A 72,089-nucleotide genomic window follows, 5' to 3' on the forward strand; every position below is an offset into this window, starting at 1 on the left:
ATGTCAGAGACATTGAACAAATATTTTTTATTGGTCTTCACAGTAGAAGACACTAAAAACATCCCAATAGTGGATAATCAAGGGGTTATAAGGAGGGAGGAACTTAATACAATCACTATCACTAAAGAAGTAGTACTCGGTAAATTAATGGGATTAAAAGCATCCTAGGGTCCTTAAAGAAGTGGTTGCAGAGATAGTGGATGCATTGTTGTAATCTACCAAAATTCCCTCGATTCTGGGGAGGTTCCAGCGGATTAGAAAACCGCAAAAGTAATGCCTGTGTTTAAAAAAGGAGACAGACAGAAAGCAGGAAACTATAGACCAGTTAGCCTAACATCTATAGTTGGGAAAATGCTGGAGTCCATTATTAAGGAAGCAGTAACAAGACATTTGGAAAAGCATAATTCAATCAAGCAGAGCCAGCATGGTTTTATGAAAGGGAAATCATTTTTGACAAATTTGCTGGAGTTCTTTGAGGATGTATCGAGCAGAGTGGATAAGGGGGAACCAGTGGATGTGGTGTATTTGGATTTCCAGAAGGCATTCAATAAGGTGCCCCATAAAAGGTCACTGCACAAGATTTCAGTTTTAAATGGGCGGCCCCTTATTCTGAGACTATGCCCCCTAGTTTTAGTTTCCCCCATGATTGGAAATTTACTCTGCATCCATCTTGTCCAGCCCTCTCATTATCTTTTATATGTTTCGATAAGATCACCTCACATTCTACTGAACTCCAATGAGTATAGACCCAACCTATCTTCATAAGTCAACCCCCTTCATCACCGGAATCAACCTAGTGAACCTTCTCTGAACAGCCACCAATGCAAGTATATCCTTTCTTAAATACGGAGACCAAAACCGCACACAGTTCACGGGGTCGGGGGTAATATATTAGCATGGATTGAGGATTGGCTAACGAACAGAAAACAGAGTCGGGATAAATGGTTGGAAAACAGTGACTAGTGGGGTGCCGCAGGGATTGGTGCTGGGGCCTCAACTATTTACAATCTATATTAATGACTTGGAGGAATGGACTGAGTGTAATGTAACCAAGTTTGCTGATGACACAAAGATGGGGGGAAAAGCAAATTGTGAGGAGGACACACAAAATCTGCAAAGGAATATAGACAGGCTAAGTGAGTGGGCAAAAATTTGGCAGATGGAGTATAATGTAGGAAAATGTGAGGTTTTCTACTTTGGCAGAAAAAAAATAGAAAAGCAGATTATAATTTAAATGAAGAAAAATTGCAAAGTGCTTCAGTATAGAGGGACCTTGAGGTCCTTGTGCATGAAACACAAAGTTAGTATGCAGGTACAGCAAGTAATCAGGAAGGCAAATGGAATGTTGGCCTTTATTGCAAGGGGGAATAGAGAATAAAAGCAGAGAAGTCCTGCTACAACTGTACAGGGCATTGGTGAGGCCACACCTGGAGCACTGCGTGCAGTTTTGATCTCTGTATTTAAGAAAGGATATACTTAAATTGGAGGCTGTTCAGAGAAGGTTCACTAGGTTGATTCCGGTGATGAGGGGGTTGACTTATGAAGATAGGTTGGGCCTAAACGCACTGGAGTTCAGAAAATGAGAGGTGATCTTATCGAAACATATAAAACATAATGAGAGTGCTGGACAAGATGAATGCAGAGAATATTTCCACTCATGGGGGAAACTAAAACTAGGGGGCATAGTCTCAGAATAAGGGTCCGCCCATTTAAAACTGAGATGAGGAGGAATTTCTTCTCTGAGGGTTGTAAATCTGTGAAATTCACTGCCCTAGACAGCTGTGGAGGCTGGGTCATTGAATATATTTAAGGTGGAGATAGACAGATTTGAGTGATAAGGGAATAAAGGGTTATGGGGAGAGGGCAGGAAAGTGGAACTGAGTCCATGATCTTATTAAATGGTGGAGCAGGCTCGAGGGATCAAATGGCCTACTCCTGCTCCTATTTCTTGTGTTGACAGGGGGCATGGCTTGTTGCCTGTCTGACAAAAAAAAGTGCAGTACAAAGAGTTAAATCTTTTATAGGTTAAACGTTTCTGATGTGTACCCTTCATCAGAACTGAGAACTAAAACATAACCATGTTTTAGTAAGATTGAGAAAAGGGGGGTGCGGGGGGCTGGGGGTGCAGAATCATAGAAAATCAGTCAGTCCCTACTCCATGCTCCTCTGAATCTGAACTCTAGGTTGAATGATGTGCAAATTGCTTAATAAAACCCATTAACTCTGACTGGCATTTCTCATTTTGCCCCTTCCCTTTATTCCACTATCTTTTAGCTTTCAATTCTGAGGAAACCTCAACCTGTCTTTTCAATTTACAGATGCTGTCAGCTGTTGTGTATTTGTAAACTCAGTTTATCCTCTCCCTAGCATTTTCTTTCCATGACTAACGCTTTGTTGTGTTTAAGCAAGATGTACACGCCAGTAGATAAATTTGATTACACAAAGCATTGCTTTTGTTTATTACTTAATGGCCTCTACATTCAAATTCAATCCAACTAAGTGCTGTATTTTATATTTTCCCATATAAAAATAAAATATATATGTACTCAAAGTCCACTTAAGGATTCCAAGCAAAATTAGTTTAGGCAATGTACTAACAGAATAGCCCTTCAATTCCAGAAAGCAGGAAATTATGTACTTTATTTGAAATAGAAGGGCAATGGTTCTCCTCTGATTTGAAGTGAGTAGTTAAGGATATTGTAGAGGGGAAATCACCTAATGAGACCTAACTAGGTGCTGTTGCTGAAGCAAACAAACCTTGAAGTCTCTCTTCTCCACCCCCACCCATTTTGCTGACACTTGCCATCCTGATGGTCAGCGGATTGAGCGAATTAAGGGAGACTACTGGCTACAGCCTGCCTGGTTTGCAAGGAAGTGGCAGGCATCCAGAAAGGGTATTTAAATAAGTACACCCTAATTAACAGAAGGGTGTGAGGAGTGGTGGGGAGGTGGGGGTGGGGGGGAGGGGAGGTTTAGGTTAGTATATCCTTCAAGGATAGATGACACTGTCTGATTAAAACCATTAAGTTCAGGGGTATCATCTCAAAGATATCAAAATTTCATGCTATAAAGTTTGTGTCATTTTTAATAGGATGAGATGGACTCTTCAACACTGAGCATGGAGACACACTTTACAAACTCATCTCAATAAAATTCAGTATGTTTAAAGAAAACAGATTGAAGCACTACAATTGTGGGGGAAAATGTATCTACATTGTATTTTTTAATCATTCTGCAGCAATATTAAATAGTGCATGCTTTGCAGTTACTAATGCTGCATAAATCACAGTATTATAAAATTACCATCTTAATCCATTTGGTGAAGATCCAGACTAAGTTTTAGAAAAAAATACAAAATCTTAAACAGAATCATTTGCAATATACCCTCCCATCTAAGGCAAGTATCACTTTGGTACGGACTATTTTCATATGTTTGCCTCCAAATGATGCAGCACTGGGATCTTAGCAACTGCAACAAACACAATTTCTTTGTATAAAACTAACCCAAACTGCTCCGTGCCTGGTTATGGTGAAGATGCAGGGATAGATATATTAAATCCAGTTAAATTCCCTTCTCTGTACAAAAAGTGACTCTTCGCTCCATTTCCTCTTTTGAACATAGCAGTTTTGTGGAAATACGTATCCGAACAATTAGCCTTATAATTGTTCTTTTGCAGCCAACAGTGAAAGTCAGCCCAGGTATCAGATGAAGATGCTCTGCTGTCCATACGCACTTACCCTAAAATTGGGCAAATCTTTTATTGTGATGGATGTGTTGAGTTTGATCAGCATTCCATATGGGAGAACAGAAGAGTCTGTCCTCATGTGCTGGTTAATTTAGGGTTTCTCCCAATATCAGACTTCGATCAATTCAATTGTGTCCCTTTCTTAAGGAATAATGGTGACATTTAAAGGCTACTGTATATTATACTGTTTATTCTATGCTTTAATGTTTAGGAAGCAATTCAATCTTCCTCGCCTGGATCTCGCAGTCCCGTACTCGTCTTTGATTTCCCAATCATTTCCAGCAAGGCCTGTGCTTCAGGATCACCATCTAGTACACTCTTGGTTTTAGGCTAGAAGTAAAAAGAAACACGACTGTAGAACTTGAATTACAACATATAAGAAATAAGAATTAGGAACAGGAGTAGGCCATCTAGCCCCTCGAGCCTGCTCCGTCATTCAACGAGATCATGGCTGATCTGGCCGTGGACTCAGCTCCACTTACCCGCCCGCTCCCCGTAACCCTTAATTCCCTTATTGGTTAAAAATCTATCTATCTGTGACTTGAATACATTCAATGAGCTAGCCTCAACTGCTTCCTTGGGCAGAGAATTCCACAGATTCACAACCCTCTGGGAGAAGAAATTCCTTCTCAACTCGGTTTTAAATTGGCTCCCCCGTATTTTGAGGCTGTGCCCCCTAGTTCTAGTCTCCCCTACCAGTGGAAATAACCTCTCTGCTTCTAGCTTGTCTTTCCCTTTCATTATTTTAAATGTTTCTATAAGATCACCCCTCATCCTTCTGAACTCCAACGAGTAAAGACCCAGTCTACTCAATCTATCATCATAAGGTAACCCCCTCATCTCCGGAATCAGCCTAGTGAATCATCTCTATACCCCCTCCAAAGCTAGTATATCCTTCCTTAAGTAAGGTGACCAAAACTGCACGCAGTACTCCAGGTGCGGCCTCACCAATACCCTATACAGTTGCAGCAGGACCTCCCTGCTTTTGTACTCCATCCCTCTCGCAATGAAGGCCAACATTCCATTCGCCTTCCTGATTACCTGCTGCACCTGCAAACTAACTTTTTGGGATTCATGCACAAGGACCCCCAGGTCCCTCTGCACCGCAGCATGTTGTAATTTCTCCCCATTCAAATAATATTCCCTTTTACTGTTTTTTTTCCCCCCAAGGTGGATGACCTCACACTTTCCGACATTGTATTCCATCTGCCAAACCTTAGCCCATTCGCTTAACCTATCTAAATCTCTTTGCAGCCTCTCTGTGTCCTCTACACAACCTGCTTTCCCACTAATCTTTGTGTCATCTGCAAATTTTGTTACACTACACTCTGTCCCCTTTTCCAGGTCATCTATGTATATTGTAAAAAGTTGTGGTCCCATCACTGATCCCTGTGGCACACCACTAACCACCGAATTCCAACCCGAAAAGGACCCATTTATCCTGACTCTCTGCTTTCTGTTAGCCAGCCAATTCTCGATCCATGCTAATACATTTCCTCTGACTCCGCGTACCTTTATCTTCTGCAGTAACCTTTTGTGTGGCACCTTATCGAATGCCTTTTGGAAATCTAAATACACCACATCCATCGGTACACCTCTATCCACCATGGTCGTTATATCCTCAAAGAATTCCAGTAAATTAGTTAAACATGATTTCCCCTTCATGAATCCATGCTGCGTCTGCTTGATTGCACTATTCCTATCTAGATGTCCCGCTATTTCTTCCTTAATGATAGTTTCAAGCATTTTCCCCACTACAGATGTTAAACTAACCGGCCTATAGTTACCTGCCTTTTGTCTGCCCCCTTTTTAAAACCGAGGCGTTACATTAGCTGCTTTCCAATCTACTGGTACCTCCCCAGAGTCCAGAGAATTTTGGTAGATTATAACAAATGCATCTGCTATAACTTCCGCCATCTCTTAATACCCTGGGATGCATTTCATCAGGACCAGGGGACTTGTCTACCTTGAGTTCCATTAGCCTGTCCAGCACTACCCCACTAGTGATAGTGATTGTCTCAAGGTCCTCCCTCCCCACATTCCTGTGACTAGTAATTTTTAGCATGGTTTTTGTGTCTTCCACTGTGAAGACCGAAGCAAAATAATTGTTTATGGTCTCAGCCATTTCGACATTTCCCATTATCAAATCCCCCTTCACATCTTCTAAGGGACCAACATTTACTTTAGTCACTCTTTTCCGTTTTATATATGTTAAATCTTTTACTATCTGTTTTTATGTTTTGCGCAAGTTTACTTTCATAATCTATCTTTCCTTTCTTTATTGCTTTCTTAGTCATTCTTTGCTGTCGTTTAAAATGTTCCCAATCTTCTAGTTTCCCACTAACCTTGGCCACCTTATACGCATTGATTTTTAATTTGATACTCTCCTTTATTTCTTTGGTTATCCCTTCTCTTACCGCCCTTCATTTTCACTGGAATATATTTTTGTTGAGCACTATGAAAGAGCTCCTTAAAAGTCCTCCACTATTCCTCAATTGTGCCACCGTTTAGTCTGTGTTTCCAGTCTACTTTTGCCAACTCTGCCCTCATCCCACTGTAGTCCTCTTTGTTTAAGCATAGTACGCTCGTTTGAGACACTATTTCCTCACCCTCAATCTGTATTACAAATTCAACCATACTGTGATCACTCATTCCGAGAGGATCTTTTACGAGGAGATCGTTTATTATTTCTGTCTCATTGCACAGGACCAGATCTAAGATCGCTTGCTCCCTTGTAGGTTCTGTAACATACTGTTCTAAGAAACAATCCCGTATGCATTCTATGAATTCCTCCTCAAGGCTACCCTGTGTGATTTGATTTGACCAATCGATATGTAGGTTAAAATCCCCCATGATTACTGCCGTTCCTTTTTCACATGCCTCCATTATTCCCTTGATTATTGCCCGCCCCACCGTGAAGTTATTATTTGGGGGCCTATAAACTACGCCCACCAGTATAGTATAGTAGACAAAAGCCACTTTACATTTGGTCAACATAAAAGATAAGTTGATAAAGCTAATTTACGGAACCATGATAGGGTTCCCTGTGTCCTCCACATTCTAAGGATCATCCTCCAAACACACCTTCCCCTCCTTCCCAGTATTCTAAAGGGACCGCTCCCTCCGCGACACCTTGGTCCACTCTTCAATCACCCCCAACACCACCTTCCTCTGCAAGCAAAGCAGATACAACATCTGTTCTTTTAGTTCCTCCCTTCCCACTGGCCATGGCCCCAAACACTCCTTCCAGGTGAAACAACGATTTACTTGTTGTACTTTCAATTTATACACTATATTCGCTGCTCACGATGCGGTCTTCTCTACATTGGGGAGACCAAACACAGATTGGGTGATCGCTTTGTGGAACATAGAAACATAGAAAATAGTAGGCCATTCAGCCCTTCTAGCCTGCACCACCATTCAACATGATCATGGCTGATCATGCAACTTCAGTACCTCATTCCTGCTTTCTCTCCATACCCCTTGATCCCTTTAGCCGTAAGGGCCACATCTAACTCCCTTTTGAATATATCTAACAAACTGGCCTCAACAACTTTCTGTGGTAGAGAATTCCACAACTTTGAGTGAAGAAGTTTCTCCTCATCTCAGTCCTAAATGGCTTACTCCTTATCCTTAGACTGTGACCCCTGGTTCTGGGCTTCCCCAAAATCGGGAACATTCTTCCGCACCTCCGTTCAATCCGCAAACATGACCCTGAGCTTCCGGTCGCCTGTCATTTTATTTCCCCACCCCACTCCTACTCTGCCTCTCCGTCCTCAGCCTCCTGCACTATCCCAATGAAGCTCAATGTAAGCTCAAAGGAACAACACCGCATCTTTTTATAAGGCACTTGCCGTCTTCCGGATTCAACATTAAGTTCAACAATCTCACATCATAACCACTGCTTCATTTTTGTGGACAGCATGTGCTGCTAATAGATCTGCTATTATCACTTTCTCTCTCTCTCTCTCTCTCTCCCTCCAGCACCTCCCTCCCTCCAGCACCTCTCTCTCTCATTCCATTTTGCCAAGCCTTCAGTCTCCCCAACCTATCTCTTTAACTGTGCAAAAAGCAATGTATTCAGTGCTGCCAGAGCCAGATAGATTTACAGGTGTGCCTCATAAAACAGAAATATTAGATATATTCCTGGGTTAACTAAGAGATGACAGCATTCATTTGTGAATCAAAGCCCTCACAATTTTTTTTTAAAAAGACTTTTTTTTTTTAAAACACAACAATCCGATCAACAAAGCTTTAAAATGCCACAAAAATCTGGGCTAACTGGTTTGGTCAGATTCTACATTCTCTTTTGTGCAAGTAGGTGTCAGTTTGCCTGATTTCGAAATTGGTCGGCTATAAGCAAGATAAGACAGCTCCCATACATCAGGAATGGATGGCACAAGATAAATCAAATGAGCTGAAATGTTCAGACAAAGTTGGCCATTCTTCCAGACTACCAAATCTATCTTCCAGTTGTTAGTACACCCCATTTAATTTTTTTTCATCCTCGTCTTCCGCCCCCTCACACCCCATTAATATCTGTGACTTTGCAAGTGGATCCCTAGGGCACTACCTCTGCTGGGGCAGCATAATGCAGCTCTAAAATAAAAAGGAGTGCTGCGCGCCCTTGATACCGTTTCCTGTGGACTGGTTGGGCTGAATGGAGAGAGAAAAAGTTAAGGTCGATTGCCTGTACTGGTGAAAATAGCAGCTTACATGATGGAGCTTCGAGGATCTAGGGCATCCATATAGGTTCAGCAAGATTTCATTATTTGATGATTCACACTTCATTAATCAAGATACAATCATCATAGGCAGTCCCTCGAAATCGAGGAAGACTTGGCTCTAAAAGTGAATTCTCAGGTGATTGAACAGTCCAATACGGGAACTACAGTCTCTGTCACAGGTGGGACAGACAGTGATTGAAGGAAAAGGTGGGTGGGGAATCTGGTTTGCCACACGTTCCTTCCACTGCCTGCGCTTATTTTCTGCATGCTCTTGGCGACGAGACTCGAGATGCTCAACGCCCTCCTGGATGCTCTTCCTCCAGTTCGGGCGGTTTTTGGCCAGAGACTCCCAGGTGTCGATGGGAATGTTGCACTTTATCAACAATGCACTGGTCATCAGTGGATTATTTGAAGCTTTTCATCTGCATGTGAGCCAGTTGAAATATATGCCAGCTTTCCCTTTTTAGTGGCCAGCACATGGTATGAAGTGCTTCGAAATCAATTATCACTCCAATACTAATGATGTGACACACTTGAAACTAGCCACCACCTCATCCCACTGAGCAATATAGGAGAAATAAGTAGTCATGTTTCCCAATTAACAATTTATATCCAAATATCCTTGTGAAACACCACTACCCACCTTCTGCCACTCTGAATAGCTACCCTTTACCCCTACTCTTTGCTTTCTGTCTTGAAGCCAGCTAGTTATCCATTCTGCTACTTGTCCCTGGACTCTATTCCTTGACCTTATTCATTAATAACCTTATTCTCACTTATCCCTTGGACTACCACTGGAGAGCTTTGAATTCCAGTACTTTTAAAATTCAGGTATAAATCATTGAGCCAGCTTAAAGCTCTTCTTTCAGTGTCAGAGATGAACTCTGTTCTTAAAGCAAGATTACACAAGATACTGCTTAACGATGGTGCAATCAATATTTAACTGCTTCTGGGAATCTCATTCCTCTTTGCTTAAATGTCAGTTAATGGACCACTCAATCTCAGGGGAAGGGGATTGAGAAAAACGGATCGAGGGTGAGAAAATGGGAGAGTGGGTGTCTGATGGGGGCATCAAAAGCAACTTCCTACTAAGAACTATGTAAATTATCCCAAACTTATGTACAATTCAAGATAAACAAAGTCTATCCTAGACCATTGCAAAAAAAGATAATCTCTTCTGGTATTTTGACATAGGTGTGGGGAGGTACAGGTCGCTCCATATCACTGCTCCAGAATTTGGAAAAAGGTGACCTACTTCGCTGTCTCTTAGAATACATGTTCTTAAAAAAAGGTCTCAATAATAATACAACTGGGCATCAATCATTAATATATGGATTTTTTTTTAAAGGGCTATAACCTACCAGTAGATCTTCAGGGGAGCCCGGGGGGGTGGGGGGGGGGCGGGGGGGTTCCTCCATTGTCCATACCTCATTTCTCTATCTCTTAGAATACATGTTCTTAGGCCTATAGTGTGTGGTGTTGGTGACCCTTCTTTTGTCTTTTGTATGTGTGCCCAACTAAGTGGCATGGTCGCTCGCAAGTTCAAGCACCTCCAATTTGTAGTTGCCCGATGTATCTGGTTACTTATTTACAATCCTCCTGGAAAATGGACAGACTCCTATGCCAACACACCAGTAAAAATCTCATCATAAAATCAGAATTTGAGACTCAAGTCACTTAACTTGCGACCGTGTAGATAATCTATGTAGTTTGACCCAAAGAAGAACACACCACAGGTTGACCTTGTTTGGTTGACCTTGCTTGCCATTACAATTGGAAGTCTCAGCTTCTACCCAACGCACTACAGTATTTCATTATTTTGTATGGATGCAAAAATAGTTATGTAAATATTGTTTGAAGTACAGGGGTTAAAACATTTGATGTGTAGCTCAGTTTCAGATCAGATTGCATCGAAAGTCAATTTAAAACCACATTAAAAGCTCCTTTACAAAACAGTGAATCACTGAATTAATAACCATAATCCAAACTAAGTCTTCTGATCAAGGTACTTCCTGCCCTGCCGTTGATCAGCTGAAAGTGGGGCGATGTAAACACAGAAATTCTGGTCTGGAAGGAGACAAGTTTGCAATTCCATTTTATCTCCCCTCGAGGAGAGCTTGGCATTTTGTCCGAACACACCCTGGTGTGTTAACGGGACAGTAAAGGGACTGAATTCTGCCCGCTCGAACACCTCCTGACTGCCTTCAGCTGATCTTTAGGCTATCCAGAGAAGCTAGTCGCTTTTTAAAATTGCAACTGCAGAAAATATCAACAATAATATAACTGGGCATTAGTCATGTGAATTTTTTTAAATAAAAGGGCTTCAAACTTACCAATAGATCTTCAGGGGGGGTTCCCACTGTCCATACCTCCAAAATGTTAATTTTAAAATATTCCTGGGCAGACAGCTGAGGACTATTGTAAGTTGTACACCGTGGCTTTGCTTTGCTGTGCCCTCCACCATAATCACTGTCAATCCACAATCCAAAGTAGTTGTGCTGCCCTCCCATGCCCTGTATAAGAATTACAGACCAATGTCAATTTTTTATCATTATCTGCACTTTAAAAGATAATATTAATGTCACATGCTGTAACCAGAATATTTAAAATGCATTGTATCTAATTCGTTGGTATTGTCCACAGAGTCTGTTTATCAACCTGCAGCTTACTAGAAGATAATACCACTTGTGCGTTTCAAATTGTGTACAGTCTGTCTTTTTATAATGTGCTGTCCGCCAAAGGCTTGAAGACTGCATTTATATAGCAACTTTATCAGATCGTTCGGAAACATTTCAAATGACTCCAAATACAATGAATTGTATGGCAGGCAAATGTAACCAGTTCATCGGTTTTTTTGATATTTAGTGAGGAAAGAATGTTGCACCCAACACAGTTTAAAGATCTCCAAACAAAGCAGCTCTCCCTCAGTATTGCACTGGAGCGTCAGTTTAGATCCACCTTTCGGATGAGACGATAAACCGAGGCCCCGTCTGCTCTCTCAGATGGACGTAAAAGATCCCATGGCACTATTTCGAAGAGCAGAGGAGTTATCCCCGGTGTCCTGGCCAATATTTAACCCTCAATCAACATCATTAAACAGATTATCTGGTCATTATCACATTGCTGTTTGTGGGAGCTTGCTGTGTGCAAATTGGTTGCCGCGTTTTCTACATTACAGCAGTGACTACTCTTCAAAGGTACTTCATTGGCTGTAAAGTGCTTTGAGACGTCCGGTGGTCATGAAAGGTGCTATATAAATGCAAGTCTTTCTTTGATTGTAAATTCAAACTCCTTGTATGAAAACAAGAAAAACTTGCATTTATATAACACCTTTCACAATCTCAAGATGTCCCAAACCACTTTACTGCCAATTAAGTACTTCTGAAGTGTAGTCACTGTTGTAATGTAGGAAATGTGGCAGCAAATTTGCATACAGCAAGGTTCCACAAACAGCAATAAAACAAATGACCAGACCATGTTTCAGGTGCTGGTTGAGGGATAAATGTTGGTCAAGACACCAGGAGATCTCTCCTGCTCTTCTTCAAATCGTGCCATGGGATATTTTACATCCACCCAGGGCCGATAGGGCCTCGGTTTAACAACTCATCCAAAAGATGGCATCTCCGACTGCAGCATTTGCTCAGTACTGCATTGAAGTACGTGTCAGCCTAGATTTTGAGCTCAAGTCTTTGGAGTGGGACTACAATCGTTTGACTCCGAGGCGAGAGTGCTACCATGGAGCCCTGGCTGATACAAGTTGAGAATGTTTGGATATAGAGTAGAAGTCGGCTTAGTGTAATAAATTAGTAATAAAAACAGAAAATGCCGAAGACATTCAACAGGCCTGTCAGCATATTGGAAAGAACAGACGAGTCAACATCACGGATGTGGACAATTTGACAGTATACATCTGAAAATGTACTCCTCTATTTTCTCCACAGACATGTGACCTGTCGAGTGCCTTGAGCAGTCTCCGTTCTCATTATTGATTTCCAGCATCTGCAGTTTTTTGCTTTTTGCAAGAAATTAGTCTTTACCAAACTTCATTTCTTTTTGCAACCGTTCTGATCCCTAGTTACAAATGGTTCGTACTAATGATGATTGGTTTGAAGAGGGCTTGAAACTGGAGGCTATGATGCCTTTAATTTATCCACCATTTGTGTTGCTACTGTATGAAAGGTAACGGTGGAATTTTTGTTTTGACAAATTGAAACTGATGTACCATTGCAATATCGGTGCATCGCGTGCTATCGGACACTGTTTAGATGGGCCGGCTGTTAGAAGGAACACTACATGGTCAGAAGGGATGCCTTTATTTTGTTAATTACACGGCTTAAACCCACAATCTTCTGAATCAGCATCAGCTGTTCCCTCCAACTTTAATTGGGAGTTTTAAAAATTAGTTTCTGTGAAATGGTTTAAACATCTAAACTGCTTCTTGGTTGACTTGCTTCATTTCCAACAGAATCTTTGCAGCTACTTGTTTCGGCTCTTTCATTGGTCAGGCGATGCTTTTGGCGGGCAAGTGGACACGAGGGCCCTTGCAAATATTTCAGCTCATCCAGTGGGAGCATACTATAACAGTCTCTACACTGCTTATTACTGCTCAATCAACGACAACAATACTGTTTGCTGCCATGAACCCGTTTAAGGCAACGGGGACTTTTTGGGCTGTATTTTCGGGTCATTTTGCAACCTGGTCTTTGCCGAGTTTTGACCCTCCACGGCGAAAAATGGGACGGTGAGGTCTTTTGCGTCCGGGCGCGATCCTCAGGTCGGTTTTTGGAGAGCTGCGCCGGGTGTGCAACGGCTCTCCGTGCAAAACCGGCAGTAGTTTGGACTCACACCCGACCCATACGCCCCGAAGTGCACCCCGTGATGACCGCCAGGGAAAACAAAGCGGTGCAGCCCTGCCAGTGGCGGTGAGTTGGATAAACAGCGATTTGTGTTGTAAGGGTGTTGGCAATGTTTTTGAAATCTTTGTGAATGTATTTTGGGGTGGGCGGGTTCCCCCTCCCAAGGCCTCTCTCGGAGCGCTCCTGGTCCCGCACTTTTGTTGGCGAGGATCCCGTTTTTGCGCCGTGAAAGTCATACAATGCTTCCCTTTACACTGCACCCCGGCGCGGGGCCCAAATGACAAAAGTTGCTCCATACAGCGCAAACATTAATCGGGCGGTAAATTTCCCATCCTGCCTCCGTCTTCACCCCAAAAATGGCAAAACCGAAACTCCAACCCCAAATCCTAATTGGTTGCCAAAATAGATCATAACTTGCCTGAAAGAAATAGCATATAAAGGGTTGAGTGGAGGACCTAGACATTAATATTTCAAGGGTGCAATTCTGGTCACAACGCTTGCAGCAATGTATATGCATTGAGAAAAAACATGAAGACTAATTCCAGGTGCAAGGAGATAAGCTATGTGGGAAGGTTAGAGAAGCTTAACCCAACTGTCTATCGCAGAGAAAATTAAGGGGTGACCTTACAGGCATATATTAATGCACAAAGTTATTCTAAAATGCTCTACAGAACAATAAGAGTTTACAGACGAGTGATGTACTGGGCTCCAGTTACAGAAAGCTCTCTGCTCACACATCACTTATTACTTAGTTCTACATTGAAATGAGACTGCCAATACTCACAAGTCCATTTGGCATTGTTTGTTGGCCATGGTTTAGGTACATGTAGTGGTCATTGTAACCTGTACAGGTGTAGACCCCAAGTTGTGGACTAAGAGTAAACAAAAAACATTTTCTATCCCCTGTAAAATATGTGAAGGAGTACAAAAAATATTATTTACTATTTCTCAGAAAATAAAGAACTTACATTTATATAACTCATCACATCCTCGGGACACCCTAAAGTGTTTTATAACTGATGGATTACGTTTGAAGTGTAGTCACTGTTGTCATGTAGGGAAACACAGCAACAATTTGTGCCCAGCAAGTTTCCAATAAATGAATGATTGGATAATCTGTTTTTGATGAAGTTCATCATCATCATCATCATAGGCGGTCCCTCGAATGAGGATGACTTGCTCCCACACCAAAAGGGATGAGTTCATAGGTGTTTCAATGGAGGACCCAATGTTCCAGTCCTGAACACCAGGGGTGGAAGATGCCTGTGCTTGAATTTTTTTAACACATCAGCCACCACACAGGCTTGACAGAGCTAGGCCTTTATGCAGTGGCACGGGTAAACCAGGACGAATGGAAACCTGCTCTGCTGCACGGACCTAGTGCACACACATATCACAGTGTGGGCTGGCCCGTGCTGCCCCTGGGCCCTCGGCTCTTCTGGGCCTCGCACCTTCATTTGCCGCAACTCCGCCACAATCTTTCGCCGCTCCTCCGCCACAAACATGTGTTCACAACAGTGTGAGAGATAGGGGCAATGTAACAGGAAGTTAAAAGATCTTTCTTCTCTCTCCCCGTTCCCCATTACTAGTCCAGTAACATATTAATATACTGACAGCTGTTTCACATGATCATGTATGAAGTTGGCCATGAGGCGTATGGCAGGACACCAGAAGAACTGCATGCTCCTCTTCAAATATGGTCGTGGCATCCTTTATATCCATCTGAGCAGGTAGCGAGACAGCAAATCTACAGCATGCAGCACTACACTGAAGTGTCAACTAGATTACGTGTCCAAATAAGTGATGGGACTTGAACCCACAACCTCCGATAGACAAGTGCTACCAACTGAGCAAAGCTGGCATTCAAAGATTATATTATTGATTCAGATAATAATGTTGATTTTAGGCAGGAAACATGCGGGGCAAAATTGGGTTATGCCCCGTTTGGGGGCAGTAACCGAGTCGGGACGGGACGTCCTGCGCCCAGCGCGGAAGTCCTGCCCCGGCCACGAAATTCTGGTTACCGCCCCTCACAGGAAGAGGAGCGCAATGTCGCACGCGCCACTTTCTGTTGGGGGCTACGCGGGCGGGATCGGCAGTTTCTCCGCGTAGCACTGATTCGTTTCAACACTGCCATTCCGTTAAAGGGGAGGGCCGCTGCAAACTCTGCAGGCCCTTCGATGGCCTCCACTGGGCCACCAGGGCTGCCGTGGCCGCAGCCTGGCACCCAAACGGAGTGCCGGGCCGCACGATGGCAGCCCGGACCATGCGACATCGCTGGAGCACAGGCTGACCGGCGAGTCGGCCGAAGAAAATAAATGGAGGCGTGCGGCGCAGTGCACCTCCCCTTTAACTTCCGCCCCGGGAGCGGAGGTCGGACCAGTTTGCGACCCGTGAGACTGGCGCTAGGCAATTTACGCCGTGGGGCAGAAAGAGGTCGCCTGCACACTGTTTGCAATTCTGGCATGGTGACAAACTAGGCATGAAGTCGGCCAGGGGTCCTTCAACTCTCTTTAAACCTACCTCAAGCTACCTTAAAATGAATATAGATTGAAGACATTGCTGACCTATTCTCTAAACATTCAGATTGAAATTGTGAGGAGAGGAGTTCTGTGCACACATGTACAGAGCTCTCCCCTACGCACAAGAGTTGGAGTCCCAGTCAGGCAATGTAATTCGCCTGACGAAGAATCACCAACCTGAAAACGTTAACCCTGTTTCTCCAAAGATGCTGCCCTGACCTGAGTATTTCCAGCATTTTCTGTTTTTATATTAGTGTAATTAGCGTACTGCTAGGACTCCTATGGCAGCCTTTCATATGCCTCAGTGAAGGTGTTGACAATGACTTGGAGTTCAATCTCTGAAGACTGAGACTGAGACTAAACTCCAAGTCATAGTCAATACCTTCGCTGAGGCGTACAAAAGCATGGGCCTTACACTAAACATCCGTAAGACAAAGATCCTCCACCAACCTGACCCCGCCACACAGCACTGCCTCCCAGTCATCAAGATCATGGCGCAGCCCTGGACAACGTGGACCACTTTCCCTACCTCGGGAGCCTATTATCAGCAAGGGCAGACATCGACAACAAGGTAGATAAGAACATAAGAAATAGGAGCAGGAGTAGGCCATACGGCCCCTCGAGCCTGCTCCTCCATTCAATAAGATAATGGCTGATCTGATCATGGACTCAGCTCCACTTCCCTGCCTGCTCCCCATAACCCCTTATCCCCTTATCATTTAAGAAACTGTCTATTTCTGTCTTAAGTTTATTCAATGTCCCAGCTTCCACAGCTCTCTGAGGCAGCGAATTCCACAAATTTACAACCCTCAGAAGAAATTTCTCCTCATCTCTGTTTTAAATGGGCAGCCCCTTATTCTAAGACTATGCCCCCTAGTTCTAGTCTCCCCCAACAGTGGAAACATCCTCTCTGCATCCACCTTGTCAAGCCCCCTCATAATCTCATACGTTTCGATAAGATCACCTCTCATTCTTCTGAATTCCATTGAGTAGAGGCCCAACCTACTCGACCTTTCCTCATAAGTCAACCCCCTCATCTCTGGAATCAACCTTGTTAACCTTCTCTGAACTGCCTCCAAAGCAAGTATATCCTTTCGTAAATATGGAAACCAAAACTGCACGCAAAATTCCAGGTGTGGCCTCACCAATACTTTATATAGCTGTAGCAAGACTTACCTGCTTTTATTCTCCATCCTCTTTGCAATAATGGCCAAGATACCATTGGCCTTCCTGATCACTTGCTGTACCTGCATACTATCCTTTTGTGTTTCATGCACAAGTACCCCCAGGTCCCGCTGTACTCCGGCACTTTGCAATATTTCACCATTTAAATAGCTTGTTCTTTGATTTTTTTTTCTGCCAAAGTGCATGACCTCACATTTTCCAACATTATACTCCATCTGCCAAATCCTTGCCCACTCACTTAGCCTGTCTATGTCCTTTTGCTGATTTTTTTGTGTCCTCCTCACATATTGCTTTTCCTCCCATCTTTATATCGTCAGAAAATTTGGATACGTTACACTTGTCCCTTCTTCCAAGTCGTTAATATAGATTGTAAATAGTTGGGGTCCCAGCACTGATCCCTGTGGCACCCCACTGGTTACTGGTTGCCAACCAGAAAATGAACCATTTATCCCGACTCTCTGTTCTCTGTTAGCCAATCCTCTATCCATGCTAATATATTACCCCCAACCCAGTGAACTTTTATCTTGTGCAGTAACCTTTTATGTGGCACCTTGTCAAATGCCTTCTGGAAGTCCAAATACACCACATCCACTGGTTCCCCTTTATCCACCCTGTTCGTTACATCCTCAAAGAACTCCAGCAAATTTGTCAAACATGACTTCCCCTTCATAAATCCATGCTGACTCTGCATTTCCAAATGTCCTGCTACCGCTTCTTTAATAATGGACTCCAACATTTTCCCAACCACAGATGTTAGGCTAGCTGGTCTATAATTTCCTTCTTTTTGTCTGCCTCCTTTTTTCAACACAGCCTCCAGTGCGCCAGTGCAGCCTTTAGCTGCCTGAGGAAAAGAGTGTTCGAAGATCAGGCCCCCAAATCTGCCCCCAAGCTCATGGTCTGCAGGGCTGCAGTGGCCCTTCTGTATGGCTCAGAGACATGGACCATATACAGTAGACATCTCAAATCTCTGGAGAAATACCATCAATGATGTCGCCGCAAGATCCTGCAAATCTCCTGGGAGGGCAGACGCACCAATGTCAGTGTTCTCGATCAGGCCAACGTCCCCAGCATCAAAGCACTGATCACACTTGACCAGCTCCGTTGGGCAGGCCACACTGTTCGTATTCCTGACACAAGACTCCCAAAGCAAGCGCCCTACTCAGAACTCCTACACGGCAAGCGAGCCCCAGGTGGGCAGAGGAAATGTTTCAAGGACACCCTCAAAACCTCCTTGATAAAATGCAACATCTCCACCGACACCTGGGAGTCCTTGGCCAATGACCGCCCTAAGTGGAGGAAAAGCGGGAGGACATTGAGCACCTCGAGTCTCGTCGCCGAGAGCATGCAGAAAGCAAGCGCAGGCAGCGGAAGGAGCGTGTGGCAAACCAGACTCCCAACCCACCCTTTCCTTTAACCACTGTCTGTGACAGAGACGGTAACTCCTGTACTGGACTGTTCAGTCACCTAACAACTCATGTTAAGAGTGAAAGCAAGTCTTCCTCGATTTCGAGGGACTGCCTATAATGATATGGCAGCCACTGGTCTGAGATCGGAAGTTGCAGTATTAATTCAGCCTTAGAAAAACAAAACCTGGTCCTGGATAAATATCACAGCACCAATGCTATTTTACCTTGGAACTGTGGCTTTACAGCCCAGCTGTGGGAGGCAAAACCACCAAAGATGTATCCATCAAAATCCTTTATGACCAATAATGATGGTCCTTGGTGAAGAATCTGACCAAACAAGCGAGAGAAACTTTCCCCATGGGCTTGCGAGGAGAACAACAGCTTCCATTGGTGTTGAGACTCTGAAGGTAGGTTGAGGTTGAGGTACATGATTGACGGGATGTCCAAAATAGTATACAGACCAGTATATTTTAGACCCACACACTCTGGCAGCACATTATTTGTTGTGAAGAGTTCACCTGGGGACTGTGAGTTTGTAATATGAAGGCTTAAAGCAACGAATAAGTGGAGAAAAGTAGGTAGCAAGGAAACTCGGTACATCCAGTCCTTTAGTGCATGGTGTTCGTATTCTACATTCAGCAAATCATCTGTAGCCAGTTGTTCATCTGCCAAGGAAAGGAAAGAAAAATCACTGATCACAAAAATCAGGTTCACTATACCATTCATACATACTGGACTCTGCTAGTGAACTAAAGTATTTTACAATCAAGTCTGTCAACTCTCCATGTTCCCTACTGAGGATTGCAATAGAGGCTTCCCTTATTGTTATGAATTTTGGAAGTTCTGAAATAATTCAGCCCAAAATGCCAGGGACTATGACATTGCACAGAAAAATATGCAGTATATTTTTTTTTCCTGGGGTTGTTCTCCTTGGAGAAGAGAAGTTTAAGAGGAGATTTGTTCAAAGTCATACAGTTTTGATTGAGTAAAGAAGGAGAAACTGTTTCCAGTGGCAGAAAGGTTGGTAACCAGAGGATACAGATATAAGGAAATTGGCAAAAAAGAGTGACGACATGAGGAAACATTTTTCTTTTTCACACAGTGAGTGAGATCTGGAACACACTGCCTGAAAAGGTGATGGAAGCAGATCACTAGGAAATTTCAGAAGCGAATTGGCTAAATATTTAAATGGAATTTTTTTAAATTTAAAAACAGGGCTATGGGGAAAGAGCAGGGGAGTGGAACTAATTGAATAGCTCTAGCAAAGAGCCAGCACAGGCACAATGGGCCAAATAGCCTCCTTCTGTACTGCATCATTCTATGCTCCATATCTACAGCTGCACACTCCATTCTCCAGAGAGAGATTTGTGTGAGCGAGAAAGAAAAATAATTAATCATGAAGGAGACTTTGTACCAACTGTTCATATTCAAGATGTGCACACATACAATTATTTCAAAAGTTATGTTAGCAACTTCTAAAGAGTCTTTAAATGGTAGGAATCACCTGCTGCTTCATAATCCTGGAGTAAGATGGCACTGCTCATCAGGAGAAAGTGCTGTGTGAACTTGTTACAGGTGGAGCGTCCGAAGCCTCGGGACCGAGGCTGTTCTGGATTCCGGGTATTTCCGGATTTTGGAACGTCTTTTGGGCCGAGGTAGGCGGGGCCGGGCCGCCGAGGTGGGGGAGTCCGGATTTCAGAACATTTTCTGGTTTCCTGACAACCCCGCCACGGATTGACCCGTTTTCCGGATTCCAGAACACACCGAATTTTGGAACTCCGGATTTCGGATGCTCAACCTGTATCACAAGACATTAGCTTGGATGATGTGGAATCTATATGGGTAGAGCTGCAGAACACTAAAGGGCAAAAATCGTTAGTGGGAGTTGTGTACAGACCTCCAAACAGTAGTAGTGATGTTGGGGAGGGCATCAAACAGGAAATTAGGAGTGCATGCAATAAAGGTGCAGCAGTTATAATGGGTGACTTTAATATGCACATAGATTGGGCTAGCCAAACTGGAAGCAATACGGTGGAGGAGGATTTCCTGGAATGCATAAGGGATGGTTTTCTAGACCAATATGTCGAGGAACCAACTAGAGGGGAGGCCATCTTAGACTGGGTGTTGTGTAATGAGAGAGGATTAATTAGCAATCTCATTGTGCGAGGCCCCTTGGGGAAGAGTGACCATAATATGGTGCAATTCTGCATTAGGATGGAGAATGAAACAGTTAATTCAGAGACCATGGTCCAGAACTTAAAGAAGGGTAACTTTGAAGGTATGAGGCATGAATTGGCTAAGATAGATTGGCTAATGATACTTAAGGGGTTGACTGTGGATGGGCAATGGCAGACATTTAGAGACCGCATGGATGAATTACAACAATTGTACATTCCTGTCTGGCGTAAAAATAAAAAAGGGAAGGTGGCTCAACCGTGGCTATCTAGGGAAATCAGGGATAGTATTAAAGCCAAGGAAATGGCATACAAATTGGCCAGAAATAGCAGCGAACCTGGGGACTGGGAGAAATTTAGAACTCAGCAGAGGAGGACAAAGGGTTTGATTAGGGCAGGGAAAATGGAGTACGAGAAGAAGCTTGCAGGGAACATTAAGGCGGATTGCAAAAGTTTCTATAGGTATGTAAAGAGAAAAAGGTTAGTAAAGACAAACATAGGTCCCCTGCAGTCAGAATCAGGGGAAGTCATAATGGGGAACAAAGAAATGGCAGACCAATTGAACAAGTACTTTGGTTCAGTATTCACTAAGGAGGACACAAACAACCTTCCGGATATAAAAGTGGTCAGAGGGTCTATTAAGGAGGAGGAACTGAGGGAAATCTTTATTAGTCGGGAAATTGTGTTGGGGAAATTGATGGGATTGAAGGCCGATAAATCCCCAGGGCCTGATGGACTGCATCCCAGAGTACTTAAGGAGGTGGCCTTGGAAATAGCGGATGCATTGAGTGTCATTTTCCAACATTCCATTGACTCTGGATCAGTTCCTATCGAGTGGAGGGTAGCCAATGTAACCCCACTTTTTAAAAAAGGAGGGAGAGAGAAAGCAGGGAATTATAGACCGGTCAGCCTGACCTCAGTAGTGGGTAAAATGATGGAATCAATTATTAAGGATGTCATAGCAGCGCATTTGGAAAATGGTGACATGATAGGTCCAAGTCAGCATGGATTTGTGAAAGGGAGATCATGCTTGACAAATCTTCTGGAATTTTTTGAGGATGTTTCCAATAAAGTGGACAAAGGAGTACCAGTTGATGTGATATATTTGGACTTTCAGAAGGCTTTCGACAAGGTCCCACACAGGAGATTAATGTGCAAAGTTAAAGCACATGGGATTGGGGGTAGTGTGCTGACGTGGATTGAGAACTGGTTGTCAGACAGGAAGCAAAGAGTAGGAGTAAATGGGTACTTTTCGGAATGGCAGGCAGTGACTAATGGGGTACCGCAGGGTTCTGTGCTGGGGCCCCAGCTGTTTACATTGTACATTAATGATTTAGACGAGGGGATTAAATGTAGTATCTCCAAATTTGCGGATGACACTAAGTTGGGTGGCAGTGTGAGCTGCGAGGAGGATGCTATGAGGCTACAGAGTGACTTGGATAGGTTAGGTGAGTGGGCAAATGCATGGCAGATGAAGTATAATGTGGATAAATGTGAGGTTATCCACTTTGGTGGTAAAAACAGAGAGACAGACTATTATCTGAATGGTGACAGATTAGGAAAAGGGAAGGTGCAACGAGACCTGGGTGTCATGGTACATCAGTCATTGAAGGTTGGCATGCAGGTACAGCAGGCGGTTAAGAAAGCAAATGGCATGTTGGCCTTCATAGCGAGGGGATTTGAGTACAGGGGCAGGGAGGTGTTGCTACAGTTGTACAGGGCCTTGGTGAGGCCGCACCTGGAGTATTGTGTACAGTTTTGGTCTCCTAACTTGAGGAAGGACATTCTTGCTATTGAGGGAGTGCAGCGAAGATTCACCAGACTGATTCCCGGGATGGTGGGACTGACCTATCAAGAAAGACTGGATCAACTGGGCTTGTATTCACTGGAGTTCAGAAGAGTGAGAGGGGACCTCACAGAAACGTTTAAAATTCTGACGGGTTTGGACAGGTTGGATGCAGGAAGAATGTTCCCAATGTTGGGGAAGTCCAGAACCAGGGGTCACAGTCTAAGGATAAGGGGTAAGCCATTTAGGACCGAGATAAGGAGAAACTTCTTCACCCAGAAAGTGGTGAACCTGTGGAATTCTCTACCACAGGAAGTAGTTGAGGCCAATTCACTAAATATATTCAAAAGGGAGTTAGATGAAGTCCTTACTACTCGGGGGATCAAGGGGTATGGCGTGAAAGCAGGAAGTGGGTACTGATGTTTCATGTTCAGCCATGAACTCATTGAATGGCGGTGCAGGCTAGAAGGGCTGAATGGCCTGCTCCTGCACCTATTTTCTATGTTTCTATGTTTCTATCACAAGACCTTAATTTGGTTTCACTTGGTTACACTGCAAACTACCCAGGAAATGCAGTTCGTTTCTTACCGCCTGCCTTCTGTAGAAAAATCAACGAACTGCTGGAACAAAAAAAAATTAGCCTCACATTTTCCTGTAGGGCAACAACAGAAATGCCAATCCAGATATTTTGGGGGAGAAATGTGTGTTCGGGGCTCAGGGCCACAACCGGCTCCCGTGAAATTCCACCCAAATTAGCAGAGATGCAAACCGATAGTGCCCCGTGAGGCCGCTGCCAGCAATGACAACGTCATCACTGTACGCAGCGACCCGGTTCGCTCAGAGCGAAACATAGAAAACATAGAAAATAGGTGCAGAGTAGGCCTTCAAGCCTGCACCACCATTCAATATGATCATGGCTGATCATGCAACTTTAGTACTCCATTCCTGCTTTCCATACTCCTTGATCCCTTTAGCCGTAAGGGCCACATCTAACTTCCTTTTGAATATATCTAACGAACTGGCATCAACAACTTTCTGTGGTAGAGAATTCCACAGGTTCACAATTCTCTGAGTGAAGAAGTTTCTCCTCATCTCGGTCCTAAATGGCTTACCCCTTACTCTTAGACTGTGACCCCTGGTTCTGGACTTCCCCAACATCGGGAACATTCTTCCTGCATCTAACCTGTCCAATCCCATCAGAATTTTATATGTTTCTATGAGATCCCCTCTCATTCTTCTAAATTCCAGTGAATATAAGCCTAGTCGATCCAGTCTTTCTTCATATGTCAGTCCTGCCATCCGGGGAATCAGTCTGGTGAACCTTCGCTGCACGCCCTCAATAGCAAGAATGTCGTTCCTCAGATTAGGAGACCAAAACTGTACACAATATTCAAGGTGTGGCCTCACCAAGGCCCTGTACAACTGCAATAAGACCTGCTCCTATACTCAAATCCTCTCGCTATGAAAGCCAACATACCATTTGCCTTCTTCACCGCCTGCTGTACCTGCGTGCCAACTTTCAATGATTGATGTACCATGACACCCAGGTCTCGTTGCACCTTCCCTATTTTCCTAATCTGTCACCATTCAGATAATATTCTGCCTTCTGTTTTTGCCACCATGAAAATGAGCCCTCTGGTGGTTAAACAAGGTATTTATAGGTTTACATATATAACAGTTACCAAGGTCAGCATGGAGTTCGACTTTCAACTAGCCACAAGAGGTGCCTTCTGGAACATTGTGAGGTACAATCTGCAGTCGCCATGACGACAAGTCTGGCGAAATACAGGACGCGGGTAATTTGTTTCTTTTAAACCCACAAAAGCAAATAGAATATTTTAATTCAAGACATTCTGCAACTTATGGCATGTAGCGAAGGTTCAGGCAATCACCAAATGAAATACAATTTGAAGAGTAGCATTGGATACCTGCAATGGGTCAATTGCACCACATGGTGTGATTGCTGGTCTGTACGACCAAGTCCCAGGTTTGATCCTTAACCTGTGCCAAGTATTTGGCCTCTTAAAAACAATCCAGGGATGTTGAGAAGATACAACAGGCAAGAATCCCGAGGCCCTCTACAGAGCTGCTTCAGGAAACAACTCAGTTCAAATTTAGAAAATATAAAATTAATATTTTTCAAATAACCAACAGCCAAATAAATGCTCATATGCTGTTAGGATTGAATCATTGCCACCCTGGCCCAGCTAAAAGTAACCAAAATTCCCTTACATTTCTAAAACACCTATTGTTGATAAACGCGAAGAATGTCTATACAGTGGAGTTTTTCATTCTTGACGATTGCATTTTATTACAACTATAAATCAGTTGTTAAAAAACAGATGTTGATGCACAACGTTAGAGTTCAATACCTTTAGCCTTCAACTCAGACATCAGATAAACAGTCAAACGCGCTGTGCCGAAAATATCATTTGCGGTTTTCTCCAAACTCCAACCCTTTAGCATCTTCTCAAATCGCATTAATTGAATCACCGATCTAATCAGCTCTTCTGTGAACTACATGGGGGATATACAACAAAACGCAACTAAAATGGAGCTAAGCCCAGCACAAAATACACATGGTAAGATTAAACAGCAAGAGACAGCTGCAGCACTACAACTGGCCTCCATCTCGGGGATATCGATGGGTGAAAAAGGCAAGGCAAAATTGGTTAGACTTCCCATTCCTGATTGTTAGCCGATGTCCGGTTGTCAGGTTAATCCCTGACCAAAATATGGAGTTATGGTTATGACTTGGTTCAATTGTGTTGGCCGCAAGTGAAATAATCGGTCAACACTTGCTGACTAGGGCGAGTGGTGGCTATTTGAGCAAGGTAATGGTATAACAGGATGCCACTGCCACCTGTGGAATTATTTCATAGTCTAAGTTGCTGCCTTCAGAAAAACAGGGACAACAAAAGTACAAGGAATATGAATTAGGATCAGTAAACAGTCAGTCAGTCATTTATCCTGGGAACCACAGTTATATCAATTCAATGTTAATTCAGTGCCCGCATATTACTGAAAAGACAGGCAGACTGGAAAGGAGGGGGGTAGCCCTGATAATTAAGGATGACATAAGGACAGCAGTGAGAAAGGATCTTGGCTCAGAAGATCAGGAGGTAGAATCAGTATGGGTGGAGATAAGAAATAACAAGGAGCAGAACACAGTGGTGGGAGTAGTTTATAGGCCCCCAAAGAGTAGCTATACCATTGGACAGAGTATTAATCAAGGAATAACAGGAGCTTGTAACAAAGGTAATACAATAATCGGGGAGGGGGGGAGGGGGGGGGTCGAGATAATTTCCTACAATATTCCATGGAACCATCCAGGGAACAGGCTATTTTAGATTTGTTTTGTGTAATAAGACATGGTTAATTAGTAAACTTATAGTAAAGGATCCTCCAGGAAAGAATGATCATAATATGATAGAATTTCACATTGAGTTTGAAAGTGACGTTCTAAAGTCACTATAGTCTTAAACTTAAACAAAGCCGATTACGTAGGTATGAGGGACGAGTTCGCTAAGGTAGACTGGGGAAATTAGATTGCGAGGTATGACAGTAGATATGCAGTGGCAATCATTTAAAGAAATATTGAAGGTTATAAATCTCTTAGGCAGTCCCTCGGAGTCGAGGATAACTTGCTTCCACACTATTACGATTTCTCAGGTGACTGATTCCAATGCGGGTCCTGACAGTCTCTGTCACAGGTGGGGCAAATATTGGTTAGAGGAATGGGTGGTGGATGGGGTGCTTGGGTTGTCGTGCGCTCCTTCCGCTCAGTTTCCGTGTGCTCCCGGCGAAGAGACTCGAGGTGTTCGGCACCTTCCCGGATGATTTTCCTCCACTTTGAGCGGTCTTGGGCCAGGAATTCCCAGGTGTCAGTGGGGATGTAGCATTTTTTCAAGGAGGCATTGAGGGAGTCCTTGAAGTATTTCCTCTGCCCATCTGGGAGTCACTTGCCGTGTCAGAGCTCTGAGTAGAACACTTGTTTTGGAAGTCTGGTAGCGGGCATGTAAATTTCCATATTTACGAAAGGATATACTTGCTTTGGAGGCAGTTCAAAGAAGGTTCACAAGGTTGATTCCGGGGATGAGGGGGTTGACTTATGAGGAAAGGTTGAGTAGGTTGGGACTCTACTCATTGGAATTCAGAAGAATGAGAGATGATCTTATCGAAACGTATAAGATTATGAGGGGGCTTGACAAGGTGGATGCAGAGAGGATGTTTCCACTGATGGGGGAGACTAGAACTAGAGGGCATGATCTTAGAATAAGGGGCCGCCCATTTAAAACAGCGATGAGGAGAACTTTCTTCTCTCAGAGGGTTGTAAATCTGTGGAATTCAGTGCCTCAGAGAGCTGTGGCAGCTGGGACATTGAATAAATTTAAGACAGAAATTGACAGTTTCTAAAACGATAAGGAGATAAGGGGCTATGGGGAGCGGGCGGGGAAGTGGAGCTGAGTCCATGATCAGATCAGCTGTGATTTTATTGAATGGCGGAGCAGGCTCGGGGGGCCGTATGGCCTACACCTGTTCTTATTTCTTATGTTCTTATTTACAGGCCAAACAAGCTAGAATAACAGTTTTATGGAAGCCAGTGGGTCAAATGGAGGCTGAATCAGTTTGGCTAGAATTGAAATAAAAGGTCCAAGCTTGGATCTGAAACCTGGTTTGAGGCATGAACAACCCCAAATCTCATTGACAAAAAGAAAAGGAAGAGCAGAAGAGAAAGACTTACATTTATATAACGCCTTTCATGATCACCGGACACCTCAAAGCGCTTTACAGCCAATGAAGTACTTTTGGAGTGTAGTCACTGTTGTAATATGGGAATTGCGGCAGCCAATTTCACGCACTGCAACTCCCACAAACAGCAATGTGATAATGACCAGATAATCTGTTTAATGATGTTGATTGAGGAATAAATATTGGCCAGGACATAGGAATAACTCCCCTGCTCGTCTTCGAAATAGTGCCGTGGGATCTTTTACGTCCACCTGAGAGGCCTCAATTTAACATCTCATCGGAAAGACGGTACCCCCAACTGTGCAGCACTCCCTCAGCACTGCATTGGAGTGTCAGCCTAGATTTATGTGCTCAAGTCCCTGGAGTGGGACTTGAACCCATAACCTTCTGACTCAAAGACGAGTGTGCTACCCACTGAGCCACAGCTGCCATTCTTTAATCTTTAAGACTACACAGGCTGAAAACAGTTAAGGTTCCTATCCTCCTACCAGACCAAGTGCTTATTGAATATATTTAAGGTGGAGATTGACAGATTTTTGAACGAAAAAGGGAATAAAGGGTTATGGGGAGCGGGCAGGGAAGTGGAGCGGAGTCCATGATCTGATCAGCCATGATCTTATTAAATGGCAGAGTAGGCTCGAGGGGCCAAATGGCCTACGTCTGCTCCTATTTCTTATGTTTCCATCTGAAACTTTGATCGCAGCAGATCAGAAGCTCTACAATGAGGGGTTAAGCAAGAGTACACTTTCTAAATAGGGCACCGGCTTACCTTTGCTGAAACTTAGGACTATGTTGGTGTCTTTACCTCTTTTACTTGTTTTCCTTTTACAGGGCCATCAGGATCTTGGGAAATCATTTTTTGAATGATTAAACTTCTTTCTTCAGCAGTGCCTCGCATGACGTAGGAAAGAAATAAAACAAACTGTTTCTTGCTTATAGCGTCAGTGAAGCCTGTTGAACTCTTCACTGATTCCATGCTCCTCATTGCATTGTAGAGTCGGACAGTCATGGTACCCAAAACTGCTCCATGAACGTATGCCTGAGGAAGAGCAAGGCAATGTCACCCGGCATTGTATAACACCCTCCTAAATCGCTACCAGCTCTACTTTTGCTTGCAGTCATCACTGAGGTATGGAATAGCTTTTCAGAGGCATCAAGCATTTGTCCACTCCGCTCTTTATATATAGGGATTACAAGAATCACGGAGTAAAGAGTCAACATCATTGCAGTGTCTATAAAAAGCTGAGGAACAACTCCCCTCACAGCAAGTTTCTGGCATCACTTGCACTGCCATCGAGAGATGCCAAGCAGAGAAAAATTGCGGGAACCAGTCCTTTGGTCAATCTCTGAATGGTTAGTAACAGAGTGGCACTATCTTTAGAGTTGAAGCTTACACTGCCTTCAAGAGATTTTGAATGTACTGTAGGTATTGTGATAAGAAACTGCAATTCTAGATTCTCCCACTACTGTCCCGGATTCCCTACTTTATGCCAGGATTCTGAAAACGAGAAAATCCCAGCCTACAACATCTGAAGGAATTTTACAAATGAAACTCAGCTGCAATATAGTGTGACGAATAAACAAAGGCTGGATTGGTGACCAACCCCCTAGGCTCAGATAGTGCCACTCTGTGACTGACCATTCGCAAATTCACCAAAGGACTGGTTCCTACAACTTCCCTCTGCTTCGGCACTTCTCAATGGCTGTGCAAGTGATGCTTTCCTATTGGCTGGGGGCGGGAGGCATCTCCAGCAGAGTGGGATTTCTGCTCAGGTCAGAGATGCTTCGTAAACTCAGCTAAATTGCGAGCCCCGGGGTTACTGCATGCTGGTATTGGGCTTCCCTGCCGGGGTCTCCCAACCCAGAATCAGGGCAGAATAATTCGCGGAAGGATATGGAAGTAGCCCGAGAGGGGAGTGAAAGTGAACTGAAATTTCTTGCTGTTTTCTGGGGCTTGTGCATGGCAGTGTTTGGAGAGCCATAGCACAGGCCCTCACTGCCAACAGCACCTTTCCCCGCCCCCCCCAACTCTGCTGATCTTTGAAGGCTGAAAACCAAAGCCACTGTACCTGTCACCCAGAGAGCAAATGAGAGGAAACAAAGCAGGGGAAAGGTCTCCCCCATTTTAATCTCATTAGCAAGGGCTTATAAATGGGTGGGCGCATTTTAAGCCGATGAGCCTGCCCTCCAGAAAAGAGGATGGGGGTGGGGGGTGGGGGGGTTGGGGGTTGGGGGAGGGCAGAGACTAGGTAGTGTGTGAACCCGAGCATTTCAGGTCCTGTTCACCCTCGATGTGCAAGAAAACGAGTGGGATGAAACCAGAAAGCTCAGGTGAAAAATAGTACAATTTTACACAATTGGTGATGTAAAACGTTAGCCTGAAAGGCAAAGCATAGCGACCATGAAATCAGTTGCAAGACATACCCTTTTCTATGCCCGATACAAACAACTGACGAGGCCTATTCCCTTCAGTTCCTTTTGCTTAGCTCAAGCAAGTATACACAGATTTATAGAAAAATACAAGCTACTCAAAATGGAGAAACTGTATAAAGTTAGTGGACCGTAAATTGCTGCCTCTCCGCCCAAACAGACCCCACTAGGTCTGGATTTAGGCGTGCACTGCACATGCGCCTAAACCCGGCACTGGTGATCTGACAGATTGTACGCATCCCCGGGTCTCGGGCAGAGATTTGGGCTATTTGCCCAACGAATGTCTTTAAAACCCTTACGTCTGGTAAAGCAGGTTTAAGGCCTGCTTTTACCAGCTTAAGGGCTAGAATTTTCAAACAATCTGTCAGCACCAGATTTCTGCCCAAAATACCGCTAAGATTCCATAATAAAAAGAAAAAAATGGAATCTTGTGCCAATCGGGCAGTTCTTTTTTTTTTAAATGGATGATAATTACTAAAATTTACACCGAGGCTGCGGGTTGGGCCTCGGAGGAGAAAAACGCAAAAAATATTTTTTCAAAAAACGTAAAATTTTTTTTAAAAAATCAGAACAACATTTTCAGGACTCTTTTCACTTAAATCACTGCAAGAGAATTTAAAAATAATTAGTAAAAACCCATTAACTTACCTTTTTTCGCAGGGCTACTCACCTACCGTCCAGCTCCACTGCTTCTCGTGGGCAGTTTTTTTCCCAACTTACCTACGGGTCGCCACTGAGTCAAAAATCGGGCCGTGGCAATCTGTGGACGGTGCACGCTGGGGGTCTGCTCCCCAGCGGTACTTCGAAACCGCCGGCGGAACTCAACTGGGGAATTTTTCGCCGACCCGGTTCTCGCCCAAAACGGCCAATACCGCCGAGAAACCGGGTGGCGAGGCAATGGAAATTCTAGCCCTGAGTTTTAAAAGATTGAAAAATTAAATTTTATGACTAATTTTAATATTAAAAAACCCTGTCCATTAAGGCAAGTTTATTTTTAACACTATTAAAACATATTTTAAAAAATTACATTCTAAAACATTCAATTTCTTTTAATTTTAAATAAGTGTTTTTTTTTTTAAATGTATTGTGTTTTATTTGTTTTGCGGTATTCTCATTGATTGTACGGGGCTCCCATTACTAACGGAACTCACCATTACTATCAATGGGAATATTATTTTCATTGGTGGTTCACGCCCACGTGATCCCAAGATGCAAATACACTCCTGGGATGTGTGGGCCTCTGCGTTGGACTGTGCATCTAGGCCTCGGACAGGAAGTGTTTGTTCCTCTGGAACCACCAGATATTTTCGTAATTTATTTTGTGGTCGGAGGTATCTGCCCACGGGAAGCCTCTAACTGCAATTTCTGGCCCATTGTTTCAAAATTAGCCCAGAATGTGGCTATAATCTTGTTTGGCTGTTCTATTACTGATGTAAAATGTTATCTTGCAGCTGATGACAGCACTACTGATAAGTTTTTTGTTTGAACTTTTCAATTTAGAGGTTTGGCCACAAATGTTGAGAAATCCATTGAATTGTCAATGAACTTTGTTCTGTCTACAAGATCTTTCATCTTTTGAGCTCCAAAGTCTCATATAATTCACAGAGTCCCATTTCTGGAAGAGGAATGCAATTACTTTAGAACAGTAAGCATTTGCGAAGGTGATGTCTGTCCAAACTCAAAGTTGCTGACTGTTAGTCATTCCATCTGCTGATCCAACCGGGATATGAGCTCATAGCTGCATTTTTGAAGGAGAAGGCCCACCATCAGCACTGAGCAACTGAAGTGGGCAATAAAATCGCCTTGGCCAACATCACTCACATCCCCAGAACAATTTATTTAAAAAAAAAGGTAAACATGTGCCACAAACCAAGTCAATTAGATTCCTTTTACCAAGGAGTAGTAACCGAACAAAATGCACGGTCTGTCCCAATATTCATAATTAAAAGCCTCTGTATCACAGTTGTTCCAGAGATTCAGTCAACACTGAAAACCCGACTTAATGCGATTTTCAGGTAGACATGGATTTGTTAACCATATGCCCCATCATCAGGGTAAAAATAACTGTGGCCTTTCAGCCTGTCCATACAGGCCAGTAATGCAGCTTCTCTGTACACCCCATGCCCAAGCATTAAGGATTACCAGAAAGGAAAGTCTTAACTGCAACATGCAATTAGAAACACTTGCATTTATATAGCGCCTTTCACAACCACCGAACGTCTCAAAGCACTTTACAACCAATGAAGTACTTTTGAAGTGTAGTCACTGTTGTAATATAGAAAACATGGCAGCCAATTTGTACAGTAAGCTCTCACAAACAGCAATGTGATAATGACCAGATAATGTGTTTGGGTTATATTGATTGAGGGATAAATTTTGGCCAGCACACTAGGGATAATTCCCCTGCTCTTCTTCGAAACAGTGCCATGGGATATTTTAGGTCCACCCGAGAGAGCAGACACGGCCTCGGTTTAACGTCTCATCCGAAAGGCAACACCTCCGACAGCGCAGCACTCCCTTAGCACTGCGCTAGAGTGTCAGCCTAGATTTATGTGCTCAAGTCCTTGGAGTGGGACTTGAACCCACAACCTTTCTACAATCATCCCTTAACACTACCCTACAGCATAAACATAGCAAATGTGATACCAACGGAAATGGTTACTGAAAGTGGGTCTGTAATAAAAGCAAGGATTTCTTTCTGTTAAATGCCTTAGTTCTGCTGCATTCAGAGCAAACTATCAGCAAGGAGAACAGGCAGAAACAAGGAGTATAATAAATACAGTTTTGATGCAACTTATATTTTTGGATTGCTTCTCCATTAATACGGAGTTTGAAGATTGAACAGAGAATTTGGGGATAAATTAGTATTTGCTATAATGATAAATCTTTTCACTTCAGCTCTTATGTTTAATGTTTACCTTTAACATGCTCATGGTAACTTGCTTCTTCACAGCTTTTCCACTTTTCGTGGCTTCAGTAGTAGTGGAGCCGGCCAGAATGTCAAAAACATTATCCAGAACCGTCCATTCCTCAGGAGAAAATGGAGCCCGAAGGCATGTCGGCAATGAGGAACTCTCAGAGTTGCCCATCTTTTCTCTGCAGGATCCCGAAAACCTATAAAAACAGTTGAAAAATTAGTATGGGGCACCGCAACCACAGAGTATGCCCAGTTTTACCCGTAAACCTTTAAATCAAACTTTTTACGACAAGCAAACATATTGGGCTCAATTTTCCCCAGTATTTGTGCTGTTTTTTTTGGAGCAGGCTGCTTTTTCTGGCCTAACTTAAAAATCCCCAGTTTCCCCAATCAATTTGCACCAGTGTAACTCAGTTACGAATTTTTTAAGTCAGTTTTTTTTCATCCAAAGTGGGCGTAACCAGCCAGCTACGCCACTTCTGGCCATTTAGGGAAGTTTGGCCAGCTGAGAGTTACTCCAGTTCTGATTCGGCCAGCGTATGTGGCCTGTCCTGAAAAACCTTTCCTAGAGTTAAGGAAATCGGCGCAGGTAAGGAAAGTGGCACAGCAGATGCCCGGACACACTGAAAGAATTGAAAAACACATAGCAGCAACTTACCTCCAATCCCACCCGAAGGCTGTCCGGTCCCATTCTCGATCCCCGGTTCAATTCACACACACAGGAAGGCTGTCTGGTTCCATTCTCAGTCCCTGGTTCACACACACAGTCGCATTGTGTCCCTGTTTACCATAGCAGCCCGATCTTTTTGGCGCAGATCAAGGCTTCACCCCCCCTCGGGTTAGGCCACGCCAAAATGAAGAAATCCAACGGGGAAATTTACAACACTTTTTTTTTGGCGTACTTGGGGCCCAAAAAAAAAAAATCGGGCATAACTCTTCAAGTACGCCAAAAAAATGCTTTGGGGGAATTGAGCTCATTGATTGGGAGTAGGTATGGATATTTTTTTTATATCCACGACAGCAGATAGACCCTTTTTTAACCATTCACATTTTTATCTTTTCAGTCGAAGCACTCCCACAACCGGAGAGAGCAACTGAGGACAGGCGGGGGTCCGTCCCAAACACTTCCTCTGACTGATGTGGAGGAGAGAGTGTCAGCCTTATCGGAGTCACAGGTCGGACAGTTGCTGGTGGGGTTGCTGAGCCCCCCTCGGAAACTGAGGGTAAACAAATGGATCGCGCGACTCAAAACACTGCATTGAGACATATAATGGAATAGTGGCGGTCCTTCAAATGAGCCTGTGCTCTTCCACCTTCCTCAGGTCACCCTGCCCCCTCCCCTGCTGCTAACCACTCGTCTACTTCCTACTTCCAGATGACCAGCCAGAGGCGCAGCATCCCTCGAAGGACCCCTCCACGTCAGATCATGGTTTAGAGGACAAGGAAATGGATGAGACAGCTCCGGCGGAGCATCCCAGCCCACCTGATGTCCCATCGGGATGGAGTTCATCTGGGGACGAGGCTGCGTTCCCGGGATTTGATGACTCGGGGGCACCTGGGCCCAGTGGCGTGCAGCAACGCAGTGCTGGGTGGAATCCCGCAGGCCAGCTCTCCGGAGGGTGAGTCGACAAAGTCGGGCCGCTAACAGACAGGCAGACCTAGAACTGGACCTGGTGGCAATGTCCAGGGAAACCACAGCGATGCACCGTGAGATCATTGCTGCATTGGGACGGATCCCCACGAGCATCGACAAGCTCACTGTGACAGTTACGGAGGTAGGGTCGCAGATTTTCGCTGTGAGCCTCGAGGCCAGCATTACCCACACACAGAGGCTGGTGGCCTCGAGCACTGACAGTGGAGTTCCAGAGAGTGTGGCGCATGCCCTTGAGCATGTCGCAGACTCTGGCGCATCACAAGTATAAGCTCTGCTTCAGCTTAGGCAAGTGAAGCAGTCCATGTCTGCCTCCATACTCTCTGTGTTGCCCACTGTCCCACGGGGAAGTTACAGTGCTGAAGCAGGCCAGCAAGGTGTTCTTTTACATTGTGCTCCGGTTGCTAAGGCCCAGCCCTGTCAGCGACGGAGTGGCTCCAGGGAAACGGGAGGTGCTGGCATTCCTCAGGATGACAGCATTCCGTCTACCCCACTCAATCCCCAATCAGGCATCAATGGTTGACACCCAAATCACCTGTGACAGGCAACGCCGAGGAAGATTTGCACCAGTCGGAAGCCGGGCTTTCCAGGCCTGGAGCTGGTCCATTGTCTGAGCCCCCAAGACAGTAGTCCTTTATCAGCCTTGCTACACGCTCTGGTACCACATTGAGGAAGAGCAGCAGGCATGGGAGGGCGTTGAAGGGAAGGGGGGTAAAAGCATGACCCATAAACATTAGGGCATCATAACAATGTAGTGCACTGCAGAATGCATTGTTAATTGATGTTTCATATTGTGTACTGGAGGATGCAGTTTTTCTTTTTATATTCATGTTGTTCATTGCAGGATGCAGATTTGTCCATAAGTGTGTATCCGTTGAATTACTGTGGGCTTTGTTTGGGGGGGGGGGGGGGGGGGGGGCATTGATACTGTTACATTTTTTATAAAATATTTCCTTCACCTTAAACATTGCTGTCTTGTATCTCCTTTGCAGAATAAGTGGGGGAATAGCCAGTATGGTGACACTGAGTCGCAAGGCTTCGCTCAAACCTCCCCATCCTTGTTCAAGCAAATCGCTCAGTGCCTCTAGCCCTCACAGTCTGGCTGTCCCTGCTCATTGGGAACTTTAAATTCCATTCGCCGTGCATACTGTGCCCTTGCGACCTGGCTGCTGAAGCGTTAACTCACATGAAAGTCTACAGTAGGTTCACGCAGCGTTCGGCGCTAAACCATAGCAGTCTCCGACAACTCTGATATGAGAGGGTCCGACTTCCGTTCAAAGATGTTCCACTATGACGCCTGCTGCACCATGGGAACGGCAGCTTTTTCATGTCGGTTTTTCGGGCGGACGCTAAATCAGGCACAAGGCCCGAACGTTCCGCCTGGGCCGCTAGCGCAGCCTTGCACGACGATTTACGTCATCATGAGGAGGTCGGGGCAGTAACTTTTAATGCCGCCACAAAACTAATGCCGAAAGTTCCACCCGTGAGCAATATCCTGGACGCCCCATTTGACACCCAGAAACACTATTTGCCGTCCCGCCGCGTTGCAAAACGAGGCGCAAACTAGCCGAAAATTCAGCCCAATATTTTTTTTAAATGGTGAGAAAGTATTAAAATTTTGTTGTTTAGAGAGATTCAGGTATCCTCGTACAGAAAACACCAAAAGCTAGCAAGCGATTAGGAAGACAAATGGCATGTTGGGCTACAAGAGTAAGGAAATGTTACTACAATTATACAAGGCTTTGGCGAGACCACACCTGGAATCCTATGCAGTTTTGGTCTCCTGATCTGAGGAAGGACATACTTGCCTTAGAGGCAGTGCAACAAAGATTCACTAGATTGATCCCTGGGATGAGAAGGCTATCCTAGGATTAGAGATCGAGTCGACTGGGCCTATACTCTCCGGAGGTTAAGAGGTGATCTCATTGAAACTTAAGATTCTGAGGGGGATTGACAGGGTAGATGCTGAGAGGTTGTTTCCACTAGCTGGAGAGTCTAGAACTAGGGGGCATAGTCTCAGGATAAGGGATCGACCATTTAGGACTGAGATGAGGAGAAATTTCTTCACTTGGGGTTGTGAATCTTTGGAATTCTCTACCCCAAAGGGCTGTGGATGCTGAGTCATTGAGTATATTCAAGGCTGAGATAGATTGATTTTTGGACTCTCGAGGGAATCAAGGGTCATGGGGATCGGGAAAGTGGAATTGAGGTCAAAGGTCAGCCATGATTGGCAGGATGTGACTAGTGGTGTCCAGTCGGTATGTGTGTCGGGGCCTCAACTATTCACAATAATTATTAACAACTTAGATAATGGCATAGTAAGTCATATATCTAAATTTGCCGATGACACAAAGCATTGTAGGTAGTGGATTATTACCCAATTTCAAAATTTCACACTACACATGAAGGAAGATATCACAGTACTTAAACATACTGTTTTAAAAAAAGAAGCTAAGATGCAGCTTTTCAGAGAATCCCATGTACTCTTTTGTTTGGGTACTCATTCACTTCTTCCTTGGGTATTTATTCTTCATGGAGCACCAGAGAAAAATCACTCATGGACTTCTATACATACATTTTTAGAACAAACAACACAAAACACCAGAAAGAAGAATGGATGAACTTGCATTTTTATAGCACCTTTCACATCCTCAGGATATCCCAAAGTGCTTTGCAGCCAATTAATTACTTTTGAAATGTCGTCACTGTTGTTTTGTAGGCAAACACAGCAGTTCATTACTACACAAGGGCCCAAACAAACAGCAATGAGATGAACGACCACTTAATCTGTTTTCTGCCGTTGAATGCTTGCGGGATGATTGTTGGACAGGATACCAGAAAAACTCTGCTCACCTTCAAAATAAACTGCTGCGCCATCTTTTACATCTACCTGATTCGGCAGGCTGGGCATTGAGTTACCATCTGATCCAAAAGATCTCCGACAATGCAGCACCCCCTCAGTACTGCGCTGAAGCGCAAGTCTAGATCTGGGTTGGTAAGTAAGGGAGTGGGATTGTACCCACAATCTTCTGGCTCAGAGGTGACTCACGGTAACTACCACTGAGCCAGCTGACAGCCTGAACCCAGGAATAAAAATCAGCCAATGTTCATTCTTAGAGCCATTCTTCAAGTGATCACAGGATATTGATCCTCTATGCTAAAATACTGTTGATGCTGGAAATCTGAAACAAAAACACAAAATGCTGGAAACACTTAACATCTGCAGAGAAATGAGAAAAGTTGAGGGTCCGAACCCAAAATTAACACTTTTCTTTGCCTCCACAGATGCTGACTGATCTACCATGTGTCCAGTATTTTCTGTTTTTGATTCCATCGTCTGTATTCTGTTAAGGTTGTGGTTTTAGAATTTTATTCTTAGCCAAACTGAACCACAAGAGGGTGGTGGAACACTGTACTGGAGTAGTGAGCCAGGAGCAAAGCAATTGCATCCGATATAATGGGACGGAATTTGCAGTGGGTAATAACACGCTACTCAAACTGACCGCAACTTCAGGATGTAGCGCATGCACATCTTAAATGCGGAAATCCTGAAGTTGGGGTCAGTCATTCACTGCTCCAACGCTGACTGCATTGTGCCCCCCGCACCCCCGGCCGTCTATCAGTGAAATCAGTGAAACAAACGGAAACATTGGATTTTCCGCGGTAATATCGTTGTTAAATACCCCATTAAAAGTTAGATCCTATTGGATTAGGTGTAACTGGGATTATAAAAGCATGTTGACTGCCCTGTAAAACTAATTTTAATTTTGTAGAATATCAATTTTATCCATTTTAAATAAAATTAAAGAAGAAACTTTTTAAAAATATATATATTTTTTGTTTACTCATCTTTATTTCAAGTTTACTTTTCCCCCCATATGAGAACCCCAACTTTGATTCTAACTTTTAAAAAAATGTTAAAGAGCAAATCAAAGGAGCTTATTTACTTCCTGGTTCTCAGTCTTTGAGCATTCTACATTCTGATTGGCTGCTTAAAAAGCTTGTTGATCTCACAGCAGCTCGTGTTAGGGATTCCCCATTAACTAGCACTTATCTCATCTGAGCACCGGGAAAGCTGGTCTTCTCGCTAGAGATCGCAAGATCTTTGTGGGAAGCTTACTTCAGGGCCAGCAGCAAATGCCCTTGATTTGCTGCTGACTGCAAATTACGGGTCATTTCTTCACCTGACTCAGAAAAAAGGTGTAACTTTTCAAAATTGTGTGTTGCCCAGTCAACAAGTCGGCAACTTATATTCTCCCTATTATAAAATGGAACGTGTATTTGGTCTATGAATGAAGCTTTGTCTCTATTCATACTAACTGAAAATAAACAAAATATTTTTCGTAAAAGATCAAGCTGCTTTATTTACTGCAATAAGCACAGCAGTCATTCATGACCAGTAATCCCTTAACAAAAGTTCCAGCGTAAAATGTACAAGTCACAATAAACTTTCAAAAACATAAAAAAACCAACCAGCTGTTCTCAAGTCTCCAATTTTGGAAAGGAAGCTCAGTCCTTATCTTCAGACTTCAGTGCACATTCCTCTCAGCTTCTCACTCACAGCCCTTCTTCGAGTTCCCGCAGTGAGATATTCTGTGAACCGTTCTTCATACCCATAAAGGGTTGGGCTGCAAATCAGCTTTCCTGAACTCCTCTTAATCACAACTGTACTAGTTATTACTTTCTAATTTGTGCTCCCTTCATTGACAGGTCCTCACTGCTCCCCTTTAGGTCATAATCGTTAGATGGTGGAACACCCCGTTGCCAAGGTAACCCATAACTTGGAGTACATTTGCTGCCAATGTGCCTACAGGGGAAAAAAGCTGACGTTCAATCTTTTTGGCTATTTAACCTTTCTCCTCGAGTAGGCTAAATACAGTTGAAACTTTGTAAACACAGCTAAAACCTTCAGACAAAAGGACCTCTAACTAAAGCATTAATCCATCCTTTTGGCTTTTTAAAAGCTGACAAGAGTTGCTGTGTTTTTCCAGCATTTATTCTTTTTATTACTGCTGAAATCAGCTGTGCCTTCTTCCACTACAGCGAGAAAATCAAGTTATTGCATTCTGCCTGTGTAATTAGTAAAATGTTTTTACAACAATATACTTGAATTGACAGTGGGTCTATACCTGAAACGTTAACTTTTCTGTTCTCTCCACAGATGCTGACTGACTTGTTGAGTGTGTCATTATTTATTTAATTAAGCAATTATTTGTTTTTCTGTTTCTAATTCAACGACAATTCCATTTTTTTTTTTTTAATAGTTCTGAAGATGAGAGATGCTGGTGTTGGAAAATGAAATGTTCTGCTTTTGGCTCCTAATACTTTCAGCTCATGAACAATGTGAAGCTTCCCCCCGCCCCCCCCAATAATGGATTGAATTTGGCAGAAAAAGCAAAGGTGAGGCTAATAGTGCTCACCATTACTAACGCTTAAATCTCAACTCCCAGTGTCCGCACAAACGCAGTTAAATGCGTAAATCAGGAAGTTGCTGTCCGAGTTGCCCTGCTCCTCCAGAAGCAGCGCAATAATGGTGTTTCACTGTCTGGCTCACCATTGAAATACATGAAACAGCGTGAAGTTGCTGTACTTACTTGATATAAACACACTAAACATGCTAGAAAAAGTGAGGGCTTGTCCATTCCAGTGTAAGTACACTTTTAATGGCACGATAAGTTTTAGTTACTGCCAAACAACCTCTCTGGTACTGAAAATTATCTTTAACAAGTGTGGATTCTCATTCAAATCAGATTTTAATTATTGTTGGAGATTTTTAAAAAAATGTTTCTCTCTCTCTCAAGCCATATCTTTCTTTTTCTCATTATTTTGTTTTCTGTTCCTGATTTGACATTGAATTCAATGTTCTAACTGAATTTGACTGGTTCATACTTTGCGATGCTCATTAATGATTATTCAATCTGTTTGGTTAAGGAGATACACAGTTGCTTGTCCTGTTCACACAGGTCCCAGATCCCCTGTAGAGGGCGCCGCACTTTTTGAATAGTTCACCGAGAGGAATTTCCAGTGCAAAAGCCCATAGAAAGTCTGTTGGCAAGTGCAAATGTAACGAACGAAAACCAGCCCAATGTGTTTGAACTATGACCTCAAGCAAGGACTTAAATCCTTCAATTTTCAACCAGCCATCCATTATGCAGTGGGCTCATGTCTGCTGGGATCCAGTTTAAACAGTCAAACCCATTTCACTTCGGAAGCTTACAACTGGCAAATTAGAATTTCACGTTCATCTAGCTTGACGGCCAGATTCATATGATGATTTGAGATATTATGGCCGATCTTGGTGACAAGAGAGTATATGAGGTCAGAAACTCAGCTCACGGCCAAATAGGACACTGAGGTTGCGAACAGTCTGGTACAGCTTCAGACAGTTGCCAGCGAGAAATGTACAATCAGCAGTGCAACTTCACAACCCGCTCTAAGGACAACAGTCTGAGACAAAAGGCTACATTATAACTACAACCAAAGAATATCACTTTAGCTGTCTGTAATTTTGAAATGGTAGGAAATATTTATCAGGACACAATAAATACCATTACACACGTTTCAATAAGGGGGCAGGGAGGTGGGTTGGCATTGGCATGGTGTCTCTTCATTAGATGATGATGCTGGGGAACCGGGTGGGGAGTGGTGCTGAACCCATGATGCAGATCTATTTTTAAAAACGTAAGAACACAAGAATTAGAAGCAGGAGTAGGCATGATCAGCCATGATCATATTGAATGGTGGTGCAGGCTCGAAGGGCCGAATGGCCTACTCCTGCACCTATTTTCTATGTTTCTACATGACCCCTCAAACGTGCTCCACCATTCAATAAGATCATGGCTGATCTTCGACCTCAACTCCACTTTCCCGCCCAATTTCCATTTCCCTCGGTTCCCTTGGAGTCCAAAAGTCTCTGTCTCAGCCTTGAATGTAATCAACTATACTGAGCAGCCACAGTCCTTTGGGGCAGAGAATTACAGAGATACACAACCCCGAGTGAAGACATTCCTCCTCAATCTCAGTCTTAAAAGGCCGACCTCATATCCTGAGCCCATGTACCCTATTTCTGGACTCTCCAGCCAGGGGAAACAATCTCTCAGCATCTATCCTGTCAATCCCCCTCAGAATGTTATATGTTTCAATGAGATCACCTCTCATTCTTTGAAACTCCAGCTTATATAGACCCAATCTACTCAATCTCTCCATCCCAGCAATCAATCTAGTGAACCTTCATTGCACCTTCTCGAAGGCAAGTATATCCTTCCTTAGATAAGGAAACCAAAATTGTGCACATTAGTTCAGATGTGGTCTCACCATCGTAGCAAGACTTCCTTGCTCTTGTACTTCTATCCCCTTTCAATAAAGGCCAATATGCCATTTTCCACCCTAATTGCTAGTTGTACCTGCATGCTAACTTTGTGTTTCTTCTACTAGGACACCCAAATCTCTGAACACCAACATTTAATAGTTTCTCACATTTAACAAAAAATGTTTTCCTATTCTTCCTACCAAAGTGAATAACCTCACAGTTACCCACATTATACACCATGCACCACCTTATTATCCACTAACTTAACTGTCTATATACCTTTGCATTCTCTTCTCACAGCTTACTGTCCCACCTAGCTTTGAATCGTCAGCAAACTTGGATACAGGTGCAGCGTCCCGAATCCGGGACCCTCGGGACGGAGGCCGTTCCAGATTCTGCGTTTTTCTGGAGTTTGGAACATCTTTCTGACATCATGAATCCAGAATCACCTGAGCCCAGGTTCGGGTATTTCTGAACGTCAGAAGGGGGGTGGGGGTACCTGCCAAGGAGCTGTTCAGGCCGCCTGGAGCTAGCCGAGGTGACCTAAAGCTTGGTCAGAAGGAGCGTCTTAAAGGAGGAGAGTATGGTAGAGGGAGAGGGGTTTGGGATGGTTTCCAGAGCTTAGGGCTGAGGCAATTGAAAGCATGGCCGTCAATGATAGGCCAATAAAAATCGGGGATGCACAAGAGCATTGGAAGAACGCAGAGGTCTCGGAGAGTTGTAGGGCTGGAGGTCAGAGTTAGGGAGGAGGGGAGAGGTCAGAGTTAGGGGGGGGGGTCGGAGTTAGGGAGGGGGGGGTCGGAGTTAGGGGGGGGGTCGGAGATAGGGAGGAGGGGGTCGGAGATAGGGAGGAGGGGGTCGGAGATAGGGAGGAGGGGTTCGGAGATAGGGAGGAGGGGTTCGGAGATAGGGAGGAGGGGTTCGGAGATAGGGAGGAGAGGGTCGGAGATAGGGAAGTGGGGTCAGAGATAGGGAGGAGGGGGTCGGAGATAGGGAGGAGGGGGTCGGAGATAGGGAGGAGGGGGTCGGAGATAGGGAGGAGGGGGTCGGAGATAGGGAGGAGGGGGTCGGAGATAGGGAGGAGGGGGTCGGAGATAGGGAGGAGGGGGTCGGAGATAGGGAGGAGGGGGTCGGAGATAGGGAGGAGGGGTTCGGAGATAGGGAGGAGAGGGTCGGAGATAGGGAGGAGAGGGTCGGAGATAGGGAAGTGGGGTCAGAGATAGGGAAGTGGGGTCAGAGATAGGGAGGAGGGGGTCGGAGATAAGGAGGAGGGGGTCGGAGATAGGGAGGAGGGGGTCGGAGATAGGGAGGAGGGGGTCGGAGATAGGGAGGAGGGGGTCGAAGATAGGGAGGAGGGGGTCGGAGATAGGGAGGAGGGGGTCGGAGATAGGGAAGTAGGGTCAGAGATAGGGAGGGGGGGTCAGAGATAGGGAAGTGGGGTCAGAGATAGGAAAGTGGGGAAAAGCTATGGAGGAAGCTGAACACAAGGATGAGGATTTAAATGTGTGGCATTGCTGGGCCGGGAGACAATGTCGAGCACAGAGCTGATGGGTGAACGGGACTTGGTGCGAGTTAAGATAGGAGCAGGTAAGTTTTGGATGAGGGTAGAGAATGGGAGATCTCAGAGCATAAGCAAGTGCTTTACATTATAATGGATATTTGAGAAGAGATGATTTCACTGAAAAATAATGCAATGCAGTCCACAGCACTTCCTACACAGGGCAACTCTGCAGAAAACATACTTACAGTGCTGCTGCTTCCAGTTGAATGATCTCACAGAGAAAGCTTGTGTCAGAAGGAGAGGGGGGTTTCTGGAGGAACCATATTGATGCAAAGCCTGCGGTACAATACAAGTGTTGGCTACAACGACCTCCTGCCCAATGTAACTGTTCGGTGGAACCGACCTGATCGCTGCCCCATCAGCGACAACCGGACCTGAAAATTCAGCGGAGGAGATTGACATCAACAACAGCCAATCCAACCCCGGCAAAGAGATATTGAATGTTTTTTAAACCTGGGACCTTCCGCCAAGTCGTGTTGAGGGGGCGGTCGTTGTACTGAGCTGCGCTGGTCATTCTGCCTTGAGCAAGGACAAAGGCACTGAGTTCAAACATTGAGCAATGCTATCTCACTTTACAGCAGGCACACCAACAAATATGGGATTTGCACATATATATCTGGATGGTGGTCGATGATCTAATCGTTGGAACACTTTCCACGCGATGACGTGATTGAAACGTGTCTGTACAAAAAGGGGAGGTGTTCCAGTTAAGACCCATAAAAGATCCGTGACGTTTTCGGTGCAAGATAATGCCACTTGCAAGTGACACATTGTCACTGCGCACCAATCACACAATATCATTTCTAGGTCAGAGAGAGTCCTGTTTCTGAGCACAATTACTGATACGTCCTTACTATACAGTATACATGCACACGAGGCCCATACTTGAGAGAAGGTCACTCTGTGACCAGTTACCTTTATTACCAAGACCTCAACTGATGAAGGTGGGTGGAGCTTCCCCTTTTATACCTGAAAGTCCAGGTTAGGAGTGTCTCCCACAAGTTCACCCCCTTGTGGTCAATGTTCTCAAGGTGTACAACTTAGATCAGCTTATACACGGGTTACAATGATAGTTGAATACATGACAATTGTTTTTTTTAACCGGTGGTCTTGTATTGGAGCTGCCAGTCTGAGACTGGTAGTTGCAGTTTGGGTTCCACCCTGTTTATACTCCCATTTGATCTTAACTTTGCTGTTTAGCAGGGAGCGGTGTGCATGCCTGGATACATGCTTGCATAGAGCTGTCTCCCAAAAGTTGACAGGGAGGCCAAAATCTCCCAATATTTAAATTGGGGTCAGCTAACTTTAGAAAGTGTCGGGGGGGCAGCTTCACAAAGCAGTTTTGACTAGTTTTACACTCAATGCAATGTCAAACAACAACAAAAACAATAACAACGTATAATTATACAGCACCTTTGACGTAGTGAAACAGCCCAAGGTGCTTCACAGGAATATTATGAGACAAAAAATTTAGCACTGAGCCACATAAGGAGAAATTAGGGCAGGTGACCAAAAGCTTGGTCGAAGAGGTAGGTTTTAAGGAGCGTCTTGAAGGAGGAAGGAGAGGCGGAGAGGTTTAGGCAGCGAATTACAAAGCTTAGGGCCTAGGCAACAGAAGGCACAGCCACCAATGGTTGAGCAATTTATAATCAGGGTTGCTCAAGAGAGCAGAATTAGAGGAATGCAGATATCTCGAGGGGAGGCCATGGAGGAATTTGAAAACAAGGATGAGATTTTTAATCAAGGCAAACTGAGGTGGTGTGAGGCTGCTATCTCCAGAGATTCTGACCACGTTCTTCCAGCGTCAACTCGGACCCTGGCTCCAAGTTTAGACCGACACTTTAACCTCAATGGGAAGCCAAAATCGTTTTGCACCTATATTGATCTTACAGTGTGAATGCACCCGGACATCAAAAGTCCAGCTCTTAAATTAGTGTTCCAAACCCAATATGGAGATTTACATAAAAATTGTTGGGGATTAATGATTTGAGTGTTTGAAAGAGAGAGAGAGAGAAAGAAAGGAGAGAGAAAGAGAGAAAGAAAGAAAGAAAGACTTGCATTTATATGGTGTATTTCACGGCCACCGACTGTCTCAAAGGACTTTACAGCCAGCGAAGGAATTTTGGAGTGTAATCACTGTTGTAATGTGGGAAACGCGGCAGCCGGCTTGTGCACAGCAAACTCCGACATTCAGCAATGTGGTAGATCTAAAGATGAATTGTTTGTGGTCATTCAGGCTAACAAAGGACTCAACATTAGTGCCATCCTAATCAGCAGAAGAGGAGTATTATCAGCAGCTGATAAATGTTGAAGTCGACAAGAATAATGATTTCTGCAGAGTCAATAAATTCAACTTTGATTGAAAGTTGAATCATTCCAGAGAATTATCATGGTTAGGAGAATGATAGAAGGAGCAGCTGAATTTAGTAACCTGACAGAGATTGGCTAGATGCCATGAGATAAGGGGAACGATTAATAGCCAGCAATGCTAATAACTCCAGTGCAATGTTTTAAAGTGAAATCATTCCTTCCTTCAAATGCCCTTCAGGCACCAGATGTCGTAAATGTTCCTAAATAAAATGAATATGAAAATGATCACATCATTTAGCTACTTACTGCTCCGAGCAGTGAGCTTCATCTGCTGAGTACACAAATCAGATATTGTGACATACGTGATGCACAAATTTCTGAAATACATTCTCAGCATGCAAAGATCTGTGCAAAGTCAGAAAAATGCCCCAGTTAGGAATTCTCCCCTCTGCTTCTTCAGCTCAGCACCCATTTTCTTTCCCATACGCCTCAGTGAAGTACACTGGGACATTTTGCTACATTAAAAGTACATGTAATTACACGTTCTTGATCTCTCTCTTTATATCTTCAAGAATCACATACATTGCCTTGACAAAAAGTTGAATTGCTACCTGATCTCTGCCATTGATACTCTGTAACTCAATACTATCAGATAATGAGAGTGACCAGAGTTGACTTCCCTTCCTGTTTCTGAGGAAATATTTTTCATAAGACAGATACAAATGTGGAAGGCAGAAATGACCTTTTCCCGTAGCCCGGCAATTTCTTTTCCTTCAGATACTTACCCTTTCAGGCAGTACATTCCAGGTCTTAGCCACTCGCTGTATAAAAAAGTTTTTGCTTTGGTTTTTTTGCCAATCCCCTTAAATCTGTATCCTCTGGTTCTCGACCCTTTATGTGATAAATTTTCCCTTTAACACTTTAACTTGCTGTCCCCTTGTACTAATGTTACAATTTAGCTTGAAGCCGTGTATCTTTTCTGTCTAATTTACCAAATTATATATCTCTATCTCTCTATGTATATCTTATGAAGATAAACGTTCAAGGTGAAAAAACCCAAATTTTCTCATTCTTGCCTGATATCTTAGTCCTCTGAGGCTAGGGACCAGTCTTGTGACTCTTGCATTGACTGCCTCTAGAGCTTGAATGTAGCGCAAGTTTTTCAATATCTGAATTTGATGCAGCACTCAGGTGTGGCCTGACCAGTGCAAGAGACAGTTTGCACACTATATCCTCAAACTGGGCACTGAACTGTTTTTGCTATAGAGTTCTATTGGATGGGTTGATTGCTGCCTTACATTGATTGGACATGTTCAGCATCCCTTTCCTGGCAGTCGAGCTGAGATTGGAAACTAACTATTTGCAGTATCATGGATATGAATTCACATCCCAACACTCCATTCTGTTGTGTGCTAGTACAGCAACAGACTGCACCAGCAGGTCATTCAGGAGAAATTAGCTTCCTTTGTGCCTCCTGTTAGTGCCTCCAGGGAGTGATAACGGACGCAATCAACTCTGCGACCGGGGTGTCATGTATCTTACATTATGATATACAACTGTATCCTAACATGCTATACATGACTGTAATAAGATATGACCTGTAACCACCAGCATACCTTACCACCAGGGGTGCACTTGCAGGAGACACTGGGATGCCTGTCCCATACAGGTATATAAGGACTGGTCTCAGGCAAGTGCAGCATTCCAGAGCTGTGAAATAAAGGTGCAGGTCCAGAGTGACCTTGACTTCAGTACATGCCTCGTGTGAATCTGTACTGAGGGGACAGGACTTTACAGTGGCGACGAGTTACGGGATTACAGAATCCACAGAATGGCGAACAACGGATCAGATGAAAAGTACAATGCTGGAGACAATTGGGAGGACTTTATAGAAAGGCTCCAGCAAAGCTTTGTAACGAAAGACTGGTTAGGAGACGACAAAGCAGACAAGAGAAGAGCCCATCTCTTGACCAGCTGTGGCTCGAAAACATACGCTTTAATGAAGGATCTGCTGGCACCCGAGAAACCAGCAAGCAAGTCGTTTGAAGAATTGAGTACACTGGTAAGAGACCACCTGAAGCCAGCGAGCAGCCTACACATGGCCAGGCACAGGTTCTACAACTACAGACGCTGTGTGGGCCAGAGCATACCCAACTTCGTGGTGGAACTTCGGAGGTTGGCTAGTTTATGTGAGTTCTCCGATGAACTGAGGAGAGAAATGCTGAGAGACTTTTTCATTGAAGGAATAGGCCATGCAGGCATATTCCGAAAGCTCATAGAGACCAAGAACCTGACCTTAGAGGCAGCAGGCATAGACATTCTTGGCAGGGAAAGAAGAAACGAGGTTGATTTACAATTCAGGTACGACAACTAATGAAATATCGGAACAAGGAGTACACAGCGTGAAACAAGCTGCTATCCCCACACACAGGCAAAAGCAGGAGAGCAGGCCCTCGACAGCAGGCAGTGGCGCCAGAAGCCATCAAGGGCACAGGAACGGCCATTCACACCTCATCAACCCACAATGCGAGCAATCAACTACAAACTGAGAGAAGCACAAGAGAGATCAGCCAGACGCAGCTCATTCTTTGGAAACAATGGAAGCGGTCGGTGCTGGAGGTGTGGGGGTGGGCACTCATCAAGGGGATGTCGATTTCAGCAGATTGTTTGCAGGAACTGTGAATATACAGGGCATCTGGCCCACATGTGCAAAAAAACAGCAGCTCGGCTGGTATACAAATCGGATGGGCTGGAAAGTGGACCAGAAGATGGTGGGGACAGTACCCGGGACACCGATGTACAGCGGGTCAACACGATCAATGGCCGTTGCTCCTACAACAAGACGCCTCCTATAACGATGAGAGTCCTACTCAACAGGATACCTGTCAACATGGAGCTGGATACGGGAGCGAGTCAATCTCTCATGGGCGCTCAACAATTTGAACAACTGTGGCCGCATAAAAGAGACAGACCAAAACTCACAAGTGTCGACACCAAACTAAGGACCTACACCAAAGAAATCGTACCAGTCATCGGCAGCACCATGCTCTCCGTCACACACAAAGGGACAGTGAACCAACTTCCCCTGTGGATTGTCCCCGGAGACCCCCCAGCACTGCTGGGGAGAAGCTGGCTGGCAAAACTAAACTGGAAATGGGATGATGTTCATGCCATGTCATTAGAGGAACGGACCTCCTGCTCAACAGTTATAAAGCGATTTGAACATCTCTTTCAGGCAGGTGTGGGAACTTTCAAAGGGGCCAAAGTCAAAATCTACATCACACTGGATGCTAGACCGGTCCATCACAAGGCCAGAGTTATATCCTATGTGATGAGGGAAAAGATTGAACACGAACTGGACAGGCTTCTGTGGGAAGGCATTATATCACCTGTGGAATTTAGCGACTGGGCAAGTCCCATCGTCCCAGTCATGAAGCCTGATGGATCTGTACGAATCTGTGGGGACTACAAATCTACCATAAACAGAGTCTCCCTATAGGACCAGCACTTATTTGCCACATTGGCTGGAGGTAAACTTTTCTCAAAACTAGACCTCACATCTGCGTATATGACGCAAAAATTGACCGAAGAATCCAAGCTACTCACCACCATCAATACACATCGAGGCCTTTTCATGTACAATCGATGCCCATTCGGCATTAGGTCGGCAGCTGCCGTATTCCAGCGCAACATGGAGAGTCTGCTCAAGTCCATCCCGGGGACGGTTGTATTTCAAGACGACATACTTATCACGGGCAGGGACACCGACTTCCATCTCCGTAATTTGGAGGAAGTACTAAAGCGGTTGGATCGGGTAGGCCTACGAGTTAAGAAATCCAAGTGCCTGTTTCTCGCACCCGAGGTTGAATTTTTGGGCAGAAGGATTGCCGCTGATGGAATCCGCCCAACAGAGTCCAAAACAGAAGCAATTCGCCTGGCACCCAGGCCCCGGAATGTCTCAGAACTGCACGCCTTTCTCGGGCAACTCAATTACTTTGGGAACTTTATGCAGAACTTAAGCACGCTGCTGGAGCCTCTCCACGTGCTACTCAGGAAGGGGTGCGATTGGTTTTGGGGGAACACCCAGGAATGCATCTTCAATAAGGCACGCAGCCTTCTGTGTTCCAACAGTGTTTTGACTTTCTTTGATCCAGGTAAAAAGCTAGTTCTCACATGCGATGCGTCAGCGTATGGGGTCGGGTGCGTTTTGCAACATGTCAATAGTGCGGGCAAATTACAACCCATAGCTTATGCCTCCAGGTCACTTTCGCGGGCGGAGCGTGGATACGGAATGGTAGAGAAAGAGGCGCTCGAGTGCGTGTACGGTGTCAAAAGGATGCACGAATACCTTTTCGGAGCCAAGTTCGCGTTAGAAACCGACCACAAGCCCCTCACGTCCCTCCTATCCAAGAGCAAGGCAATAAACGCCAACGCCTTGGCGCGAATTCAACGGTGGGCACTCATGCTGGCATCTTACGACTATACCATAAGGCACAGACCAGGCACAGACAACTGTGCCGACGCACTCAGCAGGCTACCCCTGACGACCACGGAAGGGTCTGACGAACAGGACTGTGAGATAGTCATGGCAATCAATGCCTTTGAGTCCACAGGTTCGCCCATGACGGCTCGCCAAATCAGAGCCTGGACGGCCAGCGACCCCACGTTATCCTTAGTAAAAAGATGTGTCCTAACCGGTGACTGGGCAGAGGCTCGCGATGCCTGCCCCGAGGAATTCAAACCCTTTCACAGGTGCATGCATGAACTATCACTACAAGCGGACTGCCTGATGTGGGGCAGCCGAGTAGTCATGCCTCTGCGAGGCAGAGAGGCATTTTTCCGGTAGCTCCACCGCAAGCACCCGGGGATCATTCTCATGAAGGCCATAGCCAGATCCCACGTCTGGTGGCCTGGTGTTGACGCGGACTTGGAGCTCTGCATCCGATGGTGCACCATTTGTGCCCAACACAGCAATGCCCCCAGGGAGGCTCCCCTGAGCCCCTGGCCCTGGCTTACCAAACCATGGTTGCGGGTGCACTTAGACTATTCGGGCCCATTCATGGGAAAAATGTTCCTCGTAGTTGTAGATGCATTTTTATGTAGTCGTAGTTGTAGATGCATGGATCGAATGAACCATTTTAATCTCGAGCACAACCTCCACCACTGTGGAGAGCCTTGCAACCATGTTTGCAATGCACGGAATTCCTGACATATTGGTCAGTGACAATGATCCGTGCTTCACCAATGCAGAATTCCAAGATTTTATAATTGACCACGGCATAAATCATGTCAAGACGGCATCGTTCAAGCCGGCCTCCAACGGCCAGGCGGAGAGAGCAATGCAAATCATTAAACAAGGCATGCTGAAAATCCAAGGTCCCACGCTGCAGGGTCACCTGTCGTGACTGCTGCTGGCTTACAGATCTCGTCCGCATTCATTGACTGGGACTCCCCCAGCGCAACTGTTGATGAAAAGGACTTTAAAAACAAGGCTCTCATTAATCCTCCCAGACATGCACGAAATCGTTGAGGCAAAGCGCCGTAAGCTGACTGAGTACCATGACAGAAATTTGAGGGGGAGATGGAATGAGATAGGGGACAAAGTGTTTGCATCAAACTATGGCAGGGGTCCCAAATAGCTTGCAGGGACAGTAACGGGCAAGGAAGGAAATAGGCTACTGGTAGTACAAATGGACAATGGCGAAACCTGCCGGAGGCATGTAGACCAAGTCAAAAGCAGATTTACCAACAACACTGCGGAACTAGAGGCAGACTACAATGTGGAACTCGCACCACACCTGGTGGTCAACCTGAGGAAAGGGCAATCCCAACAGACAGCCCAGGCGAGTCAACAACAATCACACCAATCGAAACAGATAGCCCAGGCGAGATACCAGCAACCACACCCAAAGAAAAATAGACACCAAGGCAAACAATTGAACCACAACTCAGACGCTCCACGCGAGAGCGTAGACCACCTGAGAGACTGAACCTATAAAGACAATAAGACCTTGGGGGAAGGTGATGTCATGTATCTTACATTATTATATCTAACTGTATCCTAACATGCTATACATGACTGTAATAAGATATGACCTGTAACCACCAGCATACCTTACCACCAGGGGTGCACTTGCAGGAGACACTGGGATACCTGTCCCAGACAGGTATATAAGGACAGGTCTCAGGCAAGTGCAGCATTCCAGAGCTGTGAAATAAAGGTGCAGGTCCAGAGTGACCTTGACTTCACTACATGCCTCGTGTGAATCTGTACTGAGGGGACAGGACTTTACAGGGGGAGTACTGAGAATACCAACTCTCATCAAATTGCCGTGGAGGTTTGTGGCTGCGGTAACCCCCAGCGCCATGATTGTGACGTCATCCGGCTGCGCAGCGCCCCGGATCCGAACTTCCCTTCCACCCCCTGCAGCATCGCCGGCCGTCAACACCGGCAGCTGCAGGATGTGTTGTTAGGGAGGCCGGCTGCTTGGGGAGCAGTATTTAAAGGTAAGACTGCTTAGGTAAGTAAAACATTTGTTTTCACCCCTTAGGTTATTTTTTTCACCATTTTGCTGTGCCGCGATTGATCAGCTCTGCACTATGTTACAGTGCTTGGGGCTGATCGTCGCGGATCGCAGTTGACATCAGCGATGAGGGACATTGTTTCGATGCAGAACCTGTAGCGATGGCCTTTCCCTTTAAGGGAGGGAAGGAGTTTCGGATCCCGGCAGCGATGCCCGGAACATTGGGCAGCACTGCACCGCTACCGCCCTTCCTGCCGGCTTTAGCGCTCCAAGGGAAGTGGTAGCATTTGATTTAGTGCTCCACATCCCTCCTGGAACACTAAACCGGAAGTTCATGTCGGCTTCACTTGTGTAGCACCCGGCAATACTTCTGCGCGACCGCAAAAGTTATCACCTCAAACGGGGCGCTATGCAATTTCTAGCCCATTGTATTTACTTACTTAAAGCTTTCAAGTTTATCTTTGAAACATAATGATAAGCTGAATGGATTTATGGTATCTTCTTACAAATCATGTTTTGGATCTTGCAAAATGTTTAAACATTACATCTGAGAGGCTGGGAGTGTGTGATCTTTGAAATACTGCTGTCAGCTGGACTTTGGGAGTATGAGATCAATCATTTAAATCTATAAGGGTGATACAATAGCATATTAATTTTCAGTACCCACAGCAATTTTACTTTACAACTCAGCAAGAAGTATTTGCATGGGAAATATTAAGCCACCCCGAAGATGGATGGTGGAAGTGAGCTGTTTTATAATATGCTTTGAATGTTTTGCTTTAAGTGTTACATAATTCACAAACACAGTAGCAATATGTTTTACTCCATGTCAGCAAGGCACAGTGGGAGGTGTTGAATTGCCATACTTAGATAATGGTTTATGGTGTTAAATCCGTTCATATAGAAAACCTGTACATCTACTGGTAGTGAACTTTGTCAATCATCTTCCTTTGCTTCCAAACTCAAACATGAGCAGCATATGAGCAAGCAAACTGAAATTCTTCTTCACAACACACCTACAAACACACGCGAGCAATGTTGTTGGAGAAGATTTAGGATGAATAGAGCAGTTGGATGCAGTTTTACGTCAGATTCTCATACACTAAATTTATGATCTCAGCTTGAAGTGTTAACTAAAAACAAGCCTTTCCCACAGCAAAGGACAGAAAATTGAAGGGACATCCAATCCTGGCTAATCTAAAATGCATGGCCGATTCAAGTATACGATTATATAACGGCAATGTCAAAGGTTGGAGGGAAGATACACTGTTCTCTCAGGAGAGTTGCTGGGGGGAAGGGGATGATAGATAAATAAGGGAAGAAGGATAACTGAAAAAATAAGATAAACATGGTAGAATTTCAACAAGGAGCGGGAGTTTCCCAATATTAGGGCTGTAGAGAGGGTTTTAAACTAATTAGTGAGGGGGGAGGATTCAGGTGAACAAAAATGTAAAGTCAAAGAATAAAGAGAAGGCGACAGAGCAGGGTAGCACTGGGGGAACTGAAAAGCAGAGCGTGCCAGGAAGGGACAGAATGTATAAACATAATGGTGAATCAGAAAGTGGGGTCAAAGCAGGGAAAAATGGTAAAAAATCAAATTTAAAAGCTCTTTATCTGAATAGCATTCATAAGAAAATGGATGAGTTGACGGCACAAATATATACTGTTGTGTTCCTAACACAGATGAGACTGCACACAGGGAGGTTAAAGTAACAGTGACCTCAGTCTTTATTAAGACACTCCAGAGTGAGGAATAGGCCTTAAGGGCCGGCTTATATACAGTGCTCCCAAGGGATGCTGCGATCCCTTGGGACTTCAGGGGATATGCTCCCTGGTGGTGGAACATGGGACTGCATGCTTTACAGATGCACAACATCACTCCCCCCGCAAAGTCAAAGTGAAAACTTTTACAAGGTGAGGCAGTCGGGAGTCTTTCTTTCCCTGGTGGGCCGCATCGGTACAAATGTCTGTTCTGGTGTGTTGGCTATGCCCTCGCTGGGCTGGCATGTTGTTGGCCCTTCAGGGCTGCTGGGTGAGCCTGGCCTTGCTGGGCTGTTGGGTGTGATGGGGTCGATTTCCTGGTCCGGCGTGGTGTCGTTGATCCTTTGTGTCATGTATCTCACATTACTGTATATAACTGTATCTTACCATGCTATACATGACTGTAACTGGATATGACCTGTAACAATAAGCATACCTTACCACCAGGGGTGCACTTGCAGGAGACACTCCATACCTGTCCAATTGAGGTATACAAAGGGAGGTCTCAGGCAAGTGCGGCATTGGAAAGCTGGAATTAAAGGTGCAGGTCCTGAGTGACCTTGACTTCAGCATGTGTCTCGTGTAAGTCAGTACATTAGAGTCAGGACATAACAGTGGCGACGAGTTACGGGATCACAGAATCTACAGAATGGCTACCAACAGCTCAGATGAGAAATACAATGCTGGAGACAATTGGAATGACTTTATAGAAAGGCTCCAGCAAAGCATTGTGACCAAAGACTGGCTGGGCGACGATAAAGCAGACAAGAGAAGAGCCCATCTCTTAACCAGCTGTGGCTCGAAAACATACGCTTTAATGAAAGACCTGCTGGCACCCGAGAAACCAGCAAGCAAGTCGTTTGAGGAGTTGAGCACACTGGTGAGAGACCACCTGAAGCCAGCGAGCAGCCTACACATGGCCAGACACAGGTTCTACAACTACAAACGCTGTGTGGGCCAAAGCATACCCGACTTCGTGGCGAAACTTCGGAGGCTGGCTAGTTCATGTGAGATCCCCGATGAACTAAGGAGCGAAATACTGAGAGACTTTTTTATTGAAGGAATAGGCCACACAGGCATATTCCGAAAACTTATAGAAACTAAGAACTTGACTCTAGAAACAGCAGCACTGGTTGCACAGACGTTCTTGGCAGGCGAAGAAGGAACGAGGCTGATCTATACTTCAGGTACGACAACCAACGAGGCATCGGAACAAGGGGTTCGCATTGTGAAACAAACCACTACTGCCACACACAAACAAAGGCAGGAGAGCAGGCCTTCAACAGCAGACAGTGGCGACAGAAGCCATCAAAATCAAGGGCCACATGAACGGCCGATCATACCTCATCAACCCACAATGCGAGCAATCAACAACAGATTGAGAGAAGCTCAAGGGAGATCAGCCAGACGCAGCTCATCCTTCGGAAACAATGGAACGGTCTGTGTTGGAGATGTGGGGGAAGGCACTCAACTAGGGTGCGTCGATTTCAGCATGCCGTTTGCAGAAACTGCAACTACACAGGGCATCTGGCTCGCATGTGCAGAAAAACAGCAGCTTGGCTGGTATACGAATCGGAAGGGTCGGAAAGCGGACCAGAAGACGGTTGGAACAGTGCACGGGACGCCGAGGTACAGCGGGTTAACACGATCAATGTCCACTGTTCTTACACCAAGATGTCTCCAATTATGATGAGGGTTCTACTCAACGGGATACCCGTCAACATGGAACTGGACACGGGGGCCAGTCAATCCCTCATGAGCGTTCAACAATTTGAACAGCTGTGGCCGCACAAAAGCAACAGACCAAAACTCACAAAGATCGACACCAAACTAAGGACCTATACTAAAGAAATCGTCCCAGTCTTTGGCAGCGCCATGCTCTCAGTCACACACAAAGGGATGGTGCACCGACTTTCCCTGTGGATTGTCCCCGGGGATCTCCCAGCCCTGTTGGGGAGAAGCTGGCAAGCAGAACTTAATTGGAAATGGGATGATGTTCACGCCATGTCGTCAGAGGAACGGACTTCCTGCTCAACAGTTCGAAGCCGTTTTGAATATCTCTTTCAGCCAGGTTTGGGCACTTTCAAAGGGGCTAAAGTTAGAATCTACATCACACAGAATGCCAGACCAGTGCATCACAAAGCTAGAGCTGTGCCTTATGTGATGAGGGAAAAGATTGAAAATAAACTGGACCGACTTCTGCGGAAAGGCATAATTTCTCCCGTGGAATTCAGCGACTGGGCAAGCCCCATCGTCCCCGTCATGAAGCCTGATGGATCTGTGCGAATCTGAGGGGATTACAAATCTACCATAAACAGAGTCTCCCTACAGGACCAATACCCGCTGCCCAGAGCGGAGGACCTATTTACCACGTTGGCTGGAGGAAAACTTTTCTCGAAACTTGACCTCACATCTGCGTTTCTGACGCAAGAACTGACCGAAGAGTCCAAGCTACTCACCACCATCAACACACATCGAGGCCTTTTTGTGCACAATTGATGCCCATTCGGCATCAGGTTGGCAGCTGCTATATTCCAGCACAACATGGAGAGTCTGCTCAAGTCCATCCCGGGGACGGTTGTGTTTCAAGATGACATACTCATCATGGGCAGGAACTCTGACTTTCATCTCCGCAATCTTGAGGAAGTACTAAGTCAATTGGATCGGGTAGGCCTAAGAGTTAAGAAATCCAAGTGTCTGTTTCTCGCCTGAGGTTGAATTTTTGGGCAGAAGGATTGCCGCTGATGGAATCCGCCCAACCGAATCCAAAACCGAAGCGATTCGCCTGGCACCCAGGCCCCGGAATGTCTCGGAACTGCGCGCCTTTCTCAGGCTACTCAATTACTTTGGGAACTTTATGCATAACTTGAGCACGCTGCTGGAGCCTCTCCATGTGCTACTCAGAAAGGCGTGCGATTGGTTTTGGGGGGACACCCAAGAACGCGCCTTCAATAAGGCACGCAACCTTTTATGTTCCAAGAATGTTTTAGCCTTTTTTGACCCAGGTAAAAAGTTAGTCCTTACATGTGATGCGTCAGCGTACGAGGTCAGGTGCGTTTTACAGCACGTCAATGATGCGGATAAATTGCAGCCCGTTACTTATGCCTCCAGGTCACTTTCGCGGGCGGAGCGCGGATACGGTATGGTTGAGAAGGAGGCGCTCGCGTGCATGTACGGTGTCAAAAAGCTGCACCAATATCTTTTCGGGGCCAAGTTTGCGTTAGAAACCGACCACAAACCCCTCACGTCCCTACTATCCGAGTGCAAGGCAATCAACGCCAACGCCTCGGCATGCATTCAGCGGTGAGCACTCATGCTGGCGTCTTACGGCTACACAATAAGGCACAGACCAGGCACAGACAACTGTGCTGACGCGCTTAGCAGGCTACCCCTGGCGACCACAGAAGGGTCCGTCGAACAGGACTGTGAGATGGTCATGGCAATCAATGCCTTTGAATCCACAGGTTCGCCAATGACGGCTCGCCAAATCAGAGCCTGGACGACCAGCGACCCCATGTTATCTCTAGTTAAAAGATACGTTTTAACCGGTGACTGGGCAGAGGCTCACGATGCCTGCCCCGAGGAGGTCAAACCCTTCCATAGGCGCATGCATGAACTCTCACTACAGGCAGACTGCCTGATGTGGGGCAGCCGAGTAGTTATGCCCTTACGAGGCAGGGAGGCGTTTGTCTGGGAGCTCCATCGTGAGCACCCGGGGATCGTCCTAATGAAGGCCATAGCCAGATCTCATGTCTGGTGGCCTGGCATTGACGAGGACTTGGAGCTCTGCGTCCGTCGGTGCACCATTTGTGCTCAACTCAGTAATGCCCCCAGGGAGGGCCCCCTAAACCCCTGGCCCTGGACCACCAAACCGTGGTCGCGGGTGCATGTAGACTATGCGGGCCCATTCATGGGCAAAATGTTCCTCGTAGTTGTTGATGCATTTTCAAAATGGATCGAGTGCACCATTTTAAACTCGAGCACCACCTCCACCACTGTGGAGAACCTTAGAACCATGTTTGCAACACACGACATTCCAGACATATTGGTAGGTGATAATGGTCTGTGCTTCACCAGCGCAGAATTTCACGATTTTATAGTTGACCACGATATAAATCAAGTTAAGACGGCACCTTTCAAGCTGGCCTCCAATGGCCAGGCGGAGCGAGCAGTGCAGATCATTAAACAAGGCATGGTCAGAATCCAAGGTCCCACGCTGCAGAGCCGCCTGTCGCGACTGCTGCTGGCATACAGATCTCATCCGCATTCGTTGACTGGGGTTCTCCCCGCGCAACTATTGATGAAACAAACCTTAAAGACCAGGCTCTCGTTAATCCTCCCAGATATGATGAAATTGTTGAGGCTAAGCGGCAAAAGCTAACTGAGTACCATGACCGAAATTCTAGGGGGAGGTGGAATGAGATAGGGGACAAAGTGTTTGTGCTAAACTATGGCCGGGGTCGCAAATGGCTTGCAGGGACAGTAACAGACAAAGAGGGAAACAGGCTACTGGTTGTACAAATGGACAATGGCCAAACCTGCCGGAGGCATGTCGACCAAGTAAAAAGTAGATTCACTGATAACACTGAAGAACCAGAGGCAGACTACAATGTGGAACTCACACCACACCTGGTGGACAGACAGGTGGAACAACTTGAGGAAAGGGCAGTCTCAACAGACAGCCCAAGCGAGTTACCAGCAATTACACCGAACAAAACAGACAGCCCAGGCGAGATACCTGCAATCACACCGAACGAAAAATAGGCACCAAGGCAAACAACTGAACCACAACTAAGACGCTCCATGTGAGAGCGCAGACGACCTGAGAGACTGAATCTATAAAGGCAATAAGACCTTGGGGGAGGGTGATGTCATGTATCTCACATTACTGTATATAGAAACATAGAAACATAGAAAATAGGTGCAGGAGTAGGCCATTCGGCCCTTCGAGCCTGCACCGCCATTCAATGAGTTCATGGCTGAACATGAAACTTCAGTACCCCATCCCTGCTTTCTCGCCATACCCCTTGATCCCCCTAGTAGTAAGGTCTACATCTAACTCCTTTTTGAATATATTTAGTGAATTGGCCTCAATAACTTTCTGTGGTAGAGAATTCCACTAGCTCTTGCATTTCAATGGGGATGCTGGCCCAGCTCCCATGCAGTACACAGTTTTTTACTAGGGACAGCAGAGGATCTTGGCTGGTCCAAGTCCTAATCTGGTGGGCTGTGACAGGTGATTTATCATTTTCAAATGCTTCCATGATGATCAATAAGTCTGTGGGCTGTGCCACCATCGACAAGTTTGCAGGCTGCGCCATTTCCACCCCCGTGGTGGGCAATGGTAGCTGACTGAAAGCATCCACAAAGTTCTCGGTGCCTGGCCTGTGGCAGATGGTATAATTATATGCTGATAGCGCGAGTGCCCACCTATGTATGCGGGCTGAGGCATTAGTATTTATCCCCTTGTTTTCAGCGAACAGGGATAGGAGGGGCTTGTGATCGGTTTCCAACTCAAATTTGAGGCCAAACAGGTACTGATGCATTTTCTTTACCCCAAACACACACGCTAATGCCTCTTTCTCAATCATGCTGTCAGCCCTCTCGGCCTTAGACAAGCTCCTGGAGGCATAGGCGACAGGTTGCAACTTCACCGCAACATTAGCTTGTTGTAATACTCTGTACGATGACGCATCACATGCTGGCACAAGTCTTTTACATGGGTTATACAATACAAGCAGCTTGTTGGAGCATAAAATGTTTCTGGCTTTCTCAAAAGCAATTACGTGGTTTTTTTCCCCATACCCAGTTCTCACCTTTACGCAATAACACATGTAGGGGCTCTAAGAGGGTGCTTAACCCCGGTAGGAAGTTACCAAAATAGATGAGGAGCCCCAGGAACGACCGCAGCTCCGTGATGTTCTGTGGCCTGGGTGCATTCCTGATAGCCTCTGCATTGGCGTCTGTGGGCCGAATGCCGTCCGCCGCGATCTTTCTCTCCAAAAACTCCACTTCTGTTGCCATGAAGATGCATTTCAACCTCTTCAGCCGCAGCCCTACGCGATCCAGTCACTGGAGGACTTCTCCACGTTTTGTAGGTGCTCAATGGTGTCCCGACCCATGACCAATATGTCATCCTGAAAGATCACCGTGTGTGGTACCGACTTGAGTAGGCTCTCCATGTTTCTCTGGAAGATCGTTGCAGCTGACCGAATTCCAAACGGGCATCTGTTGTAGATGAACAGTCCCTTGTGTATGTTGATGCAGGTGAGGCCCTTTGAAGACTCCCCCAACTCCTGTGTCATGTACACCAAAGTCAGGTTGAGCTTGGTGAACGTCTTGCCTCCTGCCAGCATCGCAAATAGGCCTTCTGCCTTAGGTCGCGGGTATTGGTCCTGTCGTGAGAAACGATTAATAGTTACTTTATAATCGCCGCAAATCCTGACCATGCCATCACTTTTGAGTACTGGAACAATCAGGCTGGCCCACTCACTGAATTCCACTAGGGAGATGATGCCCTCGCGTTGCAGCCTGTCCAGCTCGATTTCCACTCTCTCCCTCATCATGTGAGGTACCGCTCGCACCTTGTGGTGAATGGGTCATGCCTCTGGGACCAAGTAGATCCGCACCTTCGCCCCGGAAAAGTTTCTAATGCCTAGCTCAAAAATGGAAGGAAATTTGTTAAGATCCTGGGTACATGAGGCCACATCGACATGTGATAGCGCTCGGATGTCATCCCAGTTCCAGCGGTTTTTGCCCAGCCAGCTCCTTCCAAGCCATGTGGGGCCATCGCCCAGGACAATCCAGAGTGGCAGTTCATGCACTGTGTCCTCGTAGGTGACCTTGACCATGGCGCTGCCCAGGACAGTGATAAGCTCTTTGGTGTACGTTCTCAGTTTCGTGTGGATGGGGCTCAGGGCTGGTCTGCGTGCCTTGCTGCACCACAGTCTCTCAAACATCTTTTTACTCATGATGGATTGGCTAGCGCCAATGTCCAATTCCATGGCTACGGGTAAGCCATTCAATTTTACATTTCGCATTATAGGTGGACATTTCGTCGAAAATGTGTGCACCCTGTGTACTTCAGCATCTGCCTCCTCTCTCTGAGGCTCGAAATTGCTTTGATCCACTATGGACCGATCTTCCTCTGCCACGTGGTGGTTAGCAGGTTTTGCAGAGCTTACAGCTCGTCTGCAAGCTCATTGGAAGTGCCCCATTGTTCCACAGCTCTTGCAAACATACCCTTTGAAGCGGCATGAATCGGCTGAATGGAAGCCTCCACAACGCCACAAGGTATGAATTGCCTTGCATTCATCCTTTGTTACGGACTCTGAGTCATCTGGGTCACCTGAGGCCTGCTGGCAGTTGCAGACTCGTGGTTTCTGCCCTGTACATTTTTGCTTGCAAACACAGTTCCAGTTAATTTATGAATATTGCTAGCACTTGTGTGTTGAGAGATTTGTTTGGTGTTATCACTGGTGGACATAAACGCTGTGCTATCGCAATGGCCTTACTGAGGGTCGGTGTCTCTACAGTCAAAAGTTTTTGTCGGAGGGTGTCGTGGCCAATGCCCAGTACAATAAAGTCTCTGAGCATTTGCCCCAGGTAGCCATCAAACTCACATTGTCCTGCAAGTCGCCTTAGCTCGGAGACGTAGCTCGCCACTTCCTGACCTTCAGATCACTGGCACATGTAGAACGGATACCTTGCTATCAGCACGCTCTCCCTTGGGTTAAGATGCTCCAAACCAGTGTTCACAGCTCCTCATACGACTTATCTGTGGGTTTCACCGGAGCCAGAAGGTTCTTCATGAGGATGTAGGTCGGTGCCCCGCAAACTGTGAGGAGGACCGCTCTCCTTTTTGCAGCGCTTCCTTCTCCATCCAGCTCGTTGGCTACAAAGTACTGGTCTAGCCATTCGATTTTGGCTTCCCAGTCCTCACCCTCCAGAACTTCTCCATGATGCCCACAGTTTGCTGCATCTTTGCGTTGGATTCGTATACTCGTCGCCAGTTGTTGTGTTCCTAACACAGATGAGATTGCACACAGGGAGATTAAAGTAACAGTGACCTCAGTCTTTATTAAGACACTCCAGATTGAGGAACAGGCCTTAGAGGCCAGCTTATATACAGTGCTCCCAAGGGATCACAGCATCCCTTGGGATTTCAGGGGATGCGCTGCCTGGTGGTGGAACATGGGAGTGCATGCTTTACAGATACACAACAGATACAAATGGCTATGATCTGATAGCATGACAGAGACGTGGATGCAAGGTGACCTGGACTGGGAACTAAATATTCAGGGCTATTTGACAATTCAGAAGGACAGATAGAAAGGAAAAGGAGGTGGGGTAGCACTGTTAATAAAGGATGAGACCAGTGCATTAGCGAGAAATTATATTGGCTCAGAAGATCAAGATATTGAATGGGTGGAGTTAAATAATAATAAGAGGAAACGGTCACTGGTGGGTGTAACCCATAAGCCCCCTAACAGTAGCTACACTGTTGGACGGAGTATAAATCAAGAAATAATGGAGGCTTGTAAAAAAGGAACGGCAATAATCATGGGTGATTTTAACCTTCATATTGATTGGACAAAGCAAATTGGCCAAGGTAGCCTTGAGGAAGAGTTCATAGAGTGTATCCGGGATAATTTCCTTGAACAGTACGTTGCGGAGCCAACTAGGCAGCAGGCTATCTTAGATCTAGTACTGTGTATCGAGACAGGATTAATAAATGATCTCCCAGTAATGGATCCTCTAGGAATGAGTGACCATAACATGGTTGAATTTCAAGTTCAGTTGGGGGGTGAGAAAGTTGGATCTCAAACCAGTATCCTCAGCTTAAATAAAGGAGACCACAAAGGTATGAAGGCAGAGTTTGCTCAAGTGGACTGGGAAAATAGACTAAAGTATGGGACGGTTGATGAGCAGTGGCAGACATTTAAGGAGATATTTCATAACTCGCAACAAAAATATATCCCAATGAGAATGAAAGACTGTAAGAAAAGGGATAACCATCTGTGGCTAACTAAGGAAATAAGGGATGGTATCAAATTGAAAATAAGGGCATACAATGTGGCCAAGACTAGTGGGAGGCCAGAGGATTGGGAAACTTTTAAAAGCTAGCAAAGAATGACTAAAAAAATGATTAAGAGAGGGAAGATAGATTATGAAAGTAAACTAGCATGAAATGTAAAAAGAGATAGTAAGAGTTTCTACAGGTACATAAAAAGGAAAAGAGTGACGAAAGTAAATGTTGATCCCCTAGAGGATGAGACTGGGGAATTAATAATGGAGAACAGGGAAATGTCAGCGACGCTGAGCAAATATTTTGTATCAGTCTTCATGGTACAAGACATTAAACACATCCCTATAGTGGATAATCAAGGGGCTATAGGGAGGGAGGAACTTAATACAATCACTATCACTAAAGAAGTAGTACTCAGTAAAATAATGGGACTAAAGGCGGACAAGTCCCCTGGACCTGATGGCTTGCATCCTGTGGTCTTAAAAGAAGTGGCTGCGGAGATAGTGGATGTATTGGTTGTAATCTACCAAAATTTCCTGGATTCTGGGGTGCTCCCAGCGGATTGGAAAACCGCAAATATAATGCCTCTATTAAAAAAAGGAGGCAGACAAAAAGCAGGAAACTATAGACCAATTAGCTTAACATCTGCCGTTGAGAAAATGCTGGAGTCCATTATTAAGGAAGCAGTTGGAACATTTGGAAAAGCATAATTCAATTAAGCAAAGTCAGCACGGTTTTATGAAAGGGAAATCACGCTTGACAAATTTGCTGGAGCTCTTTGAAGATATAACGAGCAGGGTGGATAAGGGGGAACCAGTGGATGTGGTGTATTTGAATTTTCAGGGGGCATTTGATAAAGTGCCACATAAAAGGTTACTGCACAAAATAAAAGTTCACGGGACTGGGGTAATATATCACCATGGATACAGGATTGGCTAATTAACAGAAAACAGTGAGTCGGTATAATTGGGTCATTTTCCGGTTGGCAAACAGTAACTAGTGGGGTGCCGTAGGGATCGGTGCTGGGGCCTCAACTATTTACAATCTATATTAATGACTTGGATGAAGGGACCGAGTGTAATGTAGCCAAGTTTGCTGATGATACAAAGATGGGTGGGAAAGCAAATTGTGAGGAGGACACAAAAAAACAGCAAAGTGATATGGACAGGCTAAGTGAGTGGGCACAAATTTGGCAGATGGGGTATAATGTGGAAAAATGTGAGGTTATCCACTTTGGCAGAAATAATAGAAAAGCAAATTATAATTTAAATGGAGAGAGATTACAAAATGCTGCAGCACAGAGGGACCTTTGGGTTCTTGTGCATGAAACACAAAAAGTGAGTATGCAGGTACAGCAAGTAATCAGGAAGGCAAATGGAATGTTGGCCTTTATTGCAAGGGGGATGGAGTATAAAAGCAGAGAAGTCCTGCTACAACTGTACAGAGTATTGGTGATGCCACACCTAGAGTACTGCGTACATTTTTGGTCTCCATATTTAAAGAAGGATATATTTACATTGGAGGCTGTTCAGAGAAGGTTCACTATGTTGATTCCGGAGATGAAGGGATTGATATGAAGATAGGTTGAGTAGGTTGGGCCTATACTCATTGCAGTTCAGAAGACTGAGAGGTGATCTTATCGAAACATATAAGATAATGAGGGGGCTCGAGAAGGTGGATGCAGAGGGGATATTTCCATTGATAGGGGAAACTAAAACTAGGGGACATAGTCTCAGAATAAGTGGCCGCCCATTTAAAACTGAGATGAGGAGGAATTTCTTCTCTCAGAGGGTTGTAAATCTGTGGAATTCTCTGCCTCAGAGAGCTGTGGAGGCAGTGTCATTGAATATATTTAAGGCGGAGATAGACAGAATTTTGAGCACTAAGGGAATAAAGGATTATGGGGAGTGGGCAGGGGAGTGGAGCTGAGCCCATGATCAGATCAGCCATGATCTTATTAAATGATGAAGTGAGCTCGAGAAACCAGGTGGTCTGCTCCTGCTTCTATTTCTTATGTTCTGATGTAATATTCTGCTGTAACTGAAGTTTGAAGGAAACACACAGAGAAATGTCGTAAACAGCCACAATTTGGACTGATGTTTTCAGTGAAGCACTGTCAATTGTCCAATGTATGATGTTTACATTTGAAATATGATTTTTTTTTTCCCTTTTCAAGTACCTTCCCATCTTTCCTGAAGGCATTTATCTCCTTGCTTGGGTACAGCCCCAATGGCAAAATGTACCATCTTACCCAAGTGACCGTTCTTCGACAGTGAGTGGAGAGAATAGGGCAATGACACAGCCAAGGCTGATCTTGTCCTCCCTCGCCTGATATCCATGAACGTGCATTATGCGTTAGATGGTGACCAGGAGCAAGACTCTAGCTGATTTTCTCCCTCCTAGCCTGAGGCACAGAGGCCCAATATAGCATCCCTACTGTTACCCTCCTTGGGATCAAACCTGAGCCTTATTGGTTCAGTTCTATACTAGACTGTACAGACCAAATCATCAGGAAGCTACGTATTTAAAATATATATATATTCTGCTCATGGTTGTGATTTTCCAGGCACTCAGTCCCCAGTCAGCCACTGGGAGAAAATTAGCTGGCCCTGAAATTGCCTCTCGCATCATTCCTCATTAGTTAGACTTTTCCCCTTGCCCTTCAGCTGAAAAATATTTTCCCATGCAAGTTGCTGGAAGTGTGAGCGCAACATGGGCATCTGGGACCTTGGTGAACGACGCGACCAAAAGTCGATCTCCTTAACCAATGTGATTTAAGGATTGAGAAAGAAACAGAAGAATGACCTAAAAGGAAATTGGGTGAATTAGAGTCAAATCAGGTACAGAAAGAGAAATAAAGAGAAAGAAAGATTGGATTAAGGAAAGGAAACAAAAGAGACAGAAAGGAAAAATAAGAAAACATTTTAAAAATGTTAAATTTTAAATTTATAAAATCTCTAAAAACAATTTACTACCTGCAGGAATGAGACTCCACAGTTCAAATTGTTACCTTTCTGCGACAGAGAGGTTCAGTAGCATTGCAGAAACATAAATCTCATCATTAAAAAGGTACTTACGCTGTTAAGTACTAGCCCTAATTTTGTGTGGAGAGTTTAATTGGCAATTAATGTGCAAAGGCAGCAATTTGATAACACTCACAGGAAGGTTGAGGGCGAGTTGTCATTTTTGTGAGGCTAACGATGGAGCGGCGCATCTCATCCAGCAACTTGTGGCGATTCGCAACACATGGGTCATCTCCTCCTCGCCACAAGTTGCTGGGCGATGCACACATTAATAATGGCGTGCGCAATAAACTCGGCATTATTTTGACAACAAAGTCTGAGCCGATGTTTCGAAACACTGGAAGATAAAATCAGAAAGCAAACTAATGCAGCTTGCAAAACTAAAAACCTAAAAGTAAATGAACCTTCCATTACATTAACACAACAGTCTTCCATTGATGTGAGGAGGTGAACATTTTTAGCTCAGGTGAAACATATAGGAGAGTTCTATTGACTCTCAGATGTGTGACATACAGCATATTGGAGAAAAATACAGTGTGGGAACCTGTTAACAATATCAAACACTATGTTAGAAAAGCTCATCAATCTCTGCCATGCCAAAGCCAGCAGCATTATCAGTGTTCCCTCACTCTTATCGAGCAAATCTGCTGGTCCTGTTCAGTTTGTGCAGCCGTGCCTTATTTATTTCTGTCATTGCATTTACACAGCGACAAAAAAATATTTTTACTGTATTTTTTTAGAAGCACAAGAATTGCCAGCCAAGAAAAGACTAAAGTCCATGTTGTTCATTTCTACCATCCTGCTGGTCGCATGATACAACGATAATGGAGTGATTGACTCATTGCAATCAATCTCTATCAATTAGTCTAGAACAGACCAGACATGAAGCGAAGAAAACCCCAGTGGTAGACAGCTTTGGGAACCATAGGATTACATAGGATTACATAGGATTACATAGGATATACGGCACAGAAACAAGCCATTTGGCCCAACCAGTCCATGCCAGCGTTTATACTCCACTCAAATCTCCTCCCATCTTTCCTCATTTAAGTCTATCAGCATAACCCTCTATTCCCTTCTATCTCATATGCTTGTCTAGTCTCCTCTTAAATGCATCTATACTAATCACTTCAACCACTCCCTGTGGTAGCGAGTTCCACATTCTCACCACTCTTTCGGTAAAGAAGTTTCTTCTGAATTGCCTATTGGATTTCTTGGTGATTATCTTATATTGATCACCTCTAGTTATGTTCTTCCCCACAAGTGGAAACATTCTCTCTGTATCCAATCTATCAAAACCTTTCCTAATTATGAGGTCACCCCTCAGCCTTTTTTCAAAGAAAAGAGACCCAGCCTGTTCATGCTTTCCTGATTATGTATACCCTCGCATTTCTGGTGTCGTCTTTGTAAGTAATCTCTGCACCCTCTCCAGTGCCTCTATATCCTTTTTAAAATATGGTGACCAGAACTGTAAGCAATACTTTAAGTGTGGTCTAACCAAGGTTCGGTACAGATTTAGCATAACTTCCCTGCTTTTCAATTCTATGGCCCTGAAATTACCCTTCGCCCCGATTGGGGACGGTAACCTTGCAGGGGCCAGGATGTCCTGCCCCCGACGTGGAATTCGGCGTACCGCCCCTCAAAGGAAGCGGAAATCTGTTTCTGGCGCTCTGCTTCCTTTGAGGAGCAGTAAGCCCAATTCCGAGCTGGGGCGGCAGTGCGGTGCTCTGCAAGGCGCTGACATGCTACAACGCCCCCTCCCCTTCAATTAAGGGGGAGGGCCGCTGCGCTCTCTGGTGGCCGCCACTGGGCCACCAGCGACGCGATCGACCAGGCCAGCAGCCCGGCATCCAAAAAGGAATACCGGGCTGTATGATGGCGGCCCAGTCGATGCAAGAGTCAGCCAACAAATAAAAATGGTGGCCCGGGGTGCTAAAGGCCTCCCCTTTCAGGGACGCCCCGGCGGTGGATGTCCGCCAGCCTCACGGCCCATGGACAATTTCCCCCGTGAGGGGTCGGCGCGGGGCGGTGAGGGGTCGGTGTGCACGGCGATGACAGCTTTGGTCCCAGCACTGATCCTTGTGGGGCACCATTACCCACCTTCTGCCTCTCTGAATAGCTACCCTTTACTCCTACTCTCTGCTTTCTGTCTTGAAGCCAGTTAGTAATTGATTCTTCTACTTGAATCCTGACTCCGCATTCTCTGACCTTGTTCACCAGTCTATCATGGGGTACCTTATCGAAGGCCTTTTTAAAATCTAGATAAATTACATCTACTGCATTACCATTGTCTACTCGCTCTGTTACCTCTTCAAAAAATTCAATAAGGTCGGTCGAGCAAGACTTTCCCATGCTGGCTATTCGTTATTATATTTTTGGTTTCTAGATGTCCTTCTGTTTTCTCCTTTGGTCGAGATTCCATTATTTTTCCTACCACTGATGTTAAGCTGACTGGTCTATAATTCCCTGGACATGTTCTATCCCACTTCTTAAATATACGTTTGCTATCTGCCAATCCTCTGGCACGACACTTTTTTTAATGAATTATTAAATATGTGTAGTAATGCATCTGCTATCTCTTCGCTAGATTATTTTAAAATGCGTGGATGCAATCCATCCTGAGCAAGGGTTTTATGCTCTTTGAGTTTGATTAGTTTATTTAATATATCCCCTCTTTTTATTTTAAATGCACTTATCTCATTATTAATCTAATCATCCAAAGTCACCTGTTCCTAGCAAATCTAACATCGGCTAATCACTATTTCTTAATTTATCTCACCTTTTGTTCCACTGTTTTTCCAATACGCAAGTCGCCAAGAAAATTGATTAAAATTAGTTTACAAATTTGCATTCCTATTGCCCTTTTACTACTTAAAGGGATGGTTCATTAAGGCTGCAGCACCTCATTCTCAGCATTGTTGGGTGTGAAACTGCCTCAACGACCATAAGGACAAGGAGAAGGAGCACTTATTTACAAATTCTTATGGCAGATCGCCGCCCGTGGGAGAGAGCTCGGGGTTTTCCGAGGAAGTTTTGAAGGCATTGGTTTTAGCGGTGGAGAGAAGGCGGGTGGTACGAGTGGACCCACGCCCAGTGCAGGAGGACATTTAATGAGCTTGCACGGGTGGTCAGGATGAGTGAAGGCTTCAACAAATGCTACATACCACCATTTGTACCACAAGCTACACACACTGCTCAATGCACCACACGCCTAGCACTAACCCACCAACAATCTCTACCTAGCAACAGTCACATCCCACACCTTGCACACAATGGCAACTATTCAACTATGCCAGGCACAAAGGTCATTAGTTATTAGAATTCATGTCATATGTGTGATATGTTTATAGATACATTTACTAAGTGTGTTCAGAATATTTTGTGGTCTCTCTCATTTCACCTTTGTGTCCAAGAGGATGCTGCAATATGGCATGAGACAGGGATTGGATGATCAGGATGCAGTGAGCAACAGGGATCTGTGGTTTCATTCATGTAAATTGGAATCTGATGAGCTGGTCACGGACAACCCGTCCAGAAGGCCGATTGTCTTACTGCTTCCGCCCTCCCTCCTCCTCATCCTCCTCCTCATCCTCCTCATCCTCATTCTCCTCCAGCCCATGGGCCTCCTGAGCTAATCCCACAATCCACAGGCCCCATGAATGTGAGGAAGTGTCATGAACAGAAGCCTTTAACAAATAATGAGTGACTTCTGTACTTGTATCAATACTCCCTGTCACCAAAAAAACTTGAAATAACTAAAAGCTGTTTCAGTTGCAGGAAGTAGCAAACAGGCACTGAAACTGCAGATTGGGGATGGTATCTTTAAATATTGCTGCCGCAGCCTGCTTCCTGCCAGCTCTCCCTGTCAATGTTCTCTGCTGCCATTAAGGTAAGTGGCTATAACAAAATTGGGGATCAGACATCCAGAAGACTATAACAACATAAGAAATAGGAACAGGAGTAGGCCCATATAACCCCTTATCCCCTTATCGTTTAAGAAACTGTCTCTTTCTGTCTTAAATTTATTCAATATCCCAGCTTCCACAGTTCTCTGGGGCAACGAATTCCACAGATTAACAAACCTCTGAGAGAAGAAATTTCTCTTCATCTCAGTTTTAAATGGGCGGCCCCTTATTCTAAAATCATGTAATCTAGTTCCAGTCTCCCCCATCAGTGGAAACATCCTCTCTGCATCCACCTTGTCAAGCCCCCTCATAATCTTATTCATTTCGATAAGATCACCTCTCATTCTTCTGAATTCCAATGAGTAGAGGCCCAACCTACTCAACCTTTGCTCATAAGTCAAACCCCTCATCTCCGGAATCAATCTACGTATCACCTCTCACTTCTCTGTTGAATTTCATCTGCTATGCATCCACACAGTGCACCAGCCTGTCTATGTCATCTTCCTCACTGTTTACTACACTTCCAAGTTTCGTGTCATCTGCAAATTGCAAAATTGTGCCCTGTAACGCCACCCCCGTCCCCCGACCCTGCCCCCTCCCCCCAAAGTCTAAGGGCTAGAACCTCCACTTTTGTGCTTATCAACCAAAAATGGGCGTTATTTCCGGCGTGGGCGGTAAAAAATGGTTTTCAGATCACCGGCTTCTCACCCATTCTCAAAACACCTAGTTTACATTTTTGAAAATGGGCGTTACCGCAAACGATATCAAATGGGTGGTAGCGTTACATTTACAAACATAGAAACATAGACAATAGGTGCGGGAGTAGGCCATTCAGCCCTTCGAGCCTGCACCGCCATTCAATGAGTTCATAAGAATTAGCAACAGGAGTAGGCCATCTAGCCCCTCGAGCCTGCTCCGCCATGGCTGAACATGCAACTTCAGTACCCCATTCCTGCTTTCTCGCCATACCCCTTGATGCCCCTAGTAGTAAGGACTAGATCTAACTCCCTTTTGAATATATTTAGTGAATTGGCCTCAACTACTTTCTGTGGTAGAGAATTCCACAGGTTCACCACTCTCTGGGTGAAGAAGTTTCTCCTCATCTCGGTCCTAAATGGCTTACCCCTTATCCTTAGACTGTGACTCCTGGTTCTGGACTTCCCCAACATTGGGAACATTCTTCCTGCATCTAACCTGTCCAATCCCGTCAGAATTTTAAACATTTCTATGAGATCCCCTCTCATTCTTGTTGACCTTCTACCGTAAAGTTTCGCCGTCCTTAGCAATGGCATGGCAACGCTTGATTCCCACGATTCAGGAGGTCAAGGGTCATCATGACATGTGCAAAAAAGGAGACAGATAGAGTGGGAGCTGAGATGGAGTGAAGGCATGTGTGGTGTGGGTGTGGCTGCTTTGAGAGGAAGGAGGAAGAGTTTCGAGCTTTAAGCAAATTGGAAAAAAAATTAGCTGTTACCAGCCAGATATTTGCCCGAATTTGGTGCCTATAATGGAGGGAGAGGAGGAAGTGACACAGCACGCTGTGGAGACTGACGCTGGAGAGCAATGAGCTTGGAGAGGAGCACATTGGAGGGCGCAAAAGAGCAAGGAGGTTATCGGACGAGGCAAATGCATCTCTCCTGCAGGAGATTGAGTTACGCTGAGGTGATTTGACCCAGGGAGGGCATGGGAAGCCCATCCCAAAGGCCTACCAGAAGATAGGAGCCGAGATAGCTGAGGTAGTCTCGTCGGCAACCGAGGTGCATGAGGAAAACCAATGCCGCAAACGATGGAAAGACCTTGACGGATCCGCAAGAATAAGTATTACATTTATTTACATGTATTTATGTATTTATATATAATAGATATAACTCCACCTGTGGACTCCTGTAGCACTGCAGCCAGTGCTGTTTATAATAAAGGGAACAGGTCACCTGACTTAAACATAGGAAACATAGGAATTAGGAACAGGAGTAGGCCATCTAGCCCCTCCAGCCTGCTCCGCCATTCAATAAGATCATGGCTGATCTGGTCGTGGACTCAGCTCCACTTACCCGCCCTCTCCCCGTAACCCTTAATTCCCTTATTGCTTAAAAATCTATCTATCTTTGACTTGAAAACATTCAATGAGCCAGCCTCAACTGCTTCCTTGGGCAGAGAATTCCACAGATTCACAACCCTCTGGGAGAAGAAATTCTTTCTCAGCTCGGTTTTAAATTGGCTCCTCCGTATTTTGAGGCTGTGCCCCCTAGTTCTAGTCTCCCCTACCAATGGAAACAACCTCTCTGCCTCTATCTTGTCTATCCCTTTCATTATTTTAAATGTTTCTATAAGATCACCCCTCATCCTTCTGAACTCCAAGGAGTAAAGACCCAGTCTACTCAATCTATTATCATAAGTTAACCCCCTCATTTCTGGAATCAGCCGAGTGAATCATCTCTGTACCCCTTCCAAAGCTAGTATATCCTTCCTTAAGTAAGGTGACCAAAACTGCACGCAGTACTCCAGGTGCGGCCTTA

General features: G+C 45.0%; 1 protein-coding gene across 1 annotated transcript; it reads right to left on the reverse strand.

Annotated features, from left to right (window-relative positions):
• Positions 1-2,588: 2,588 nt before the first annotated feature.
• On the reverse strand, positions 2,589-43,287 carry meak7 (MTOR associated protein, eak-7 homolog). Its single transcript, XM_070898247.1, has 8 exons — positions 43,208-43,287; positions 32,503-32,698; positions 27,960-28,193; positions 24,775-24,919; positions 18,667-19,107; positions 14,114-14,232; positions 10,807-10,986; positions 2,589-4,076 (listed from the first exon to the last, which is right to left on the reverse strand). Exons 2-8 carry the CDS (start codon positions 32,671-32,673, stop codon positions 3,966-3,968), a joined length of 1,401 nt encoding a protein of 466 aa, XP_070754348.1. The 5' UTR covers positions 32,674-32,698; positions 43,208-43,287; the 3' UTR covers positions 2,589-3,965.
• Positions 43,288-72,089: the final 28,802 nt, after the last annotated feature.

This window comes from Pristiophorus japonicus, chromosome 13 (genome assembly GCF_044704955.1).
Source record: "Pristiophorus japonicus isolate sPriJap1 chromosome 13, sPriJap1.hap1, whole genome shotgun sequence".
NCBI lineage: Eukaryota > Metazoa > Chordata > Chondrichthyes > Pristiophoridae > Pristiophorus > Pristiophorus japonicus.

Bases quoted from the DNA above. Each gene is read 5' to 3' on its own strand.
- meak7 (XM_070898247.1), bottom strand. From the start codon at position 32,673: ATGGGCAACTCTGAGAGTTCCTCATTGCCGACATGCCTTCGGGCTCCA. The intron at 28,194-32,502 runs GTAAACATTAAA...GCTCTTCCTCAG, and splicing joins TTACCATGAGCATGTTAAAG to GCATACGTTCATGGAGCAGT. The intron at 10,987-14,113 runs GTGAGTATTGGC...ATTCTTATACAG, and splicing joins AAACAATGCCAAATGGACTT to GGCATGGGAGGGCAGCACAA.